This window comes from Lissotriton vulgaris, unplaced genomic scaffold (assembly GCF_964263255.1).
Source record: "Lissotriton vulgaris unplaced genomic scaffold, aLisVul1.2 SCAFFOLD_739, whole genome shotgun sequence".
Lineage (NCBI taxonomy): Eukaryota > Metazoa > Chordata > Amphibia > Caudata > Salamandridae > Lissotriton > Lissotriton vulgaris.
In genome coordinates this window covers 253,450-325,538 of record NW_028250317.1, presented here as the reverse complement: position 1 = coordinate 325,538, position 72,089 = coordinate 253,450, and the positions used below count along the sequence as shown (strand labels likewise).

Below are 72,089 nucleotides of genomic sequence, written 5' to 3'. Positions count from 1 at the left end.
ATTTGACACAAAATTAGACCTTCCCAGCAGTGCCCCCAGACCCCTATACCCACTCCCAGAAATCTAGAACACTCCTAAATAGCTTCCCAAAAACACGCAATACAGCTACTTTGCAGGCCGCCAATGTAAGCCAATGGTCAAAATGCACCTCAGAAACAGGGACTAATTCCCTTTTCCCCTCAACCTTCAATCAAACTGCTATTTTCACACAAAATTAGACCTTCCCAGCAGTGCTCCCAGACCCCTAAACTCACTCCCAACAATCTAGAACACCCCCAAATAGCTTCCCAAAAACACGCAATACAGCTACCTTGCAGGCCGCCAATGTATGCCAAAGGCAAAAATGCACCTTAGAAATAGGGCCTAATTCACCTTTCCCCTCAACCTACGCCCAAACTGATATTTTGAGACAAAATTAGACATTCCCACCAGTGCTCCAAGGCCCCTAAACCCACTCCCAACAATCTAGAACACCCCAAATAGCTTCTCAAAAACACGCAATACAGGTACCTTGCAGGCCGCCAATGTAAGCCAATGGCAAAAATGCACCTCAGAAACAGGGCCTAATTCCCCTTTCCCCTCAACTTACGCCCAAATTGCTATTTTGACACAAAATTAGACCTTCCCAGCAGTGCCCCCAGACCCCTAAACCCACTCCCAGAAATCTATTACACCCCTAAATAGCTTCCCAAAAACACGCAATACAGCTACTTTGCAGGCCGCCAATGTAAGCCAATGGTCAAAATGCACCTCAGAAACAGGGACTAATTCCCCTTTGCCATCAACCTACGCCCAAACTGCTATTTTGACACAAAATTAGACCTTCCCAGCAGTGCTCCCAGACCCTTAAACCCACTCCCAAAAATCTAGAACACCCCCAAACAGCTTCCCAAAACACGCAATACAGCTGTCTTGCAGGCCGCCTATGTAAGCCAATGGCAACAATGCACCTCAAAAACAGGGCTTAATTCCCCTCTCCCCTCAACCTACGCCCAAACTGCTATTTTGACACAAAATTAGACCTTCCCAGCAGTGCCCCCAGACCCCTAAACCCACTCCCAGAAATCTATAACACCCCTAAATAGCTTCCCAAAAACACGCAATACAGCTACTTTGCAGGCCGCCAATGTAAGCCAATGGTCAAAATGCACCTCAGAAACAGGGACTAATTCCCTTTTCCCCTCAACCTTCAATCAAACTGCTATTTTCACATAAAATTAGACCTTCCCAGCAGTGCTGCCAGACCCCTAAACTCACTCCCAATAATCTAGAACACCCCCAAATAGCTTCCCAAAAACACGCAATACAGCTACCTTGCAGGCCGCCAATGTATGCAAAAGGCAAAAATGCACCTTAGAAATAGGGCCTAATTCACCTTTCCCCTCAACCTACGCCCAAACTGATATTTTGAGACAAAATTAGACATTCCCACCAGTGCTCCAAGGCCCCTAAACCCACTCCCAACAATCTAGAACACCCCAAATAGCTTCTCAAAAACACGCAATACAGGTACCTTGCAGGCCGCCAATGTAAGCCAATGGCAAAAATGCACCTTAGAAACAGGGCCTAATTCCCCTTTCCCCTCAACTTACGCCCAAATTGCTATTTTGACACAAAATTAGACCTTCCCAGCAGTGCTCTCAGACCCCTAAACCCACTCCCAACAATCTAGAACACCCCCAAATAGCTTCTCAAAAACACGCAATACAGGTACCTTGCAGGCCGCCAATGTAAGCCAATGACAAAAATGCACCTCAGAAACAGGGCCTAATTCCCCTTTCTCCTCAACTTACGCCCAACCTGCTATTTTGACACAAAATTAGACCTTCCCAGCAGTGCCCCCAGACCCCTAAACCCACTCCCAGAAATCTAGAACACCCCTAAATAGCTTCCCAAAAACACGCAATACAGCTACTTTGCAGGCCGCCAATGTAAGCCAATGGTCAAAATGCACCTCAGAAACAGGGACTAATTCCCTTTTCCCCTCAACCTTCAATCAAACTGCTATTTCGAGACAAGATTAGACCTTCCCAGCAGTACTCCCAGACCCCTAAACCCACTCCAAAAATCTAGAACACCCCCAAACAGCTTCCCAAAACACGCAATACAGCTGCCTTGCAGGCCGACTATGTAAGCCAATGGCAAAAATGCACCTCAGAAACAGGGCCTAATTCCCCTTTCCCCTTAACCTATGCCCAAACTGCTATTTTGACACAAAATTAGACCTTCCCAGCAGTGCTCCCAGACCCCTAAACCCACTCCCAAAAATCTAGAACACCCCCAAATAGCTTCCCAAAAACACGCAATACAGCTACCTTGTAGGCCGCCAATGTATCTAATGGCAAAGAAACAGGGCCTAATTCCCCTTTCCTCTCAACCTACGACCAAACTGCTATTGCTCACCAAAAACACGCAATACTGATACCTTGCAGGCCGCCAATATAAGCCAATGGCAAAAATGCACCTCAGAATCAGGGCCTAATTCTCCTTTCCCCTCAACCTACGCCCGAACTGCTATTTTGAGACATAATTAGACCTTCCCAGCAGTGCTCCCAGGCCCCTAAACCCACTCCCAACAATCTAGAACACCCCCAAATTGCCCACCAAAAACACGCAATACTGCTACCTTGCAAGCCGTCAATGTAAGCCAATGGCAAAAATGCACCTCAGAAACAAGGCCTAATTCCCCTTTCCCCTCAACCTACGCCCAAACTGCTATTTTGACACAAAATTAGACCTTCCCAGCAGTGCTCCCAGGCCCCTACACCCACTCCCAGAAATCTAGAACACCCACAAATAGCTTCCCAAAAACATGCAATGCAGCTACCTTGCAGGCCGCCAATGTAAGCCAATGGCAAAAATGCACCTCAGAAACAGGGCCTAATTCCACTTTCCCCTCAACCATTGTGGAAAAAGGTAAGGCTAGGACCTTTCTCAGGATTTGCCCGGCGCTAACCGCCCTTGTACCATTCAAGTTTTACCAAGCAATGAGGCAGGCGCCGGAGACCAGAAGGCAGGAAACAGAAGTTTTATTCCGACGGAGCAGAACACATCAGATCAGACAACAAGGTATCGTCTCGAGGTGCTCTAACAGCCTCTCGGAGGCCTGGCCTCTTATACACTGGTTTATGGCATGTGACCTTCCTTTATTACAATCAGAACTTTGTAAAGCAAGGAAAAGACATCCCCGTAATCCTCGTGTTAATCCCACCCCCATATACCTTCACAATAGAGGTCCTCAACCTGCTGATAAGAGGAGGGGGTCATCACGCAGCTGAGTGTTCCGTCGAGTCTTAGGATGTGGGCGCCTGATCATATCACAGGGGGTGGGGAGGCCTGGATCAATAGAGGGTCCTTTGAAGGAGAGCGACCTCATACAATAAAGGGCAGTAAATGATATCTCCCGGCTTAGGCAATGGCCTCGGACCTGTGTGGACAGTCGGACACGGGGTGAGGGGCCATCAATGGAGTGGTATTCATGCTGCGTGGACAATCCAGTGCAGAGGGGAGGTTTATCAACAGAGGGGCATTCATGGGAGGAGAGGAGGTGTTGGTCAGGCGCTGGCGTGACTCCCAAGGACAGGGTCATGCTCATAAGGAGGAGGGAGGGGGAGCCAGGGTGCGCGGAGGATGCTTGCTGGGTCAGAGGGGCGCGCTGGCGATCGATCGTGGACAGGGATACCATGATATCTAAAATGGCTGCCGTGCACGTAGTACATAGGTGACAAGCTGGCGCAGATGATGTTCAGATCGCAAACTAAAATTCCACACCTTGAATCAAACTGCTATTTTGAGACAAGATTAGACCTTCCCAGCAGTACTCCCAGACCCCTAAACCCACTCAAAAAATCTAGAACACTCCCAAACAGCTTGCCAAAACACGCAATACAGCTGCCTTGCAGGCCGACAATGTAAGCCAATGGTCAAAATGCACCTCAGAAACAGGGTCTAATTCCCCTTTCCCCTCAACCTACGCCCAAACTGCTATTTAGGCACAACATTAGACCTTCCCAGCAGTGCTCCCAGACCCCTAAACCCACTCCCAACAATCTAGAACTCCCCCAAATAGCTTCCAAAAACACGCAATACAGCTACCTTGCAGGCCGCCAATATAAGCCAATGGCAAAAATGCACCTCAGAATCAGGGCCTAATTCTCCTTTCCCCTCAACCTACGCCCAAACTGCTATTTTGAGACATAATTAGACCTTCCCAGCAGTGCTCCCAGGCCCCTAAACCCACTCCCAACAATCTAGAACACCCCCAAATTGCCCACCAAAAACACGGAATACTGCTACCTTGCAAGCCGTCAATGTAAGCCAATGGCAAAAATGCACCTCAGAAACAAGGCCTAATTCCCCTTTCCCCTCAACCTACGCCCAAACTGCTATTTTGACACAAAATTAGACCTTCCCAGCAGTGCTCCCAGACCCCTAAACCCTCTCCTAGAAATCTAGAACACCCACAAATAGCTTCCCAAAAACATGCAATGCAGCTACCTTGCAGGCCGCCAATGTAAGCCAATGGCAAAAATGCACCTCAGAAACAGGGCCTAATTCCACTTTCCCCTCAACCTTGAATCCAACTGCTATTTTGAGACAAGATTAGACCTTCCCAGCAGTACTCCCAGACCCCTAAACCCACTCAAAAAATCTAGAACACTCCCAAACAGCTTGCCAAAACACGCGATACAGCTGCCTTGCAGGCCGACAATGTAAGCCAATGGTCAAAATGCACCTCAGAAACAGGGTCTAATTCCCCTTTCCCCTCAACCTACGCCCAAACTGCTATTTAGGCACAACATTAGACCTTCCCAGCAGTGCTCCCAGACCCCTAAACCCACTCCCAACAATCTAGAACTCCCCCAAATAGCTTCTCAAAAACACGCAACACAGCTACCTTGCAGGCCGCCAATGTAAGCCAATGGCAAAAATGCACCTCAGAAACAGGGCCTAATTCCCCTTTCCCTCAACTTACGCCCAAATTGCTATTTTGACACACAATTAGACCTTCCCAGCAGTACCCCCAGACCCCTAAACCCACTCCCAGAAATCTAGAACACCCCTAAATAGCTTCCCAAAAACACGCAATATAGCTACCTTGCACGCCACCAATGTAAGCCAATGACAAGAATGCACCTCAGAAACAGGGGCTAATTCCCCTCTCCCCTCAACCTACGACCAAACTGCTATTTTGACACAAAATTAGACCTTCCCAGCAGTGCTCCCAGACCCCTAAACCAACTCCCAACAATCTAGAACACCCCCAAATAGCTTCCCAAAAACACGCAATACAGCTACCTTGCAGGCCGCCAATGTAAGCTAAAGGCAAAAAAGCACCTCAGAAACAGGCCCTAATTCCCCTTTTCCCTCAACCTACGACCAAACTGCTATTTTGACACACAATTAGACCTTCCCAGCAGTGCTCCCAGGCCCCTAAACCCACTCCCAACAATCTAGAACACCCCCAAATAGCTTCTTAAAAACACGCAATACAGCTACCTTGCAGGCCGCCAATGTAAGCCAAAAGCAAAAATGCACCTCAGAAACAGGGCCTAATTCCCCTTTCCCCTCAGCCTACGCCCAAACTGCTATTTTGAGACAAAATTAGACCTTCCCAGCAGTGCTTTCAGCCCCCTAAACCCACTCCCAAAATCTAGAACACCCCTAGATAGCTTATCAAAACACGCAATACAGGTAACTTGCAGGCCGCCAATGTAAGCCAATGGCAAAAATGCACCTCAGAAACAGGGCCTTATTCCCCTTTCTCCTCAACTTACGCCCAAACTGCTATTTTGACACAAAATTAGAACTTCCCAGCAGTGCTCCCAGACCCCTACACCCACTCCCAGAAATCTAGAACACCCCTAAACAGCTTCCCAAAAACACGCAATACAGCTGCCTTGCAGGCCGCCTATGTAAGCCAATGGCAAAAATGCACCTCAGAAACAGGGCCTAATTCCACTTTCCCCTCAACCTACGCCCAAACTGCTATTTTGACACAAAATTAGACCTTCCCAGCAGTTCTCCCAGACCCCTAAACCCACTCCCAACAATCTAGAACACCCCCAAATAGCTTCTCAAAAACAGGCAATACAGCTACTTTGCAGGCCGCCAATGTAAGCTAATGGTCAAAATGCACCTCAGAAACAGGGACTAATTCCCTTTTCCCCTCAACCTTCAATCAAACTGCTATTTTGAGACAAGATTAGACCTTCCCAGCAGTACTCCCAGACCCCTAAACCCACTCAAAAAATCTAGAACACTCCCAAACAGCTTCCCAAAACACGCAATACAGCTGCCTTGCAGGCCGCCTATGTAAGCCAATGGCAAAAATGGACCTCAGAAACAGGGCCTAATTCCCCTTTCCCCTCAACCTACGCCCAAACTGCTATTTAGGCACAACATTAGACCTTCCCAGCAGTGCTCCCAGACCCCTAAACCCACTCCCAACAATCTAGAACGCCCCCAAATAGCTTCTCAAAAACACGCAATACAGCTACCTTGCAGGCCGCCAATGTAAGCCAATGGCAAAAATGCACCTCAGAAACAGGGCCTAATTCCCCTTTCCCCTCAACTTACGCCCAAATTGCTATTTTGACACACAATTAGACCTTCCCAGCAGTGCCCCCAGACCCCTAAACCCACTCCCAGAAATCTAGAACACCCCTAAATAGCTTCCCAAAAACACGCAATACAGCTACCTTGCACGCCACCAATGTAAGCCAATGACAAAAATGCACCTCAGAAACAGGGGCTAATTCCCCTCTCCCCTCAACCTACGACCAAACTGCTATTTTGACACAAAATTAGACCTTCCCAGCAGTGCTCCCAGACCCCTAAACCAACTCCCAACAATCTAGAACACCCCCAAATAGCTTCCCAAAAACACGCAATACAGCTACCTTGCAGGCCGCCAATGTAAGCTAAAGGCAAAAAAGCACCTCAGAAACAGGCCCTAATTCCCCTTTTCCCTCAACCTACGACCAAACTGCTATTTTGACACACAATTAGACCTTCCCAGCAGTGCTCCCAGGCCCCTAAACCCACTCCCAACAATCTAGAACACCCCCAAATAGCTTCTTAAAAACACGCAATACAGCTACCTTGCAGGCCGCCTATGTAAGCCAAAAGCAAAAATGCACCTCAGAAACAGGGCCTAATTCCCCTTTCCCCTCAGCCTACGCCCAAACTGCTATTTTGAGACAAAATTAGACCTTCCCAGCAGTGCTTTCAGCCCCCTAAACCCACTCCCAAAATCTAGAACACCCCTAGATAGCTTATCAAAACACGCAATACAGGTAACTTGCAGGCCGCCAATGTAAGCCAATGGCAAAAATGCACCTCAGAAACAGGGCCTAATTCCACTTTCCCCTCAACCTACGCCCAAACTGCTATTTTGACACAAAATTAGACCTTCCCAGCAGTTCTCCCAGACCCCTAAACCCACTCCCAACTATCTAGAACACCCCCAAATAGCTTCTCAAAAACAAGCAATACAGCTACTTTGCAGGCCGCCAATGTAAGCCAATGGTCAAAATGCACCTCAGAAACAGGGACTAATTCCCTTTTCCCCTCAACCTTCAATCAAACTGCTATTTTGAGACAAGATTAGACCTTCCCAGCTGTACTCCCAGACCCCTAAACCCACTCAAAAAATCTAGAACACTGCCAAACAGCTTCCCAAAACACGCAATACAGCTGCCTTGCAGGCCGCCTATGTAAGCCAATGGCAAAAATGCACCTCAGAAACAGGGCCTAATTCCCCTTTCCCCTTAACCTACGCCCAAACTGCTATTTTGACACAAAATTAGACCTTCCCAGCAGTGCTCTCAGACCCCTAAACCCACTCCCAACAATCTAGAACACCCCCAAATAGCTTCCCAAAAAAACGCAATACAGCTACCTTGCAGGGCGCCAATTTAAGCCAATGGCAAAAATGCACCTCAGAAACAAGGCCTAATTCCCCTTTCCCCTCAACTTTCACCAAAACTGCTATTTTGACACAAAATTAGAGCTTCCCAGCAGTGCTTCCAGACCCCTAAACCCACTCCCAAAATCTAGAACACCCCCAGATAGCTTATCAAAAACACGCAATACAGGTAACTTGCAGGCCGCCAATGTAAGCCAATGGCAAAAATGCACCACAGAAACAGGGCCTAATTCCCCTTTCTCCTCAACTTATGCCCAAATTGCTATTTTGACACAAAATTAGACCTTCCCAGCAGTGCTCCCAGACCCCTAAACCCACTCCCAGAAATCTAGAACACCCCTAAATAGCTTCCCAAAAACACGCAATACAGATACTTTGCAGGCCACCAATGTAAGCCAATGGCAAAAAAGCACCTCAGAAACAGGCCCTAATTCCCCTTTCCCCTCAACCTATGACCAAAGTGCTATTTTGACACAAAATTAGACCTCCCCAGCAGTGCTCCCAGACCCCTAAACCCACTCCCAGAAATCTAGAACACACCCAAATAGCTTCCCAAAAACTCGCAATACAGCTACTTTGCAGGCCAACAATGTAAGCCAATGGCAAAAATGCACCTCAGAAACACGGCCTTATTCCCCTTTCCCCTTAACCTACGCCCAAACTGCTATTTTGACACAAAATTAGACCTTCCCAGCAGGGCTCCCAGACCCCTAAACCCACTCCCAAAAATCTAGAACACCCCCAAATAGCTTCCCAAAAACACGCAATACAGCTACCTTGCAGGGAGCCAATGTAAGCCAACGGCAAAAATGCACCTCAGAAACAAGGCCTAATTACCCTTTCCCCTCAACCTTCAGCAAAACTGCTATTTTGACACAAAATAAGAGCTTCCCAGTAGTGCTTCCAGACCCCTAAACCCACTCCCAAAATCTAGAACACCCCTAAATAGCTTCCCAAAAACACGCAATACAGCTGCCTTGCAGGCCGCCTATGTAAGCCAATGGCAAAAATGCACCTCAGACACAGGGCCTAATTCCACTTTCCCCTCAACCTACGCCCAAATTGCTATTTTGACACAAAATTAGACCTTCCCAGCAGTGCTCCCAGACAACTAAACCCACTCCCAGAAATCTAGAACACCCCTAAATAGCTTCCCAAAAACACGCAATACAGCTACTTTGCAGGCCGATAATGTAAGCCAATGGTCAAAATGCACCTCAAAAACAGGGACTAATTCCCTTTTCCCCTCAACCTTCAACCAAACTGCTATTTTGAGACAAGATTAGACCTTCCCAGCAGTACTCCCAGACCCCTAAACCCACTCCCAAAAATCTAGAACACCCCCAAACAGCTTCCCAAAACACGCAATACAGCTGCCTTGCAGGCCGCCTATGTAAGCCAATGGCAAAAATGCACCTCAGAAACAGGGCCTAATTCCCCTTTCCCCTTAACCTACGCCCAAACTGCTATTTTGACACAAAATTAGACCTTCCCAGCAGGGCTCCCAGACCCCTAACCCCACTCCCAAAAATCTAGAACACCCCCAAATAGCTTCCCAAAAACACGCAATACAGCTACCTTGCAGGGAGCCAATGTAAGCCAATGGCAAAAATGCACCTCAGAAACAAGGCCTAATTCCCCTTTCCCCTCAACCTTAGCCAAAACTGCTATTTTGACACAAAATTAGTGCTTTCCAGCAGTGCTTCCAGACCCCTAAACCACTCCCAAAATCTAGAACACCCCCTGATAGCTTATCAAAAACACGCAATACAGCTACCTTGCAGGGCGCCAATGTAAGCCAATGGCAAAAATGCACCTCAGAAACAAGGCATAATTCCCCTTTCCCCTCAACCTTCGCCAAAACTGCTATTTAGGCACAACATTAGACCTTCCCAGCAGTGCTCCCAGACCCCTAAACACACTCCCTAAAATCTAGAACAACCCCAAATAACTTCCAAAAACACACAATACAGCTACCTTGCACGCCACCAATGTAAGCCAATGGCAAAAAAGCACCTCAGAAACAGACCCTAATTCCCCTTTCCCCTCAACCTACGACCAAACTGCTATTTTGACACAAAATTAGACCTTCCCAGCAGTGCTCCCAGACCCCTAAACCCACTCCCAAAAATTTAGAACACCCCCAAATAGCTTCCCAAAAACACGCAATACAGCTACCTTGCAGGCAGCCAATGTAAGCCAATGGCAAAAATGCACCTCAGAAACAGGACCTATTTCCCCTTTCCCCTAAACCTACGACCAAACTGCTTTTTGACACAAAATTAGACCTTCTCAGCAGTGCTCCCAGACCCCTAAACCCACTCCCAATAATCTAGAACACACCCAAATAGCTTCCCAAAAACACGCAATACAGCTACCTTGCAGGCCGCCAATGTATCCAATGTCAAAAATGCGCTTCAGAAACAGGGCCTAATTCCCCTTTCCTCTCAACTTACGACCAAACTGCTATTTTGACACAAAATTAGACCTTCCCAGCAGTGCTCCCAGACCCCTAAACCCACTCCCAGAAATCTAGAACACCCCTAAATAGCTTCCCAAAAACACGCAATACAGCTACTTTGCAGGCCGACAATGTAAGCCAATGGTCAAAATGCACCTCAGAAACAGGGACTAATTCCCTTTTCCCCTCAACCTTCAACCAAACTGCTATTTTGAGACAAGATTAGACCTTCCCAGCAGTACTCCCAGACCCCTAAACCCACTCCCAAAAATCTAGAACACCCCCAAACAGCTTGCCAAAACACGCAATACAGCTGCCTTGCAGGCCGCCTATGTAAGCCAATGGCAAAAATGCACCTCAGAAACAAGGCCTAATTCCCCTTTCCCCTCAACCTTTGCCAAAACTGCTATTTTGACACAAAATTAGTGCTTCCCAGCAGTGCTTCCAGACCCCTAAACCACTCCCAAAATCTAGAACACCCCCAGATAGCTTATCAAAAACACGCAATACAGCTACCTTGCAGGGCGCCAATGTAAGCCAATGGCAAAAATGCACCTCAAAAACAAGGCATAATTCCCCTTTCCCCTCAACCTTCGCCAAAACTGCTATTTTGACACAAACTTAGTGCTTCCCAGCAGTCCTTCCAGACCCCTAAACCCACTCCCAAAATCTAGAACACCCCCAGATAGCTTATCAAAAACACGCAATACAGCTACCTTGCAGGGCGCCAATGTAAGCCAATGGCAAAAATGCACCTCAGAAACAGGGTTTAATTCCCCTTTCCCCTCAAACTATGACCAAACTGCTATTTAGGCACAACAATAGACCTTCCCAGCAGTGCTCCCAGACCCCTAAACACACTCCCAAAAATCTAGAACAACCCCAAATAGCTTCCAAAAACACACAATACAGCTACCTTGCACGCCAACAATGTAAGCCAATGGCAAAAAGCACCTCAGAAACAGACCCTAATTCCCCTTTCCCCTCAACCTATGACCAAACTGCTATTTTGACACAAAATTGACCTTCCCATCAGTGCTCCCAGACCCCTAAACTTACTCCCAAAAATCTAGAGCACCCCCAAATAGCTTCCCAAAAACACCACTACAGCTACCTTGCAGGCAGCCAATGTAAGCCAATGGCAAAAATGCACCTCAGAAACAGGACCTATTTCCCCTTTCCCCTGAACCTACGACCAAACTGCTTTTTTGACACAAAATTAGACCTTCCCAGCAGTGCTCCCAGACCCCTAAACCCACTCCCAATAATCTAGAACACACCCAAATAGCTTCCCAAAAACACGCAATACAGCTACCTTGCAGGCCGCCAATGTATCCAATGTCAAAAATGCGCCTCAGAAACAGGGCCTAATTCCCCTTTCCTCTCAACTTACGACCAAACTGCTATTTTGACACAAAATTAGACCTTCCCGGCAGTGCTCGCAGACCCCTAAACCCTCTCCCAGAAATCTAGAACACCCACAAATAGCTTCCCAAAAACAATCAATACAGCTACCTTGCACGCCACCAATGTAAGCCAATGGCAAAAAAGCACCTCAGAAACAGGCCCTAATTCCCCTTTCCCCTCAACCTACGACCAAAGTGCTATTTTGACACAAAATTAGACCTTCCCAGCAGCTCTCCCAGACCCCTAAACCAACTCCCAAAAATCTAGAACACCCCCAAATAGCTTCCCAAAAACACTCAATACAGCTACCTTGCAGGCCGCCAACGTAAGCCAATGGCAAAAATGCACCTCAGAAACAGGGCCTAATTCCCCTTTCCCCTCAACCTACGCCCAAACTGCTATTTTGAGACAAAATTAGACCTTCCCAGCAGTGCTCCCAGGCCCCTAAACCCACTCCCAACAATCTAGAACACCCCCAAATTGCCCACCAAAAATATGCAATACTGCTACCTTGCAGGCCGCCAATCTAAGCCAATGGCAAAAATGCACCTCAGAAACAGGGCCTAATTCCCCTTTCCTCTCAACCTACGCCCAAACTGCTATTTTGAGACAAAATTAGACCTTCCCAGCAGTGCTCCCAGGCCCCTAAACCCAATCCCAACAATCTAGAACACCCCCAAATTGGTGTTTTAACCTTTTCTTTTTCCATTTTTTCATTTCCATTGTTGTTATTTGGTAGTGTCTTAGACCAGCTTAGGATTTGGTAAAATTTTAATTTGGATAGTGTATTGTTTGTCAACTCTTGAAACTCTGACCATGATTTCAGATTGGATCCGTTTAGTATTTGCCCCCAATACTTTACGTTGTTTTTTTTTAGGGGGAGTACTAATGTGTCTTTAAAACATTCAGGGGTTCCTGGCGAACTCCATATAGGAGCCATTTTGCTATAGTACGAGATTTTCAGGATTCCCCTGATTTGTGACCACATCTTTGCTGCATCCCTTAAGATCTTTAGTTTTATTTTTTTAAAGTACTTGGGATGTCCGTACTTAAACAAGACATGATCTTCTGATTCCGTGATCGCTTGTAAGTACCTCGGGTAATTTTCGTGACTCATTAGAAGTACTCTAATGTTCTTAAATTGAAAGGCTCTGCAATATTCCACCAAATCCGGGCTAGCCAGTCCTCCATCTTTCTTCTCCCTTCTTATTTTCTTCCAAGAAATCCTCGTGCTTTTCGCAGCCCATATAAAACTTGTGATCTCTCTCTGTGCCTGGACTAATGCCTTTTTCTCAAACTCTAACGGTATCGCATTAAATAGGAATGTAAATTTTGGTATGATGGTTGTGGTACTGAAAAATCTGGATTCATATAATAGTACTAGACTCGAGAATAAAAACTTCGTCGAAATAGAACGAATTTGGTATCAAAAGACCGAGAATGACGAGTACATCAAGTACATGTATTTTCGGCGTATTCGAGTGACGATGTCACCTCGAAATCGTCATTTACCTTCTAAAACCCTTAGCTGCATGTTGCCCTTTACATAGGCCTTAATCCAGTTGATTTGATTCCACAAGGACACATACTCCTTAATCGACTTCTTCCTGACCCCAGTACAAGTTAGAACCATTGCCCCAGGCCGAACTCGTTAGGTCAGTCCCCTCCCAGTGGCCGAGCAAGATAGCATCTAGGCTCAACCAGCCATAAAACCATTTCAGCGCGAACACCTGCCATATCTCGCTCACATCTTTCTCCACTCCTTTTCTTCACTTGCTTTATGATGGGGAGGTGACCATTTTTATTAGGGGTCCAGCGATATCTGATGAAATGTTGGGCCTTGCCTGATGATTTGTTATGGGCAGCACGACGTGAAATATGTACATGTCATTATGACTCTGCTTTTCTTTTGTAATCAGTAACCGTAAATGAAATACCACGAATCCAAGGAATGTCTTGCCCAAGGCTGAATACTATGTATAAGAAGAGAAGCCTGACTTCGTAAAAGTGTGCAGTCTCCTGAATATACTTGCTTTGTACTTCTAGGACCCTGTCACCTTGGTTGCAGCCAATAAACGAATCTTTGACTCCACCTGGAAGACTCTGAAGTTTCTGTAGGTCTGACTCAGGAGAACCCGAGGTCTCTGGTGTGTTGATCCCCTGGCACCGCTGGGTTGCCGGTTCTTTGCCGGTTCTTAAAAACCCAGTACCTCAATTGGCGCCCACGTTTGGGGCGATTCCAGTGGTACCAATCAGCCTGAAGATCGTGAGGAGCTTTGTGTGAAAATTCCGGAAGAGGGCCCACCACCTCATCGACCCCTGCATGTCGACGTGGTCCGAAGGTCTTTACTGCGAGGTTCCCCGCTTCCCGACGGCTACAAGGACTGCTGCCCTGGCTATCGCCCTGATGTTGGACCCTTGAAATTTTCGGTAGAGCGAAACGCTGAGACGAGTCTTCTGGTGAAGCCATCGATATTTTCAGTTAAGTATAAGTGGAGCGTCTCCCAGTCCTTAGTTGGACTTACTTTGTGGTATCTTGGAGATACATAAGGTTTTATTGGTACTTGCAAGCACCATAACCGAAGGACTCGTGTTTTCACGAGAAATATCGTAATCGATAAATCCTTTGAAGTTTTGGAACTAGACTAGAGAGAAAGGATGCCTAGTCTTAGACTCGGGAATTGGTTTTGTCTTGGTAGTAATAATAGGGACTCCCGATTGGAGGACTCATGTCCGGTTCCTCCAGTTGGAACTCCAACTTACGAGCTATACGTTAAACATGGGGTAGGCCCCATCGTTTACAACGAGGTATGGATTAAATACACTAGGAAAGATGGTGCCTTACAATGGCCCCAATATGGTAGCTTTGATTCTGAAATCTTAGACAACCTTGAAGTTAAGCTCTTCAAAAAGAAAGCCCGGCCGGCGATGTTTGACTCTTTCCGCTTATGGCGCAAAGAAGCCAAACAAAAAGAAGTTAAATTAGCTAAGAAGAATAAGAGAGAAGGGAGACTTTCAGTAATGCAAGCTGCCGTGCAGTTTAAAGATAATGAGGAAGAGCAGATAAATGAACAGTTGCACAGGCAACGTAAACTGGCAATAGATAAGTGTTATCCAGTTTTGCCGTTTCTTCAGCAAGAGACAGCAAAAGAGCGTGAAAAAGACCAATTAATGTCGCAATTATTAACTTCACCACCCCCCTATGCGCAGAATTCTACAGCACCCCCGCAACCTTTAGTTGCACAAGCTGCGCCTCTGGCTCTTCCACAGCACCCACCAGCTGTTCTTCAGCTGGCTCCTACCTCTTCGGTGCAGCCTCCTCCAGGCCCACCGACCACTTCTGTTTCACCTGTGTTTTCTACGATTTCACCTACTGTGTTTTCTACATTTCCTAATGCCCCCTCTATGATTTTGCCTAGTACCACATCTATTATTGCTGATACCTCTTCTGCCATCTCTACCCCCGTCTTATCTCACCCCGTTTTTTCATCTGTTTGTCCTTCAGTTTCACCTTCCCTTCGGCAGAAAATGGCCAGCCCTGTTACTAATCTTCTTTTACCTCTTGGAGATACATAAGGTTTTATTGGTACTTGCAAGCACCATAACCGAAGGACTCGTGTTTTCACGAGAAATATCGTAATCGATAAATCCTTTGAAGTTTTGGAACTAGACTAGAGAGAAAGGATGCCTAGTCTTAGACTCGGGAATTGGTTTTGTCTTGGTAGTAATAATAGGGACTCCCGATTGGAGGACTCATGTCCGGTTCCTCCAGTTGGAACTCCAACTTACGAGCTATACGTTAAACATGGGGTAGGCCCCATCGTTTACAACGAGGTATGGATTAAATACACTAGGAAAGATGGTGCCTTACAATGGCCCCAATATGGTAGCTTTGATTCTGAAATCTTAGACAACCTTGAAGTTAAGCTCTTCAAAAAGAAAGCCCGGCCGGCGATGTTTGACTCTTTCCGCTTATGGCGCAAAGAAGCCAAACAAAAAGAAGTTAAATTAGCTAAGAAGAATAAGAGAGAAGGGAGACTTTCAGTAATGCAAGCTGCCGTGCAGTTTAAAGATAATGAGGAAGAGCAGATAAATGAACAGTTGCACAGGCAACGTAAACTGGCAATAGATAAGTGTTATCCAGTTTTGCCGTTTCTTCAGCAAGAGACAGCAAAAGAGCGTGAAAAAGACCAATTAATGTCGCAATTATTAACTTCACCACCCCCCTATGCGCAGAATTCTACAGCACCCCCGCAACCTTTAGTTGCACAAGCTGCGCCTCTGGCTCTTCCACAGCACCCACCAGCTGTTCTTCAGCTGGCTCCTACCTCTTCGGTGCAGCCTCCTCCAGGCCCACCGACCACTTCTGTTTCACCTGTGTTTTCTACGATTTCACCTACTGTGTTTTCTACATTTCCTAATGCCCCCTCTATGATTTTGCCTAGTACCACATCTATTATTGCTGATACCTCTTCTGCCATCTCTACCCCCGTCTTATCTCACCCCGTTTTTTCATCTGTTTGTCCTTCAGTTTCACCTTCCCTTCGGCAGAAAATGGCCAGCCCTGTTACTAATCTTCTTTTACCTCTTTTCGGGTCGCCTGCTACGACCCCTATGTGGAAAAGTAAATTTTGCCATGTTCTGTGTCCCTACGTGTTCCACATCCTAAGTTATATGTGCATGCTTAATATGCATATGTACTCCTTATGATCGAATAAAGACGCAATCCTAGTTGTGTCCAACTCTAGTATGCCAGTTTCTAGTTCCCGTGAAAGCAACGAATATTAGGCCTATGTAAACCTACGTTGCCACATTTTACAGTGTGCACGATAATTCAGTAAAAGGCCCCGTTTCTAGGCCTCAAAAGGGCCCGGACATCAGATTCAGCTCCTGTCTCCTGAACCCTCTCCGAGGAGCGATACAGCCCCCACCTGCATCCCTGACCCTTCACTTACTTCCTGCCTCACAGTGCCCGGCCCGGCCTGGCTCTGCCTCCCAGTCTGCCAAGAGTATGTTATGCTTCTAGTTATCAGTCCAGCCCTCCTTCTCTGCATTCCTAAGCTACTGAATCGCATCAATAATTTCCGTTATGGTCTAGCCTTTCTGTCTCCATGTAAGAGAAATACTGTATTAATGTTCATAGAATGTTCCTCGCACACACAATACATTTAGAATAATGTATGCACCAGTCTTAGTGTCAAGTAGCCTTCGCCCTGATAACTTTTGGATTCTATCAACATGTTCTCCAAACACCAGATACTAGATATGCTTTAGGTACATGTTGCCCTGACTCCGCAGACTTTAGTCTCCTCTTCTAGTGCAGAAGTCATAGCCCCCAGTTCTCCCTGGTAACACGTCATTGCCCGTTTGCGCGCACCACTAGGTCAGAGGTCCCAGCTCCTTAGGTAGCCCCCTCCATGTTTCCGCCCCATTCATGACACTTCTGTGACGTTCATACCACATGTCTATGTACACGCCTCTTGTTACACCCACTTTATGCCTTATCTTTCGCGACTGCTACAAGACACGCCCACTGTTACGCCTCCTGTATTGAATGAAATGTAATTGTTTTAGTATATATACTAATGCACTGTTAATTTGATGTTAGCACTATTCTCCTGCCCCCGGCAGCTGCCATCCTATTCCCATGCAGGCTGTCCTGTTCCTGTCCTTTATGCCTGATTAAAGCCTGTTAACTCTAGCTACCTCGAATCTTGACTCTTATTTATTGAGCTATCTGTTTATATTGTATCCAGTCAAAAATAGAACCGGTATTTAATTATTTATTTACCACATAATGGCGCCCGAACAGGGACTTGCCCTTTCCCCACGCGCCGGAGAAGCCACGCGAGCCCTCTGACCCTCTGCAGCCGTGACGGAACCATACCGTGCACGTGCAGATATTTCTGCTTCAAGTATCCCTCAGGCCCACGGAGGAGACGGAGGTTGCGGTCCAGCATCCAGACGAGGCGGTGGAGGAACGCGGCGAGTCCCGACCAGAGCCCAAGCCGAGAGTACAAGGTCCGAGGTATCCGGAGGCCCACCCGTAACTGAAGTCCGAAGTTCGTAGTCCGTCGTCGTAGCAGTCCAGTCCAGTCCGAGGCCTTCCATTCTTGCTGCCCGGTGAGTACCGTTGCTGGGGTAGTATCCAGACAGGGTCAATTAATTTGTCTCTGGTCCGTGGGTTTGGGTACACAGATCCAACACGAAGTGTCCACCTAGGTGGATGCGGGTCCTGACGTGTCTCTTTATGGGACCGGTATGTTTCGTACTGTTTCAGCAGTGCATCTAGTAACTCTAGTAAGTTCCGTTCTCGAGAAATTCATGTGTTCTGTTCTCAGTATTCCAGGTAATATTCTGTCCGAACTGTTATTTTAAATGTTTATTAATGTGTTTTCAATGTCGTGGTATGAATGATTTGTTTTCTCCAGTTATTATTGTGTTTATCGTGTATTGTATTGTGTTCAGATTCTAGCATAAAAGAATGCCTCTGTTCTCTAAATTACGTCAGTTAAAAACCAGAAAAGGGCTGCTCGAGGAAGCAGTCCCTGTCCCTCCTAGGGACAGTCCAGGACATTTTATGTATCACAAGCATGGCTTAAGTGCCATAATATATCTAGACTTATGGTCTGATTATACCAGACATCTCGAAGAGAAATATAGATGGCCTGTATCAGGCACATGGGATGCCGAGTGCATCATGCGAGTAGAAGAAGCATTATGGAAAAAGAAATCCAGACAGTCCCAGAAAGATGCTATCGAGTTATGGCGCAAAGAATCTCATAAAAGAACCGAAAAAGAATTCAGAAAAACAGAATTAAGTAGAGAATGCTCAGAGAAAGCCCAAGAAAGGGAATTAATCGAAATAGGTGAATGAGTCAAAGCAGAACAGTCAGACAGACAGAGAAATGCCCTTGTTAAGGGTATGTACCCTCTTCTTGCCGAGGGCTTGCCAAAAGCAACCCCGGAAGCATCCAGTAATTTTCCGCCATCACTAGTTCCGACTAAGCTACGTCATAAACCGACCGCAGCTGATATTTTTCTCTCGTCCTATTTGGACGACACAGTCCCAGAATATGCAAATCCTGTCCCGCCAGCTCTTGTAAATAATGTAATTCCTGTTCCTCCAGCCACTGGTCCTGTGGGTCCAGTTAATGTTACAGCACCCCCGGTCCAGCCTACAGTACATGTACCCGTTCTACCAGTCACTCTGCCAGCACTTACAGTGCACACCGACGATTCCAGTTTAGGAGCCGCGGGGGGAGGTTCTCCTCGTACCCCGCCTCAACACAGACGTATGACGCTACATGAACTAGCGTTACAGCGTACGCCAAAAGTTCATACCTTCCTAGATATCAAGCGAGCACTTACTGAATGTCGTTATGATCCAGTTTCAGGCGATGGCCACATGGTCATATATTCATTACGTTTAAGAAGGGTGACCGACTATTTGGACACCCTGCCCAATATGAAAGAATATCTAGACAGAATATATCGTTTTATCCGTACAGGAAGAGATCCAGAAAGTATTCGCGAAGCCATGGTTCAGAGAAAAGTCGAGACTCAGCTCATGCTTTTAAAGTTCTTAATTAACTGTTTAATAAGAGAACAAGATTATCCAGGAAAAGATCCAGAAGAAATGAAAGTCCTGACTAGGTGGAGTGACCATATAGCCGAGGGAAGACACAAGACACAGAACTTTATAGAGAGTATGTACAAGAAAATCCGTAAAGAAATAATAAAGTTACACGAGAAACGAGAAGCAATACAAGCAACCGAGAAAGAAAATGACTCTTCTACGGAAGAGGTAGACGACGAGAATCCTTCCAGAATAGCGTATGTAGGTAGAACTAGACTTTCCGACAGACATTCACGTCCAGACTACAAGAAAACTGTTCCCACTCCAGTACCAGAACAATGTTCCCTAGAACAAGTATTCCAAGCTACCGATCACATTCTGAAATCACGAATAGGTTATGGTGAACTTAGTACTATGCGTGAACAAGAACTAGCCCGATCAGCAGTCCGGTGGACTACTGATTCTACCACTTTTGCAGACGAAATAGTGGCACAAATGTTTCTGAAACTGCCCCCAGCCGAGCAGCGACTGGTGGGTATGTATATGACCCAGCACCTCATCACACTGTATGAGGATCAGCATTCCGATCCAGGTCCGCTACATGATGTATTAAACGAGTTACTACAGTACAGATGGAAAGGTCTAGGTACCGATTTAATTAGTGTCATTCTAGAACAGCGCCACAAATACCGAACGTTCCTGAACCCGCATTTTGTTCATGTCTCACCCCCAGAAAGTAAATCATTCTACATAGACAGACAGAATCCGTTACGAGAAGTACATCCAGTCAAGAAAGAGGGTGGTGGTCTAGAACGAGTGTTTGTTTACACCCCCATCACAAAGATGGAACTCTTAGAAATGAAAAAGTTAATTCCCTGTCATGATAAAGATCCAGCAGGGTTCCATCGAGAATTAAAGGACATGCTCCGTATGGGAGAATACACGTATCCTGATATCATTAAAATTTTAAAGGTCCTGTTGCCTGCGGGCATATATGAGAAACTCAAAGAAAAAGAATGGGAGGTGGGAGAGAAAAAGATAGATTGGACAGCCCTAGAAGCTGAAGATAATACACGAGTACCAGGTACCGGTCTTGGGGATAAATGTAAAGAATTGCCCGAACTGTTAATACAAGTTTTGCCAAGATTACTAGCCACGAAAAAGGAAGACTGGGATGCTATCTCAGCCTGCAAACAGAAACAAGACGAAGATACTAGTGATTTTTATTCTAGATTCGAGAAATGTTTTATTATTAATAGTGGTTTGAAGACAAGTAGCGAGTCATACCCTCATATTTTTGTCACTAAACTAGTCGAGAATTCAAGCCCACAAGTTAAAAATCGAGTTTTAAAAGTCGAAAGTACATGGCAAGCTAATACTCCGTCACAGATGCTACAGATGCTCCAGTATCACCAGAACAGAATCAGGGAGGAACAAGAACACGAAAGGAGACGTATGAAAGACACGAAAATGAAAGTATTAGTTGCACAATCTGTTCCCCAAGACAGTCAGAAGAGGGGTACGAATCAAGCCAGTCATCCTGCAGCTCCCGTTAAAGGGACCTGCAATTATTGTAAACAGCCAGGTCATTTTATAAACGAGTGTGCAGTTCTGAAACACAATATAGCTACTGGTAAGACTAAAGAGAGACCACGTCCGCCTAGACAAGAACAAGTTTCACAGACTTCCCAGTTACCACAGAATGCACAACAGACAGTTACAATACCGCAGCCTATCGCTGCAACACAGCATGTTACACAGCAGATGTACCAGTATGCACAGTCCGAGTATCCAGAATACCAGCAGTATTCATGAAACAGCCTAGAGAGGGAGGTAGGCTTGCCTCTCATCGAGATACCTGTAGATCAAGAGGGTCCCTATGTACACAGTCAAGTATTAGGGAAAGACAGAAAGTTTCTGATTGATACAGGGGCAAGTAGGACTACCATCAGTCATGACGAGGTTCCAGGGGCTCCGCTCTCAGGCTCTAGAAATGTTTCCCTTGGATTTTCAGGAAAGCCCATTGTAAATGAAATTTCAAAACCAGTTACTCTAGAAGTAGGTCCATTGTCCCGAACTACTGATTTGTTACTTACAAAGTCATGTCCAGAAAATGTATTAGGCATCAAGACATTAAAAGAATTAGGTGCAATTATATGCTGCTCCCCAGAGGGAGTCCGCCTGTTCCTCCGCGACTTTAAAGGTCACTATGTACTACGTGATTTTGATCCAAGATTATTGAATGTTCCACAGCATCTATGGGCACAAGGTCCAACTGATGTTGGTTGTATGCACATCACACCCCATCGTGTGACTCTGAAACAAGGTATAGTTTTGCCACGAATCAGACAGTACAGATTGCCACCTGAGGCTGTAGCAGCCTTATCCAAAATTATTGACGAGCTTATTGTTCAAGGAGTGGTTGTAGAAACTGACTCCAATGTATGTAATTCTCCTATCATTCCAGTCATGAAACGTACTGATCCAAATGCACCTCCAGTATATCGATTAGTGATTGACCTTCGAGAACTTAATAAATGTATCATTCCTCAGTACCCAGTAGTCCCAGATATTTCTTCCCTATTGACAGCCATTGATTCTGAAGCTACGTTCTTCACAGTTATCGACCTCAAGAATGCATTTTTCAGTGTTCCCATTCATCCAGACAGTCAGTTCCTTTTCGGTTTCTGTTTAAATGGAAGGAGCTATAAATTCACACGAGCTCCTCAAGGTTTCACAGAAAGCCCTAGTATTTACAGTCAAGCACTCAAGAGACAACTAGACAATATTCACATGCCAACTGACACTGCCCTGCTCCAGTATGTCGATGATCTACTGATCACAGCCCGTTCTGAACGTGATTGCGAGCGTGCGTCACTTACAGTTCTGTATTTCTTAGCCGAGATGGGGCACAAGGTGTCCCCTTCGAAGCTTCAATTCTGTGTCCAGCAAGTGGTCTACTTAGGACACTTACTGTCCAAGAGGGGTAGGCAGTTGACACCTGACCGTATCCAGTTAATAGCATGTCTTCCGCAGCCCAAGACCCAGAAGGAGGTACGAGCTTTTATCGGCCTCACTTCTTACTGTAGACAATGGATTCCTCAGTACGCATATCTAGCCAAACCACTGATACAGTAAACGACACAGGAGACAGCTGTATCGACTGTTCTCCCTTGGACATCCGAACATACACTTGCTTTTAATGAGTTAAAGAAAGCTTTATGCCAAGCTCCTGTTCTAGCTACACCGAACTACAGTAAGCCTTTTACACTTTTTGTCACAGAACGTGAAGGTACTGCATTATCTGTTCTCACACAAGATCAAGCAGGACAGTACAAGCCCTGTGCTTATTTTTCTAGCACATTAGATCCAGTAGCCCAGGCTCTGCCTGCGTGCCTCAAATCAGTTGCAGCCACGGCACTAGCTATCAGACAAAGTGATTCCATAGTGTTAGGACACTCCCTGACAGTACAAGTTCCACACTCTGTGGAAGTTCTTTTAAACCGAACACAGACCCAGCACTTGACAATTGCACGTTTAACAGGTTATGAACTGACACTGTTCCAGCCACACATAGAAATCAGACGCTGCAACGTTTTAAATCCAGCTACACTATTACCGTCAGTTAATTCAAATCCTGCCACACATGATTGTGTGGAAGTTGTTAACACTATGACAAAGCCAAGACAAGACCTGACAGATATTGCATTACCCGATCCCGACCTGACACTTTATGTGGATGGTTCATGTATGAGAACAAGTACAGGAGAACTAGTAGCCGCGTATGCAGTGACTACTGAAACTGAAGTTATAGAGACACACCGTATTGACACCCTGTCTGCTCAAGCAGCAGAGCTAGTCGCTCTGACCCAAGCCTGCATACGTGCCAAGAACCTGAAAGTAAACATATATACAGATTCACGTTATGCATTCGGAGTCGTACACGACTTCGGAGTACTCTGGCAGGAGAGAGGTTTCATGACTTCTCATGGAACCAAGATTCAGCATGGTCTCCTCATTCAAGCTCTGTTAGATGCAATACATTTACCGACAGCTATCGCTATCATGAAGTGCAAAGCACATACGAAAGTTACTGACATTATTTCTCAAGGTAATGATCTAGCAGATCGAACAGCCAAGCTTACAGCTCAGACTCCAGACATTCCAGTTAACACAACACAGACACCCATTCCAGAACAGACTACTTGTATGACAGTTAAGGACCCTACACAAGATGTTATAGACATACAGTTACATGCTACTCCCGATGAAATCAAGAAATGGTCCGAACAAGGAGGGGTCCAGACAGATCAAGGATGGTTGACGAAGGGAAAAGCCACATGGTTTCTCCCCGACTCAATGGTTCAAGTCATTATTAATACCGCACATAGTCCTGCACATTTAGGAGAAAAAGCCATGTTAGACAGTATCCAGAACATTTGGTTTAACAAACATTTACGAGCTGCAGCCAAGCAGAAAGTCCGTACCTGTATGATATGTTGTCAGTTCAATCCAGGTAAAAGTGTCCCGGTGGAACAAGGTGGATTCCAACCTCCTGACCACCCTTTTGAAGTCCTCCAGATGGATTATATTCAGATGGAGCGATGTCGAGGTTTCAAGTATGTCCTCGTAGTTGTATGCGTTTTGTCCAGGTGGACAGAAGCATATCCAGTTCCAGATTACACAGCTGCGACCACTGCCAAGCAGTTGGTTCGTGAGTTCTTTCCCCGCTATGGACTCCCTAGGGTCGTGTATTCAGATAACGGCCAGCCATTCTCATCTGAGTTAATGAAGCATGTTTCCCTTCTGTTAGGGTACCAGTGGAAGTTCCATTGTGTGCGCCATCCTGAAGCAGCCGGTCTCGTAGAGAGACATAATCAGACTCTGAAAATCCGCATTGCCAAAGTTTGTAAAGAGAAAGGTGTAGACTGGCTAGTTGCCCTGCCAGTTGCTTTATTCTACATGAGGATGGTTGCACATTCCAGATCAGGTCTGTCCCCGTATGAGGTCGTATTCGGCCGCCCCCCAAATATGTGGGGTACACCTAGACCCCGCAGTATTACAGACGTTTCCAGTAATATGCTGACAGATTACCTAGCTTCCTTGATGTCTGCCCTACACTCTTTTCGTTCACAGGTTGCCGCCGCATTTCCAGACAACACCGAGGTGAAACCGCATGAAATCGTTCCAGGAAACCTCGTATTGGTCCGGAATTTTGATCGTTCAAGTCCACTGGAGCCCCGTTGGAAGGAGCCTCGTATGGTCTTGCTCACAACCAGGACTGCGGCCAAACTGGAGGGAAGAAAAGGATGGGTCCATCTGTCCCACATCAAGAAGTTTCATGGACTCCGACAAAAGACATTTGCTAAGGACTGTCCAATTTCTAAAGACTGCCTAAAAACAGACTCTGAACTCAAAGTTCCCCAGTCAGAGGAAACTCCGCAACAGGAGTATAAAAAGAAACTCCGGTCTAGTAAAATAAGTCAGCCAGTTTAATTGTCTAAGTCCCTCTCGGGTGAAACGGGTAGACAGGTTTCTGACATGTATGAGATAGACCCCCATAGTGAGAGAGTTAGTCAAAACTCTAAGAGAATCCGTTATCGGAAAAATGTATGCAGTAGATGCATCGTTACTTTGTTATTTCTTATGTTTTTGAGTCTTATGGTTTCCTGCACAAGTTATGCTTTTCATTTATGTTTTCCAATGTCACATGTACATATGTTTTCTAATACTACAGTAGAGCACACATTTAGTGATCTGCCTCCTCATGAGCTATCCTATCGTCTTGCTATGCGAAATAATACCTTTATCAGAATGTTACATTATTCACACCAGACCAGCAATGCCACTAATTGTTGGGTGTGTGGTCGACTCCCCCCTTTCCAGACACCGAAGGGAGTTCTGCCACTCTTTCCTTATCCGTTTTCACATAATGGTTCGTGTGGAGCATGGTCCACGTTAACGTCATCCTCAACTGATATGTCCCTTCTGAATAGAACATGTTTCCCAGATAACCAAGGTCTTCCCCATAGAACAGGGTTGGATCTAGAAAATGAAGTATATGATTTAGGTAATTATTCCTCGAATTTCATGGTCCTGAATGTTCAATCCGATACCACTCCAGATTTGCCTGCTATTTCAGTATTACCAGTCAAAGGCGAATTATGTGTCAGAAAGAATGGTTCCGCACATGTAGGACATAGTGATTGTACTATTATTGTCAAGTATAGTGACAGTGGGAAATCTATTTTCAAGGCCTCACGTCATTCTTATTTTGTTTGTGGTCAGACCGCATATGTTCGTCTGCCCCTCGATTGGGATGGAACATGTTACATTGCCTTCCTACTGCCACCAGTTTTTCTAGCCCCATCTGATTATCATAGAAACACACATCTAGTACACCTTAGACATAGAAGGGAGATTGAGTCCCCGATTGTCGATCAAACTGAAACTACTCTAGAACAGTATCAAGACTTCAATAAAGGTTTCTTCTTCTTTATAGGCCCTCTCCAGAATAGTAAGCTAATACGTAGGTTAACCAGAACCCTTGAAGCAGTAGTGAATGAGACTACTTCTGCTCTAGGTAACTTAACCGAAGAGCAATCTGCTATGAGATTTGTCGTGCTCCAAAATCGTCTCGTTCTTGACGTCATACTGGCCGATAGAGGAGGAGCATGTAGAGTCATTGGATCTAGTTGCTGCATTTTCATTCCTAATAACGCGCCGTCTGTTTATTCAGCTATAACCAGACTTCATAAAATTGCCCATCAGTTACACCAGAATCCAGGCACCTGGACATGGTCCGGTTGGCTCTGGAGTATAATTTCTGTCTGGGGATGGAAAGTATTGTCATTCCTAGGTATAGCAGTAATGATCATATTCAGTTGCTGCCTCTGTTTACAATGTGGCCCTGCGATTTGCGGCATTTGTGCTATATCCTGTATTCCTAGTCCTAAGTCCCGTTCCAAGACAATTCGAGACGAGCAAATGATGCTATATGAAATGATAGATGGTATCATGAATATTGATGTTTCCTGATGGAAACGTAGGGCACAAGGAGGGAATGTGGAAAAGTAAATTTTGCCATGTTCTGTGTCCCTACGTGTTCCACATCCTAAGTTATATGTGCATGATTAATATGCATATGTACTCCTTATGATCGATTAAAGACGCAATCCTAGTTGTGTCCAACTCTAGTATGCCAGTTTCTAGTTCCCGTGAAAGCAACGAATATTAGGCCTATGTAAACCTACGTTGCCACATTTTACAGTGTGCACGATAATTCAGTAAAAGGCCCCGTTTCTAGGCCTCAAAAGGGCCCGGACATCAGATTCAGCTCCTGTCTCCTGAACCCTCTCCGAGGAGCGATACAGCCCCCACCTGCATCCCTGACCCTTCACTTACATCCTGCCTCACAGTGCCCGGCCCGGCCTGGCTCTGCCTCCCAGTCTGCCAAGAGTATGTTATGCTTCTAGTTATCAGTCCAGCCCTCCTTCTCTGCATTCCTAAGCTACTGAATCGCATCAATAATTTCCGTCATGGTCTAGCCTTTCTGTCTCCATGTAAGAGAAATACTGTATTAATGTTCATAGAATATTCCTTGCACACACAATACATTTAGAATAATGTATGCACCAGTCTTAGTGTCAAGTAGCCTTCGCCCTGATAACTTTTGGATTCTATCAACATGTTCTCCAAACACCAGATACTAGATATGCTTTAGGTACATGTCGCCCTGACTCCGCAGACTTTAGTCTCCTCTTCTAGTGCAGAAGTCATAGCCCCCAGTTCTCCCTGGTAACACGTCATTGCCCGTTTGCGCGCACCACTAGGTCAGAGGTCCCAGCTCCTTAGGTAGCCCCCTCCATGTTTCCGCCCCATTCATGACACTTCTGTGACGTTCATACCACATGTCTATGTACACGCCTCTTGTTACACCCACTTTATGCCTTATCTTTCGCGACTGCTACAAGACACGCCCACTGTTACGCCTCCTGTATTGAATGAAATGTAATTGTTTTAGTATATATACTAATGCACTGTTAATTTGATGTTAGCACTATTCTCCTGCCCCCGGCAGCTGCCATCCTATTCCCATGCAGGCTGTCCTGTTCCTGTCCTTTATGCCTGATTAAAGCCTGTTAACTCTAGCTACCTCGAATCTTGACTCTTATTTATTGAGCTATCTGTTTATATTGTATCCAGTCAAAAATAGAACCGGTATTTAATTATTTATTTACCACACCTAACATAAGTAGAAGACAGTTGCGAAGTCAACTACCTGATTATCAAGAGAGAGATTCACTGAATAGTTTAGCTCGGAAATGGGTCATGGACACTGCAAAGTATGATTTACAGTCTGTCATGGAAGTCTTTCATCAATGGGAAGCAGCGACACAGAGATATGTGTTCGAACAGATGTGTGTTTTTCTTTGCGAGGATTTAGAAGACAATGATCAGGATTGCCTCCCACAAGAGATGTGTCGTATAAGGTTTAAGTTTGGACAGGGTATGATTGTAGGTCCCGATGTGGAAAAAGCAGTTGAAATGCTATTATCATATCGAAGTAAGGGAAGCAGTTCTGGGTCACCATCGGAATCTAGTACATCTAGTAGGAAAAAGGCACGACAATTCCCTATGAGAGAAGTTCCCCCACAGTGGAGAGAGGGTGACGCGACAGCTGTCCCACCTATTCTGCCACACTTTCACCGCGTATGGGTACACGTCCCATGGAAGCGAGCTGAAGTTTTAGTACTCAAACAAACGCTACCAGATCCGCGTAAAAATCCTGCAGGGTACTATAAAGAATTGTCGCAAACTGCTGGGTCATGTATAATGAATTTGGCTGATATCGATATGTTATTCGGGAACGTTGTTCCACAGCCGTTATGGGGAAAAATTCGTCATGTAGATCATGACCAAGAATTAGGTGACACGTGGGCTAATATTACTGCTACGGATGCTCGACAAGTCGGTGGTGCCAAGCCTGAGCCTCTGATAGCGGAACTACCTGGTAGAATAATAGATTACATGAAAACGATAATGCCTGCAATACGCGTAAATTGGGATAAGTTATCTGCATGCAAGCAGAAGAAAGAAGAAACTGTTTCAGATTTCTTCACCAGATTTGAAGAAACATTCATTGACCACAGCGGTCAGGATATGACCACAGAAGGTGGTCAGAGATTGTTTGTCGATAAATTTGTGCACGAAATTAAAGGATTCGGAAAGTTCTTGGGCAGTCTCATCTTCAGCCCAGATACTAGCTACCGCACAGTACTACGAGAATAGAGACAAAGATGAGAAAGATAAAGTAGAGAAGAAAACTAGAGAACTCAAAACGAAGGTTTTGCTACAGCAAGCCTATCCGCCACGTGGTGGTGGTAATAAAAATAATAATGGTCCGAATCACTATCAGAACACTTTTCAGCAGCCTCCGAGGAACTTGCAGAGATTCGATTACAATCAAAACCGCGTAGGTCCTAATCAGTGTTTATACTGCAAACAAGAGGGTCATTACAAATATGACTGTCCTGCCCTACCACAACGCGCAAATGGATTTTCTGGCGTAAGAGGTCGTGGTAGTCAGCAAGCGCCTAGAGGTAAAGGGCGTGGAAACGCCCCTCAGGACGCACGTCCCCTTCCACCACAAAACTCTATGAACAGGTTTGATCAGCAAAATAACGTATCTGACAGGACAGCTCAATACTACGTTGATGAGTATTACACAGAAAATGAGCAGTGGGAGAATAACGATTGCTAGGACAGCCTTAGACAAGGAGAGGGAGTTGTTTCAGTTCCAGTAGATCAGAGTGGACCTTACGTTGAGGTGATTACATCGGGTGTGTCAGAACCTTTTCTGCTGGATACTGGTGCTACAAAGAGTTCTATTATGCACTCCAAACTCCCTGGCGCACCTTTGTCTGGCGAAATGAATGTTTCCGTAGGTTTTTCTGGCGCCCCGGTTAGAAATCCGATTTCTGACCCGTTATCTCTTTCTGTTGGTCCTTGTGAATTCGAAGCACCCCTTATTTTGACAACAGGTTGTGGTGAAAATTTGCTAGGATTAGATTTACTGAAAAGATTGTATGCGACTTTGTACTGTTCCCCCTCAGGAGTACAACTTACTTTAGGTAAGAAAGTGGTTTCTCCCATGTATTTGTCAAGAGATGCACTTCCAGCAGAATTGGCACTTCTCCCAGATATTCTTTGGGCTACTGGTCCGAATGATGTAGGTCTCTTAGAAATTCCACCATATGTTGTAACATTGAAGTCGAATGTCAAAATGCCACGAATTCCCCAATACCGAATATCCAATGAGGGCGAAAAAGCTTTGCTAGCGATTGTTTACGAGTTGATTGAAAAAGACGTAATTGAAGAAACACGAGGAAATGTTTGCAATAGTCCTGTTCTGCCTGTTTTAAAACTAACTGACCCTTCTCAGCCACCTGTGTATAGATTCGTGATTGATCTTAGAGAAGTAAATAAGATAGTAGTGCCACAATTCCCAGTTGTCCCCGACATTACAACTTTATTGACGATGATTCCAGCATCTGCCTCCTGGTTTTCGGTGATTGACCTGAAGAATGCCTTCTTCAGTATCCCGATTGCTGAGGAAAGCAGGGATATTTTTTCCTTTAGTTTAGGTGGTCGCAGCTTCCGCTTTAAGCGCGCCCCTCAAGGCTACTGTGAAAGCCCCTCAATATACAGTCAAGCACTGAAAAGTCAGCTTGACACAATGGCTTTGCCCAAAGGTTCCACCCTCGTACAGTACGTGGACGATTTACTCATCGCTGCAGATACTGAGGAAATTTGTAAAATGGCCATGTTGACGTTACTGCGTCATCTATGTGACCTGCATCACAAGGTGTCACTTTCCAAACTTCAATATTGCCGACAAGAAGTGACCTACTTAGGTCATCTCTTATCGAAGGAGGGGAGGAAACTGACCCCAGAAAGAATTCAGGCAATAGCAAATTTGCATGTGCCAAGAACGCAGAGAGAAGTACGCGCTTTCTTGGGCATAACATCGTACTGTAGACAGTGGATTCAAAATTTTTCACTATTAGCCAAACCCTTATTGACACTAACGTGCAAAAATACACCCAATCCCATTCCTTGGTCTGACGAGTGTCAGAAAAGTTTTCTCGAATTACGCACAGCATTATGTTCGGCTCCTGTGTTAGGTAACCCCAACTACAGTAAGCCTTTCACATTATATGTCCACGAGAAGGAGGGCTGTGCATTGTCCGTACTGACTCAGTTATACGGAGATAGACAGCGGCCATGCGCCTATTTTTCATCAACTTTGGATCCGGTAGCAAGAGCGTTGCCAAGTTGTTTAAGGGCCACAGCAGCAGCAGCTGTTTCTATTCGACAGTCTGCAGGACTAGTAATGAATAATACACTAATCGTGATGGTCCCGCATTCGGTAGAGACATTGTTAAATAGGACAAAGACACAGCACTTAACTAGCGCTCGACTGACCAGTTATGAATTGACGCTACTAGCGAGCCACGTGCACATAAAAAGGTGCAGTACCTTGAACATAGCCACATTGTTACCAATTGCTGAGGAATCAGATGCTTCAGAACAGCACGATTGTTTCCTCAGAACAGAGGAAGAGACGAAAGGGAGAGTTGATTTATTCGACACTCCTCTTGCTGAATGTGATGGTACATTGTGGGTAGATGGTTCATGCTTTAAACTCCCAAATGGTAATGTGACTACCGCATATGCTGTCACAACTTTGCACACAATCGTTGAAACTGCGCGAATACCACATGGTTCAGCTCAAGCCGCTGAACTCGTGGCACTGACGAGAGCATGTGTGTTATCCAAAGGAATGAAAGTGACTGTCTATACCGACAGCCAGTATGCCTTTGGAGTGGCTCACAGTTTTGGACGATTGTGGAGAGAACGTGGGTTCCTGACTTCGCATGGAGCTAAGATTCAGCATGGTCAGTTGGTGAATGAGCTTCTTGAATCACTGACGTTGCCCCTGAAAGTAGCGGTCGTGAAATGTAGTGCACACAAGAAAGTGACTGATGATGTTGGTCGTGGAAATGCATTTGCTGATGAAACTGCTAAGGAAACTGCAAAGAATATGATGAGCCGAATGTATGTTGTGAGCCCAGAAAGATGGACTGGTGATGTTGGAATATGTGAAGACACGGTAGAAAGTGTAAAGTCCATCCAAGCTGAGGCCACGGAGAAAGAGTTAAGCATGTGGAAAGAAAGTACAGGGAGAATGGATGCAAATGGTTGTTGGACTGAATCGACAGAGCGACAGAGATGGTTGTTACCCGATGCATATGTGCCTGCAGTGGTTACAATGGCTCATGGGATGGCCCATATCAGCGCGAAAGGGATTTGCGAGTTGTTGGCCCCAGTGTGGAAGAATTCAGGGATTCCCAAGTGTGCAGAGAATGTCGTCAAGAATTGCATGGTATGCCTGAAGCACAATCCTGGTAGGGGAACCCCAACTCCAGCTGGTCATTTTGCACCTCCTACGTATCCGTTCGAGGTTTTGCAGCTAGATTTCATACACATGGAGAGGTGCAACAGCTTAAAATATGTGCTCGTGGTTGTTTGTGCCTTCTCAAGATGGGTAGAAGCCTATCCCCTAAGGGACAATACTGCCTTGTCCACAGCGATAGCCCTTGTGAAAGAGTTCTTCCCCAGGTTCGGAATGCCTAGAATGGTCTGGTCGGACAACGGAAGTGAATTTGTGGGTTGTGTGATGAAAAGAGTGTGTGAAGGGCTAGGCATTAGGCAGAAGTTTCACGCTGCAAATCACCCCCAATCAGCTGGATTAGTGGAATGTTACAATGGCACGCTTAAACGTAAATTGGCCAAAATCCAAGCAAGCACAGGTCTTAAATGGCCTGACGCTCTACCCTTAGCACTCCTATCCACCAGAATGACTGTGCATTCGCGAATGAAACTCAGCCCCTACGAAATAATCTTTGGTCGGCCAGCCAACATATGGGGAGTGCCTAGGCCCACGAAGTTTAGCGAGCTGCAACACCCAATTTTGCTTGACTATTTGTATGACTTGACGGCTAAATTGCGTGTTTTGTATCAACAGGTCCACAACACCTTGCCTCCGGTCTCTGAGACACCGGATCACTCCATTGACCCCGGTTCCTGGGTGTTGGTCCGGAATTTCCGGAGAACAAGAAACCACCAGCCCAGGTGGACCGGGCCTCACCTCGTCCTCCTGTCTACAAGGTCGACTGTTAGAGTGGAGGGGAAGGCCAATTGGGTCCACGGGATCTATTGTAAGAAGATACCCTTCCCTCTGCCACATGACCAATGGGTCCGGAAAGGAGGCACTGACTCAGAGCGCACAAAACGTGTAAAAGAAGCTAATCCTGATTACGAAAGTGGGAACATTCTTCAAGACACTACGCCACCACCAGAACAATTGAACTCTGTGGAACCTGAGCTACTGTTTCTGGACCAGACAGTACCCGGGAAAAGACGCTACAATTTACGACCAAGAAAAACAGACTAAAGTAAAAGTGATTTATTTTATGATCCGAGAAAAAACCTGTGGACTAATAAAAAATTGTGTGTTTTTCCCAAATCCTATTTTTGAAAGTGCAGATTCTCCCATCTAGGTAACTTGCTTATTTTTGTTTTTTCGAACCGCCATCCGGGTTCCGCTGCTAGGGTCGCGGTTGATTAAAGACTTTTGGGTGCAGCTGACGACGATAGGTCGCTGGTTCCAGTTGGTCCAAGGGAGCTGCCCTAGACTGACAGAAGCATCCTTTAGCAGAAACAACCTACCACCGCGGGCAGCACCTTAGAGAGGATGGAGTTTCCTGATGTGGAGAGGCCTGCCAAATAAATGAACTTTAAGCAGAGACTTTTGAAAACAGTAACGAAGAGAAATTTTATAATAATGTGTATTTTTATGCTATTTAGCGTAATGGTCTTTTTGATAAGCTATGTTTTGTTCTCTTTTCATGTGACATTTGCGCCCACTACATCACCCATACCTCCTCCTACTGTTCCCTCTCATTCTTTCCACCCTTTTCCTGACCACGAATCAAATAGGAGATTAGAGTTCATTAATAACTCTTTCGTTCAGTTATTGCACCAACACCAACTTGTAATGAACACAACCAACTGTTGGGTGTGTGGTCTCATGCCCCACACCACGGATAGAGGTATCCCCTATCTGGTCCTGCCATTTAGTCACAATGGTCAGTATGGGCATATAGGACAATGTTCATATATGCACGAGAAATCCAACCCCTACGTTCTGTAAAAGATAACCTCAAGACTAGTGCCCTAGTCAAGGGTATAGTTGACATGATCAAGGAAGTAACTTCTTACGAAGATACCCCGGATGATGAGATACTTGCATAAGTAGGTTGGAACGTGACCGGATATGGCACTACCTTAAGTGAAAAGCAGCAAGCCAAAAGATCGTCCCCTATCTGGATCATACCCCATCAAGGTCACCTGTGTCTGCAAGGCATTGGTAGGAATCCCAGTGTTCAGCTTGGGAAGAGTGTCTGTACAGAAACCTACGTTTTTGGATCCCAGACTTCCCCTGCCGTTTTTAGCAGCTAAGGGCACTTATTTCATCTGCCACGATAGAGCCTATACATGGTTGCCCCCTGACTTCTCGGGCTCATGTTTTGTTTCATTCCTGTTACCTCCCACCTACACAGCAGCGGCGGATTACCATCGGACAAGGGTAGTTAGAGGTGTCTTGAGTAAAGAAGACACTACAGGTCAAGAATTTGGTGATTTTGCATTTGGGTTTCTGCCGTTCTGGGGACCCATGGTTAACAGCAGAAACATTAGGCAATTGACAAGGGTAGTTGAATACACCGTGATTGAAACTGCTGGTGCCCTTAGTAACCTGACTGCTGAGCTCCAGTCGGATCGACTTATGACCCTTCAGAACCGGGTTGCTTTGGATGTAATACTTGCGGACCGAGGTGGAGTATGCAAATTGATCCAGTCCAGTTGTTGCATTTTTATTCCAGATAATGCTCCAACAGTATACGGGGCCATCTCCAAACTACATAAAATTTCCGAATCTATTCATGTGGATAAAGGAGATTGGTCATTAATGGGATGGTTCTGGGGACTGATATCTGCCTGGGGATGGAAAATTTTGATGGTCATTGGGATGGTTTTAGCCATTCTTTTCCTGTTCTGTCTATGCATATAGTGTGCTCCTGCAATATGTGGCCTCTGCGCTACATTATGTGTAAGGAAACCTGTGTCAGGACATGAGCTCAGCACTAGAATGATGTTGTAGCAACATCTCAATGACTTTAAAAATATAGATCTGGACTCAGATTAACATGAGGATAGATTAATTCCCTATGTTAGGGCAAAAGGAGGGTCTGTGGTACTGAAAAATCTGGATTCATATAATAGTACTAGACTCGAGAATAAAAACTTCGTCGAAATAGAACGAATTTGGTATCAAAAGACCGAGAATGACGAGTACATCAAGTACATGTATTTTCGGCGTATTCGAGTGACGATGTCACCTCGAAATCGTCATTTACCTTCTAAAACCCTTAGCTGCATGTTGCCCTTTACATAGGCCTTAATCCAGTTGATTTGATTCCACAAGGACACATACTCCTTAATCGACTTCTTCCTGACCCCAGTACAAGTTAGAACCATTGCCCCAGGCTGAACTCGTTAGGTCAGTCCCCTCCCAGTGGCCGAGCAAGATAGCATCTAGGCTCAACCAGCCATAAAACCATTTCAGCGCGCACACCTGCCATATCTCACTCACATCTTTCTCCACTCCTTTTCTTCACTTGCTTTATGATGGGGAGGTGACCATTTTTATTAGGGGTCCAGCGATATCTGATGAAATGTTGGGCCTTGCCTGATGATTTGTTATGGGCAGCACGACGTGAAATATGTACATGTCATTATGACTCTGCTTTTCTTTTGTAATCAGTAACCGTAAATGAAATACCACGAATCCAAGGAATGTCGTGCCCAAGGCTGAATACTATGTATAAGAAGAGAAGCCTGACTTTGTAAAAGTGTGCAGTCTCCTGAATATACTTGCTTTGTACTTCTAGGACCCTGTCACCTTGGTTGCAGCCAATAAACGAATCTTTGACTCCACCTGGAAGACTCTGAAGTTTCTGTAGGTCTGACTCAGGAGAACCCGAGGTCTCTGGTGTGTTGATCCCCTGGCACCGCTGGGTTGCCGGTTCTTTGCCGGTTCTTAAAAACCCAGTACCTCATGGTCATCTTGACTATGTTTGATCTCCCAATCAGACTTAATGGTAAGGATGTCCATGTCTTGAGCAGTTTCCTTACTTCTCCGGCTACCTTGGTCAAGTTGCGTTGCGAGATCTTTTCTATGTCTTGATTCACTAGGATTCCTAGGTATCTGATTTCATTTTTTATGTTGTGACTTTTAAATCGGGTGTTCCAAGTCATAATCTCTGTTTTTGTTTGGTTTACCAGGTATCCTGAAACTTTCCCAAATGCTCCTATTGTTTCTTCTATTGTCTTTTTCGCTCTTAGGTAATCGTCTGTAAAAATCATTAAGTCATCCGCATATAAGGCGATTTTCTTCTCCCACGTGTGATGCTTAAATGGAGTGATTTCTTTACTATTTCTTAGTTTGTTCGCTAGTGGTTCAATATACAAATTGAAGAGTAAAGGTGAGAGTGGGCAACCCTGCCTCGTTCCTCTGCTTATCCTTATATTTTCCGTGAGATTACCATTTATTAAAACCTTGGATCTTGGAGCTTTGTATATTTGCTTTACCATATTTATAAAAGTTAGTCCAATGTTATTTTTGACCATAACTTTCTCTAGGAAGGCCCAATTGACCCTGTCAAAAGCCTTTGCGGCATCAACAGTGAGTATAGTGAGAGGAGTTTTTTTCGTTAATTGCGATATCTATTGCAGTTAAAAGTTGTTGTGTGATTTCGTGCAAATTCCTCCCTTTGACGAACCCTTTTTGATCTTGATGCAGCAGTTTTGGCAGTACTTTCCCCAATCGCGATGCCATGATTTTAGTAAAGATTTTATAATCTGCGTTCAGCAGTGAAATCGGGCGGTATGATTCGCATCTGGCTGGGTCTTTTCCTGGTTTTAGAATAATTGTAATTATAGCATCATTCCAGGAATCTGGTATGGCTTCGTGCTGTTTAAGAATTATATTGATTAATTCTGTAATATGTGGAAGTAGAATATCTCTTAATGCCAGATATAGTTCGTACGGTAAAGCGTCCGGTCCCGCTGCTTTTCCTTTTTTTAGACTTTTGATGGCATCGGCCACTTCGCCTTCTTGGACTTCTTTGTTCAGATCTTCCTTTTCTTCCTCCGTAAGTTTTAGGAGTGGAACATCTTCCAAGTAGGAATTAATCAACGGATCTTGCGGGTTCCGTATAAAGCTCTTTAAAGAATTTACAGAATTCTTGCCTAATGATGTTTTCATCGGAGTTTTGCCCTGTTTGATCATCTTGGGTTATACTTCTCACTTTGTTTCTGACTAAGTCAGTTTTAAGTTTCCATGCCAACCACTTTCCGCAGCCCTCACCATATTCATGCTTTGCTAGTTTGCTAGAGTCCTATTTCTTTCTTAATTTTTCTTCCAAGACCTCTTTAATTTTATCCTCCTGATGCTGTTTTTGTAGGAGAAGTTCTTGTTTCCTGCCTTCGTCTCGTTCGTTGGAAATGGCGATGTCTAAAGAGTGAATGTTGTTTTCCAGATCTGAGATCTCTTGCTTTAATTGCTTATTTTTGCGAGCCCCTAGACTCAGCAGTTTACCTCTTAGAATAGCTTTGAAAGCATCCCATGTTATTTGTTTTGTGGTACCTATGGCATTTAATTCAAAGAAATGTTTTGTTTCAGTTTCCAGTTCACTTATTATATGTTCATCTTGTAGCAAGGTCCTCTCTACTGTGAATCTTCTTTCCATTTCTTTTGCTCTGACGTGTAGTTGTATTTGCACAGCCGAATGGTCGGACAAAAGAGCTGGTAGGTGCGATACTTTTTTGACGTTCTCTGTGAGTTCGCTGCTGATCCAAAAGTAGTCAATCCTTGACTTATGCCCTAGCTTTTTATTATGCAGGGTGAAAGGATGCATTTTTTCTCCTTTTTTTCTCCAAATGACGACTAGGTCGAGATCTTTTTTATAGATCCCAATCCACTCTCTCATTTTTTTCAAGTTGGCCTGTCTCCCAGGTGGTGATCTGTCTAGACTTATATTATTATTATATTATTATTATTATTATTATTATTATTATTATTATAAACCATTTTATAGCGCGCTCTGCTACTGGGGAGTATCCTGGCGCGGGGGAAATAAAAGAGGCAGAAAACAGACCCTCACAGAAGTAGATGAACTCCTAGATAGCACTGTTAAACAAATACGTTTTCAGAAGTTTTTTAAATGCGGCTACAGTGGGTGTGGAGCGCAGGTGAAAAGGAAGAGCATTCCAGGCGCGAGCCACAACCACCGCAATCGACTGACCACCAAGTCTGGCACGCTTGAAACGGGGAAGGGACAGTTGAAACATGGTGGAGGATCTCAGAGTCCGTGCGGGAACGTAGCTAATGAATCTTTTTCTCAGGTACTGGGGGCCTTGATCATGAATAGCACGAAATGCCAGAACCAGTGACTTAAACCGGATGCGCTGTGCAACCGGGAGCCAGTGAAGTGTACGCATCTCCGCACGAACGCTCTTCCATCTAGGAATGTTGAATAGAAGACGGACTGTCGCGTTCTGGATGATTTGCAGGCGCTTGACCAGGTAAGAGGGGATTCCGCTGAACAATGCATTAGCATAGTCCAGCCTGGACAGTATAAGCGCTCGCGCAACAGACTCCTTTGCTTCTCTAGGAAGCAGGGGAAAGAATTTGCGAAGCATTTTTAGGGTCGCAAAACAAGTGCCAGTCAGTTTTTTAATGTGATGTTTAAATCTTAAGTCCTCGTCAAACCAGATGCCCAAGTTTTTGGCGGGTCTCCCCATCTCTTTCGGGCCTGGGATGTCAGAGGGCCAAAGAGTGCTCATGAACGAGGAGGGAAAGGAGCCATAGAAAAGAACCTCAGATTTGTCCTCGTTGCATTTCAGCTGGGCCTTCGTCAACCAGCGAAATACCGAGGACAAACACAAATGAACTGTAGAGGTATCCAAGTTATCATCAGGCCAGGTGAACAACAGTTGGGTATCGTCTGCATACCCAATAATCTTGGCCCCAAACTGTTCAGCTAGATAGATCAAAGGTGTAATATAGACATTGAACAGAAGGGGGCTGAGAGTGGAGCCCTGCGGGACACCTGTAAGCAGAGGTTCAGGCTCAGAGGCATAGGGAGGCAACCAAACCTGCTGGGTCCTATCCGACAGGAAGGAGGACAGCCAGTCTAACACCACCCCTCCAATGCCTATATCCGCTAACCGGTTAAGGAGGAGCTCATGGGGGACGGTGTCGAACGCGGCAGAGAGGTCCAATAGAATTAGGACTGCTCTGCCGCCCCCGTCTAAACAGTCCCGGATGGCCTCGCTCATCTCCAAGAGGGCTGTCTCGGTGCTGTAAGCAGCCCTGAAGCCCGATTGGGCCGGATGGAGGGCATTGGAGGTTTCAACAAACCTCTCTAGTTGTCGAAATGCCACCTTCTCGCAGATTTTAGTGAGTGCCGGTAAAAGGGAAATAGGTCTATAATTCCCGGGGGCCGTCCAGTCTAGGCCTGGTTTCTTTAGGAGAGGTAAGAGTTTAGCCTGTTTCCAAACAGTAGGGACCACGCCCGTCCTCAGAGAAAGGTTGACAATCTGCGTGGTCTCCATACAGACTAATTCCGCCACCTCCGAAAGCACCCGAGCCGGGCAAGGATCGGCGGGTGAACCAGATTTCAGGGACTGAATTAGGGGGGAAATGGTGTCCTCCGCAATCTGCTCGAAGATCGTGAACTGCTGTTCCGAACTAGGGCCGAGAGAGGGACACAGACCTGCTATTTCCAGGTCAGTGGGAAGGGCAGCTGTAAGGTCTTGCTGAATCCTCTTTATTTTATTAATAAAAAAGGAGGACAGTTCCTCACACCATTGCTGCGAGGATGGATGGGAGACGGCCTCAGCGACGGGTGCCACGAAGCTTTTCACAATGGCAAAGATCTCTTTGCTACTGTTATCTGCCTTGGCGATACGCCCAGCATAATATTTCCCCTTCGCATCCGTAATGGCTGAATAATATTCTTTTTGCGCCAGCCGAAGAGCGGATTTAGCCTCAGGGCTATAATCACGTCTCCATGCTCGTTCCAACTTCTTACACCCCAGTTTTAGTTCCCTCAATTCAGGGGAAAACCAGGGTTGGGAGGGGGTACGTCTAGATCTAGACAGTATGGTCTGCCTAATGGAGGCGGTAGCCGCCTGCTGAAGCCACTCATTAAATTTGCAAATCGCATCACCCAGGAGCAGATTCAAATTGGGGCGAGTATTACTCAGAGCCTGTCTAAATGCAGGTAGGTTGATCTTTTGGGAGTGAGGAATGGAAGGTGGAGGACAAGGCTCCGCAATCTCCCAGTTAAACCTGACCAAGTCATGATCTGACCAGGTCGTTTTTTCAACCACCACCGATTGGATAGGGAAGTTAGAACAGACCAAATCGAGCAAGTGGCCCCCCATGTGCGTCGGGGCTGTCACCCATTGCCTGAGTTGGGCAAGCTCCAAAATTTCACCTAGTCTGTGGGCATCAGACAGATCTGGGACATCCATGTGAATATTCAGGTCCCCAACCAGTAGGAACCTAGGAAAACCTAGGGCTCGAGGGACCAGATATTCTTCTAGGGCGTCCAGAAAGCGGGTAGCCAGGCCCGGAGGTCTATATATAAGAGAACCATCACTAGGTTAAAGTCACCGCCCAGTATTATGGGAGAAGTGGCTAAAAGTAGCTGCGAATACAGTTTTTTCAGGGGGTCAGCGTCATCGAGGTTTGGTCCATAGTAGCCTGCAATCGTAAGGGGAGTATTGCCAATTTTTATGCTGGCTGTAGCCCATCTGCCTTTACTGTCTACTTCTGTGGAGGTTACAACTGCTTTTAGTGATTTTTTGAAAATTATCGCAATTCCCTTGATATTGCAGTGTTGTGTGGTGCATACATAGGAATCTATCCACCATACGTTCTTAATTATTTGATCCCATTCTTCTTTCAAAAGGTGGGTCTCTTGTAGTATTATGATTTCACTTTCTGCTGTTCTGATGTATTCCAGAATTTTATTCCTCCTACTCTTTGTCCTCAGGCCATTTACATTCCACGATAATATTTTAACGACTCTACTTGCACTTCCCATTGTTTCTATTCATGTTGTTAACGCACTTCAGCACCAGCGTTACCTTTTTGTTTCTGAAATGTAACTCCATTTTATCCTTGCCTGTACTCTCGCAAATGAGGATTTTTTTGTTTTTATCCCTATTTTGCTCCCCACCCTTTATCGTGTGATTTTTTTGTTTTCTTGATTGTGATTTTACGTTACCCTCCCCGGGGAAGCCTCCATCTTCTTTTCCTTCGATTATCTTCGTAACCCTTTTGGCTTCCCGTCCCCGTGATTCTTTCCTTTATACGAAAAAAAGTTTTTTTTTTATTGCAAAGCACCTTCTAGTTTTAAACTTTAAACTTAATTATATTTTGCTGATGTGTCTTTTTCCATTGGGGGTTTTTTATGTAGACTAGGTCTTTTAAGTGAGTTCATTTATTTCTGTGGTTCCTCCGACCGCATTTGATCTCTCATTAGTTCTATGAGGGCTTTCACCTCTTCTGGCTCTTTTATGTTTCGCATTTTATTCCGCCACATTATACGAAGTGAAGGTGGAAATTTCATCTGCACCGTGGCGCCTAGTCCTTGGAGTTCTGACATTAGATTTCCCAGTTCCCACTGCCTGGTCTGGGAAGCCTTTGACATGTCGGACCTTATTCTAAAAGTCCAACTGTCTTTGTTGTAGGTTCCCTTTTTCAGTGCCTCTCCCAAGATCTTGTCCTTCAGCACATACGTTTTAAAATTGACTAAAATCTTCCTTGGGGTTTTCCTTTCCTTGTTCTTTCCAAAGGGATCCCTATGTACTCTTTGTATGTCTTCTTCCAGAGTTGTTTTATCCGCCCATGGGAAGTTTTCTGCCAATAATTCTACTACAAACATCTTAATGTCTTGACCCTCCTGGTTCTCGGGCACATTCAAGATCCTGATATTGTTTTTTCTCGCCTGGTTTTCTAAGGACTCCATCTTTTCGTTCATACTTTTGTTTTCTAACCTTAGGGAGTTTATTTCTTGCCTGTTCTTTTCTACCCTTTTGTCCAGGGCAACAACTTCACTCTCTACTGCCGTAACTCTATCTCCCAGGGCGTTCAACTTATTGTCCAGTTTTTCGCACACTTCCTGGATTTTATCTTGTTTCGCTTCTGATATAGAGAATTTCTCTTTCATTTCTGCCCATATCTTCTCTAGGAGCTCGTCTGTATGATTTTTCGAAGTTTCTTTGGGACTCCCTAGTGATCTTGCATCATTCTCTCCCTCATTCTCGTTCTCTGTGGGCTTGTATGCTGCTTCAACAGAAGGCTCCACACCCCCCTCCGCCATGTGTGCTTTCTGGACCTCGGCTCCTTCTGCTGTTTCACTTCCCTTGTTAGATTTCCACATGTCTTCCAAACACTTTGTTTTTCATTTGATCTTCTTCTTATTATTGTTTTTTTTCCCTTTCTTCGCGCCGCCCGAAGCTATTTCGTCAGTTAGGATGGGCATCTGAGAATTTGTTTTTTTGCAAAGAAGAAGTATTCGTGTGTTTGATGGTACCCTCTCTATCCCCCCTCAGAATTTCCGAAGGGGACTGTTCCTGCACGAGAGCCTGAGTCTCTGTTAGTAGCCCCTGCTCTTGTACTTTAAAGTAGCTTCTTAGTGAGGGAGTCACTTTTATTTTAGACCTCAGTGAGGTGACCTGTTTGCCGTTCTCTAAAGTACTCTTGGTGTATTCTTTTACTTGAGTTTTCTGCCTTTTCTTGCTCTCCCTTGGTGAAATACCTTTGGGGTATTGCTCTTGCCTTAGGAAGTTTCTGTTGCGCAAGCTGTAAGAAGATACTACTTGTCTGTCTTGTCTTTTCACTTGCTGAGACTCTAATGTTTCCTTGGTCCTCACAAGATCTGGATCTGAAACTTTAAGACTCCCCCCTAAGTTTTGCTGCGCCTCCTCTTTGCCCTCCTTTGCTATTTTTACACATTTACTCATAAGCAGGTGGATAGTTAGCATTTTAGATTTCGAATTCTGAATTTGGCAGTTATGTGCAATGTTTAGATTATTTTGGATGTTTATAATGCTCTCTGACGTTCTCTCTGGCGTTATATTGGTAGCTTTATCTGTTATCTGAATCCTCTTTGTTAGAGCAATTTTATTAATGCCCATGTGGTTTCCATTTTGGTTGCAAAATGAACCAGCTCTGAGTTCTTCAAAGCCCCAACACCCTCGAGCCTTGGTGTTTGACTCCCTGTTCTGAGTGCTCCAGTTTGAAATCCCTCGGCTCGAACTTAAAACCGAAACTGATCCGACTCCGCTACTACCACTGTGTGCCTCAGTGTATTGCCGGAGATTGACTCTGACTCTCCCGCTCGTGCCCCGGAACTGAAAATTCAGTCTTCCGGAGGCGCGACAACAGCGCGTCTTTGCCTCTGCTGCGGTGCTCCAGAGATTAGATTGCTCCCCCGCCTTGACACCACGTTCTGATCGCCGCCAAGATCTGCCGCTTTCACCAGTATTTCCGAGTGCCTCCGTGAGCCCCAGACGGTGCTCGCCGCCCGCGGGAGTCGTTTCCGCTCTCTGCAACCCACCATGCGTCCAGCATCGGCTCAGAACTTCCCTTGGTTTTCCGCATTCAAGTGGGGGTAAAAACGGACCAGAGCCACATACCATTTCAAAAAGGCCGTATTGCAGGTAAGCGGGTCCCCAATCTTTGTCTCCCACTCTTATGGTACTCTCATAACGCTTATCAGCATATACTTTCGTGGTTCTGTTCACCCATAAGCTTCTCCGTTTTGTGGGTGCTTTTCAATCGCTACATATCCTTTTCGAATCACGGGTGAACCGGGAGCTCTCCGACTGAGCTCCTTACCCAGCCGCCATCTTCCCCCACAAGACCCTTGTGAAATCATGGTCAGAGTTTCAAGAGTTGACAAACAATACACTATCCAAATTTAAATTTTACCAAATCCTAAGCTGGTCTAAGACACTACCAAATAACAACAATGGAAATGAAAAAATGGAAAAAGAAATGGTTAAAACAACAAAAGTACCAAAAAAAGTAGCTAAATGGTACTGGGCTCTGATAAATGCTAATGATACAAACCCCAATATAGAAGTACAAATTTGGGGGAAAGATCTACCAATAGCGGACCTAGACTTAATCTGGGAAAAATCCGTGGAAAAATGCTGGTCCACTCTGAAATCTGCGGCTCTGAAAAGGAACCATTTCTTTACAATTCATCGGGCTTACTGGACACCAAGAAAGCTTTCCAAGTTTAAGAACGCAGGAATAAAAAAATGCCCAAAATGTGGAGAAGAAAAGGCAGATGATATCCACATGTTTAAAAACTGCCCCCAATTGAAAGAATACTGGGACGAAGTTGGTAAGACCTTGAGCACTATCCTGACCAAGCAACTAACTGTAAGTACCACCCTTACCCTGTTTGGGATTGAAGACACAGTAAACGGAGGGGGGCTCACAAAAAGGCAAGAAAATCTTCTTTTTGTTTTGATAGTACTTGCAAGGAGGGAAATTTGCATTAAATGGATAGGGTCTACCAGTCCAATGCATGCAGATTGGTTGAACTCGGCCATAAGAATTAATAAACTCGATAGGAAGGGAAACACATGTAAGAGATTTAAGTTCGGGGAAAGTTTTGAAAATTTCTTAAACCCTAAGTAAGATCTTGTTGGTAAACCCTAAGTAAGATCAAATCACCAGTCCTATGATTAAAGCGATACACGCTTTGGTAGACAAGTATGATACTTGTTGAGTAGTCAAAGCGACTATCTCCCCCAGCTCCAAAATCAGAGGTAATGGTATGTAACGGGCAAAGGAAACTCCTCTAAAGATCATCAAGAGGATGATGAAACTCCCCAAACAAGAGAGACCGAGGGGCAGTACCGGATAGAAACTAGAGGCAGACACCTGATACTCCGAAATCACACCGATATCGCAATATGAGGATTAAAAATAAATAAATAAATAAATAAAAAAACACCCCCAAATTGCCCACCAAAAATACGCAATACTGCTACCTTGCAGGCCGCCAATGTAAGCCAATGGCAAAAATGCACCTCAGAAACAAGGCCTAATTCCCCTTTCCCCTCAACCTACGCCCAAACAGCTATTTTGACACAAAATTAGACCTTCTCAGCAGTGCTACCAGACCCCTAAACCCACTCCCAAAAATCAAGAACACCCCTAAATAGCTTCCCAAAAACACGCAATACTGCTACCTTGTAGGGCGCCAATGTAAGCCAATGGCAAAAATGCACCTCAGAAACAGGGCCTAATTCCCCTTTCCCCTCAATTTACGCCCAAATTACTATTTTGACACAAAATTAGACCTTCCCAGCAGTGCTCCCAGACCTCTAAACCCACTCCCAGAAATCTAGAACACCCCTAAATAGCTTCCCAATAACACGCAATACAGCTACTTTGCATGCCACCAATGTAAGCCAATGGCAAAAAAGCACCTCAGAAACAGGCCCTAATTCCCCTTTCCCCTCAACCTACGACCAAAGTGCTATTTTGACACAAAATTAGACCTTCCTAGCAGTGCTCCCAGACCCCTAAACCCACTCCCAAAAATCTAGAACACACCCAAATAGCTTCCCAAAAACACGCAATACAGCTACCTTGCAGGCCACCAAAGTAAACCAATGGCAAAAATGCACCTCAGAAACAAGGCCTAATTCCCCTTTCCCCTCAACCTACGCCCAAACAGCTATTTTGACACAAAATTAGACCTTCCCAGCAGTGCTACCAGACCCCTAAACCCACTCCCAAAAATCAAGAACACCCCTAAATAGCTTCCCAAAAACACGCAATACTGCTACCTTGTAGGGCGCCAATGTAAGCCAATGGCAAAAATGCACCTCAGAAACAGGGCCTAATTCCCCTTTCCCCTCAATTTACGCCCAAATTACTATTTTGACACAAAATTAGACCTTCCCAGCAGTGCTCCCAGACCTCTAAACCCACTCCCAAAAATCTGGAACACACCCAAATAGCTTCCCAAAAAGACGCAATACAGCTACCTTGCAGGCCACCAATGTAAGCCAATGGCAAAAAAGCACCTCAGAAACAGGCCCAAATTCCCCTTTCCCCTCAACCTACGACCAAAGTGCTATTTTGACACAAAATTAGACATTCCCAGCAGTGCTCCCAGACCCCTAAACCCACTCCCAAAAATCTGGAACACACCCAAATAGCTTCCCAAAAACACGCAATACAGCTACCTTGCAGGCCACCAAAGTAAACCAATGGCAAAAATGCACCTCAGAAACAGGGGCTAATTCCCCTTTCCCCTCAACCTACGACCAAAGTGCTATTTTGACACAAAATTAGACATTCCCAGCAGTGCTCCCAGACCCCTAAACCCACTCCCAAAAATCTGGAACACACCCAAATAGCTTCCCAAAAACACGCAATACAGCTGCCTTGCAGGCCGCCTATGTAAGCCAATGGCAAAAATGCACCTCAGAAACAGGGGCTAATTCCCCTTTCCCCTCAACCTACGACCAAACTGATATTTAGGCACAAGATTAGACCTTCCCAGCAGCTCTCCCAGAACCCTAATCCAACTCCCAAAAATCTAGAACACCCCCAAATAGCTTCCCGAAAACACGCAATACTGCTACCTTGCAGGCCGCCAATGTAAGCCAATGGCAAAAAAGCACCTCATAAACAGGCCCTAATTCCCCTTTCCCCTCAACCTACGACCAAACTGCTATTTTTACACAAAATGAGACCTTCCCAGCAGTGCTCCTAGGCCCCTAAACCCACTCCCAACAACCTAGAACACCCCCAAATAGCCCACCAAAAATACGCAATCCTGCTACCTTGCAGGTCGCCAATGTAAGCCAATGGCAAAAATGCACCTCAGAAACAAGGCCTAATTCCCCTTTCTCCTCAACCTACGCCCAAACAGCTATTTTGACACAAAATTAGACCTTCCCAGCAGTGCTACCAGACCCCTAAACCCACTCCCAAAAATCAAGAACACCCCTAACTAGCTTCCCAAAAACACGCAATACTGCTACCTTGTAGGGCGCCAATGTAAGCCAATGGCAAAAATGCACCTCAGAAACAGGGCCTTATTCCCCTTTCCCCTCAATTTACGCCCAAATTGCTATTTTGACACAAAATTAGACCTTCCCAGCAGTGCTCCCAGACCCCTAAACCCACTCCCAGAAATCTAGAACACCCCTAAATAGCTTCCCAATAACACGCAATACAGCTACTTTGCAGGCCGACAATGTAAGCCAATGGTCAAAATGCACCTCAGAAACAGGGACTAATTCCCTTTTCCCCTCAACCTTCAACCAAACTGCTATTTTGAGACAAGATTAGACCTTCCCAGCAGTACTCCCAGACCCCTAAACCCACTCCCAAATATCTAGAACACCCCCAAACTGCTTCCCAAAACACGCAATACAGCTGCCTTGCAGGCCGCCTATGTAAGCCAATGGCAAAAATGCACCTCAGAAACAGGGCCTAATTCCCCTTTCCCCTTAACCTACGCCCAAACTGCTATTTTGACACAAAATAAGACCTTCCCAGCAGTGCTCCCAGACCCCTAAACCCACTCCCAATAATCTAGAACACACCCAAATAGCTTCCCAAAAACACGCAATACAGCTACCTTGCAGGCCGCCAATGTATTCAATGTCAAAAATGCGCCTCAGAAACAGGGCCTAATAACCCTTTCCTCTCAAGTTACGACCAAACTGCTATTTTGACACAAAATTAGACCTTCCCGGCTGTGCTCACAGACCCCTAAACCCTCTCCCAGAAATGTAGAACACCCACAAATAGCTTCCCAAAAACATGCAATACAGCTACCTTGCACGCCACCAATGTAAGCCAATGGCAAAAAAGCACCTCAGAAACAGTCCCTAATTCCCCTTTCCCCTCAACCTACGACCAAAGTGCTATTTTGACACAAAATTAGACCTTCCCAGCAGTGCTCCCAGACCCCTAAACCCACTCCCACAAATCTAGAACACACCCAAATTGCTTCCCAAAAACACGCAATACAGCTACCTTGCAGGCCACCAATGTAAGCCAATGGCAACAATGCACCTCAGAAACAGTGGCTAATTCCCCTTTCCCCTCAACCTACGACCAAACTGCTATTTAGGCACAACATTAGACCTTCCCAGCAGCTCTCCCAGACCCCTAAACCAACTCCCAAAAATCTAGAACACCCCCAAATAGCTTCTCAAAAACACGCAATACAGCTACCTTGCAGGCCGCCAATGTAAGCCAATGGCAAAAAGCACCTCATAAACAGGCCCTAATTCCCCTTTCCCCTCAACCTACGACCAAACTGCTATTTTGACACAAAATTAGACCTTCCCAGCAGTGCTCCTAGGCCCCTAAACCCACTCCCAACAATCTAGAACACCCAAAAATAGCTACTCAAAAACACGCAATACAGCTACCTTGCAGGCCGCCAATGTAAGCCAATGGCAAAAATGCACCTCAGAAACAGGGCCTAATTCCCCTTTCCTCTCAACCTACACCCAAACTGCTATTTTGAGACAAAATTAGACCTTCCCAGCAGTGGTCCCAGGCCCCTAAACCCACTCCCAACAATCTAGAACACCCCCAAATTGCCCACCAAAAATACGCAATACTGCTACCTTGCAGGCCGCCAATTTAAGCCAATGGCAAAAATGCACCTCAGAAACAAGGACTAATTCCCCTTTCCCCTCAACCTACGCCCGAACAGCTATTTTGACACAAAATTAGACCTTCTCAGCAGTGCTACCAGACCCCTAAACCCACTCCCAAAAATCAAGAACACCCCTAAATAGCTTCCCAACAACATGCAATACTGCTACCTTGTAGGGCGCCAATGTAAGCCAATGGCAAAAATGCACCTCAGAAACAGGGCCTAATTCCTCTTTCCCCTCAATGTACGCCAAAATTACTATTTTGACACAAAATTAGACCTTCCCAGCAGTGCTCCCAGACCTCTAAACCCACTCCCAGAAATGTAGAACACCCACAAATAGCTTCCCAAAAACATGCAATACAGCTACCTTGCACGCAACCAATGTAAGCCAATGGCAAAAAAGCACCTCAGAAACAGGCCCTAATTCCCCTTTCCCCTCAACCTACGACCAAAGTGCTATTTTGACACAAAATTAGACCTTCCCAGCAGTGCTCCCAGACCCCTAAACCCACTCCCAAAAATCTAGAACACCCCCAAATAGCTTCCCAAAACACGCAATACAGCTACCTTGCAGGCCGCCAATGTAAGCCAATGGCAAAAAGCACCTCATAAACAGGCCCTAATTCCCCTTTCCCCTCAACCTACGACCAAACTGCTATTTTGACACAAAATTAGAACTTCCCAGCAGTGCTCCTAGGCCCCTAAACCCACTCCCAACAATCTAGAACACCCAAAAATAGCTACTCAAAAACACGCAATACAGCTACCTTGCAGGCCGCCAATGTAAGCCAATGGCAAAAATGCAACTCAGAAACAGGGCCTAATTCCCTTTTCCCCTCAACCTACACCCAAACTGCTATTTTGAGACAAAATTAGACCTTCCCAGCAGTGCTCCCAGGCCCCTAAACCCACTCCCAACAATCTAGAACACCCCCAAATTGCCCACCAAAAATACGCAATACTGCTACCTTGCAGGCCGCCAATGTAAGCCAATGGCAAAAATGCACCTCAGAAACAAGGCCTAATTCCCCTTTCCCCTCAACCTACGCCCAAACAGCTATTTTGACACAAAATTAGACCTTCTCAGCAGTGCTACCAGACCCCTAAACCCACTCCCAAAAATCAAAAACACCCCTAAATAGCTTCCCAAAAACACGCAATACTGCTACCTTGTAGGGCGCCAATGTAAGCCAATGGCAAAAATGCACCTCAGAAACAGGGCCTAATTCCCCTTTCCCCTCAATTTACGCCCAAATTACTATTTTGACACAAAATTAGACCTTCCCAGCAGTGCTCCCAGACCTCTAAACCAACTCCCAGAAATCTAGAACACCCCTAAATAGCTTCCCAATAACACGCAATACAGCTACTTTGCACGCCACCAATGTAAGCCAATGGCAAAAAAGCACCTCAGAAACAGGCCCTAATTCCCCTTTCCCCTCAACCTACGACCAAAGTGCTATTTTGACACAAAATTAGACCTTCCTAGCAGTGCTCCCAGACCCCTAAACCCACTCCCAAAAATCTAGAACACACCCAAATAGCTTCCCAAAAACACGCAATACAGCTACCTTGCAGGCCACCAAAGTAAACCAATGGCAAAAATGCACCTCAGAAACAGGGGCTAATTCCCCTTTCCCCTCAACCTACGAACAAACTGCTATTTAGGCACAAGATTAGACCTTCCCAGCAGCTCTCCCAGAACCCTGATCCAACTCCCAAAAATCTAGAACACCCCCAAATAGTTCCCCAAAAACACGCAATACTGCTACCTTGCAGGCCGCCAATGTAAGCTAATGGCAAAAAAGCACCTCATAAACAGGCCCTAATTCCCCTTTCCCCTCAACCTACGACCAAACTGCTATTTTGACACAAAATGAGACCTTCCCAGCAGTGCTCCTAGGCCCCTAAACCCACTCCCAACAATCTAGATCACCCAAAAATAGCTACTCAAAAACACGCAATACAGCTACCTTGCAGGCCGCCAGTGTAAGCCAATGGCAAAAATGCACCTCAGAAACAGGTCCTATATCCCCTTTCCCCTCAACCTACGCCCAAACTGCTATTTTGAGACAAAATTAGACCTTCCCAGCGGTGCTCCCAGGCCCCTAAAACCACTCCCAACAACCTAGAACACCCCCAAATAGCCCACCAAAAATACACAATCCTGCTACCTTGCAGGCCGCCAATGTAAGCCAATGGCAAAAATGCACCTCAGAAACAAGGCCTAATTCCCCTTTCCCCTCAACCTACGCCCAAACAGCTATTTTGACACAAAATTAGACCTTCCCAGCAGTGCTACCAGACCCCTAAACCCACTCCCAAAAATCAAGAACACCCCTAACTAGCTTCCCAAAAACACGCAATACTGCTACCTTGTAGGGCGCCAATGTAAGCCAATGGCAAAAATGCACCTCAGAAACAGGGCCTTTTTCCCCTTTCCCCTCAATGTACGCCCAAATTGCTATTTTGACACAAAATTAGACCTTCCCAGCAGTGCTCCCAGACCCCTAAACCCACTCCCAGCAATCTAGAACACCCCTAAATAGCTTCCCAATAACACGCAATACAGCTACTTTGCAGGCCGACAATGTAAGCCAATGGTCAAAATGCACCTCAGAAACAGGGACTAATTCCCTTTTCCCCTCAACCTTCAACCAAACTGCTATTTTGAGACAAGATTAGACCTTCCCAGCAGTACTCCCAGACCCCTAAACCCACTCCCAAAAATCTAGAACACCCCCAAACTGCTTCCCAAAACACGCAATACAGCTGCCTTGCAGGCCGCCTATGTAAGCCAATGGCAAAAATGCACCTCAGAAACAGGGCCTAATTCCCCTTTCCCCTTAACCTACACCCAAACTGCTATTTTGACACAAAATTAGACCTTCCCAACAGTGCTCCCAGACCCCTAAACCCTCTCCCAGAAATGTAGAACACCCACAAATAGCTTCCCAAAAACATGCAATACAGCTACCTTGCACGCCACCAATGTAAGCCAATGGCAAAAAAGCACCTCAGAAACAGGCCCTAATTCCCCTTTCCCCTCAACCTACGACCAAAGTGCTATTTTGACACAAAATTAGACCTTCCCAGCAGTGCTCCCAGACCCCTAAACCCACTCCCAAAAATCTAGAACACACCCAAATAGCTTCCCAAAAACACGCAATACAGCTACCTTGCAGGCCACCAATGTAAGCCAATGGCAAAAATGCACCTCAGAAACAGTGGCTAATTCCCCTTTCCCCTCAACCTACGACCAAACTGCTATTTAGGCACAACATTAGACCTTCCCAGCAGCTCTCCCAGACCCCTAAACCAACTCCCAAAAATCTAGAACACCCCCAAATAGCTTCCCAAAAACACGCAATACAGCTACCTTGCAGGCCGCCAATGTAAGCCAATGGCAAAAAGCACCTCATAAACAGGCCCTAATTCCCCTTTCCCCTCAGCCTACGACCAAACTGCTATTTTGACACAAAATTAGACCTTCCCATCAGTGCTCCTAGGCCCCTAAACCCACTCCCAACAATCTAGAACACCCAAAAATAGCTACTCAAAAACACGCAATACAGCTACCTTGCAGGCCGCCAATGTAAGCCAATGGCAAAAATGCACCTCAGAAACAGGGCCTAATTCCCCTTTCCTCTCAACCTACACCCAAACTGCTATTTTGAGACAAAATTAGACCTTCCCAGCAGTGGTCCCAGGCCCCTAAACCCACTCCCAACAATCTAGAACACCCCCAAATTGCCCACCAAAAATACGCAATACTGCTACCTTGCAGGCCGCCAATGTAAGCCAATGGCAAAAATGCACCTCAGAAACAAGGCCTAATTCCCCTTTCCCCTCAACCTACGCCCAAACAGCTATTTTGACACAAAATTAGACCTTCTCAGCAGTGCTACCAGACCCCTAAACCCACTCCCAAAAATCAAGAACACCCCTAAATAGCTTCCCAAAAACACGCAATACTGCTACCTTGTAGGGCGCCAATGTAAGCCAATGGCAAAAATGCACCTCAGAAACAGGGCCTAATTCCCCTTTCCCCTCAATTTACGCCCAAATTACTATTTTGACACAAAATTAGACCTTCCCAGCAGTGCTCCCAGACCTCTAAACCCACTCCCAGAAATCTAGAACACCCCTAAATAGCTTCCCAATAACACGCAATACAGCTACTTTGCATGCCACCAATGTAAGCCAATGGCAAAAAAGCACCTCAGAAACAAGCCCTAATTCCCCTTTCCCCTCAACCTACGACCAAAGTGCTATTTTGACACAAAATTAGACCTTCCTAGCAGTGCTCCCAGACCCCTAAACCCACTCCCAAAAATCTAGAACACACCCAAATAGCTTCCCAAAAACACGCAATACAGCTACCTTGCAGGCCACCAAAGTAAACCAATGGCAAAAATGCACCTCAGAAACAGGGGCTAATTCCCCTTTCCCCTCAACCTACGACCAAACTGTGGTGTTGGGTTCAAATCAGGCCTACATACTCTGCTAAACTCTCGAACACCTGAGTATAGAAGTTGGCACGGACACTGGAAAATGCAAAAGACAAGTTTATTAGGACCCCATGGGGTGGTGGTACATTCCTACATCAGTGCGCGACCTCTTTTATACAGTTTAATGGCAATAAAAAGGTAGGCGTTTACAAGTTACACATTTTAGGTACATATAAGGTCATTTTTGGAACACAGCCAGCATGTGGGAGGAGTTCAGTAGCACTGGTCAGTTTGTGCTAACATTCCTAAAGGATGACCAGTTGATGCATAGTGCGCATGTGCGCTTGACCAGTACTAAAAATAGCCTGTTGCCGAGCAGAGTAGATGACCATGGGTATTGAGAAAGGACGAAAGGGCACAATGACCACGAGGTAGCGTGTTCATATAAATGGAAGCCAGAAGGAACCAAAATGGCCCCCGTTCGTTTTGGTCAAGTTAACGAAAAAGGCCGTGTAGCTGTGCTAAACGCTAACTCAGGAGCTGCCAAAACACGACAGACGGCCCTTTTAGCGTTTAGCAAAAGCTACCTCATAACGAACGTAATCAGGATTCTCGTCATCAATGTTGATGGCCCTTATTTTCAGCACTTCATCGTTGACCAGTTTCTCTTGCTTAATAATAGCACGTTTGGATGGGATACAGGCTGTAATACATACAGTACATACTGTCGGACCACATTGAATACATAGGCAAAGGGAAAATAATATTCCAATAAAAATACATAGAATGGTTAATAATTTCCAACCCCAAGTACTGAGTAGGGTCCAGAACCAACCAGAAAAGGTCCATGTTCCATTTTCTGGGTGGATCTCAGCAGCTATCTTATGCAGTTTCGTAATTGAATCATACACGGAAGGTGAATTATCTGGCACATACACACAGCAACTACTTCCGATAATGCGGCATGCTCCGCCCTGATCAGCTAGTATCACGTCTAGAACCATCCGGTTCTGGAGCATCACAATTCTGGTAATTTGCAATTCTTCAGTAATATTCCCTAAAGCAGAGGCAGTTTCATTAGCGACGGCTTCCACCACACGTGTAAGCCGCCTTATCTTTCTGCTATTCAGTGCAGCTCCTACAAATGAAAATAAACCCAAATTGAAATCTACATATTGCTGTGAAGTGGTATCAGTTTGGTCTATTCCATCAAAATCTAATGTTCTTTTAACTCTGTTTAGAACGAAATCATGATACAGAACGTAATCATTGTGATACATAGGAGGAGCAATAAATACAGGTGGCAATACAAAAGCTATGTAACATGTTCCTAACCATCCCAATGGCAGACGATGGTATCCCTTATTTCCACAAATGAAATATGTATTACGTGAAGCTACAAATGCAATTCCATTTGGCGTATCAAAGGTAAGTGTAATATTACATTTGCTGCGGCCTACAGGGATTTTACCTTTATTTCTAATACAAAGATCTGCTTTTGTATCAATAACCGTTATCACATGTAAGCTCGTTACATTTATAAGTCTTTGATTCGTATAGACACGAGGTGCAGAAACATTGTCCGGACGATATTCTTCCCATTCAAATTTAGTTCCTTCAGCTTGTGGATAACCATCTTTGTCATTGAAACATATCTTGTTCAATCGAAAGAGTAGTCCACCTTTCGTTGGCCATCGTAAAGTGAAAAGAAGAGTGTACCAAGCATTGCAAGAACCATTATGAGAAAACGGGAGAGGAATGAGTGGAGTTCCTCCCCTCTTCTGATGTCCGGGCAACATTCCACATACCCAACAATTTGATGTGTTGGTCATGTTGTGAGTATGATGCAAAATCTGAATAAAACTGTTATTCAAATAAGTCTGTCTATGTCTCTCTTCATGATAAGGCAAAGTAAAATGAAAATGTTCAGATGGGCTTGGAGTGGTGGGCAGTAGGTGTTCTCGTGCAGGAAACAATTGTTCTATAGTCCAAGCTACTACTGTGATCACCACTATGGTCAAGACAAACAAAACAGTACCAAGAATTCTCCTTTTTCGTGTCGAAGGAGATGCCATAGTTCGCAAAACAATAATCTTCAAGAGCAACACTAAACGAAAAAATAAAAACGATGGTTCTGGACTGAGGCTGCCGTTGGTTTGTTCTCCGAGATTCAAGACGGGTGTCGCTACACTGGACAGAACTGATCCCCCCCCTTGATATTCCCGGCTTCCGTTTCACAAACCTCAGCGCGGTCACCAACCAGTTCAAAAATGCAAAAAGAAATTATTTCCTGGGACGTAGATTGTACTTCACTCCATCAGAAACAGTGTGGTCCGGGAAGGCTCCCTCCAATTCATCGGACGTAACAGCTGGGCTCTTTTCTGTATCCAAAATCTTTCTGTAGTCGGATAGCACCACAGGGCTCACCAGATCCGGAGAAACACGACGACAATGGCTGGAATGAATCCACCGTTTCTTGTTGGTGACTCTTACTGCGGTCCGAGTCGCCAGCAGCACCTGCTCAGGGCCATGCCATCTCGGTTCCAAACTGCTGGATCGCTCAAACACGCGGACCATCACGTGGTCCCCAGGATGAAGATCATTAGCCTCACCAGTGGAGTTATCAGGGAGCGCTTCTCGAACCTGTTGATGAATAGAAAGTAAATAATTTGTTAATCGTGCCAAATAATCGTTCATCATTATACAAGGCACATCATGTATCAAACGAGGTTTAGGAACTCCCCAAATATTCATCGGCCTTCCAAACACCACTTCATAGGGTGTGAGGCCAGATCGAGAATGTGGCACTGATCGAATAGACAGCAATGCCAAAAGGCAAAGCGTCCGGCCATTTCAAAGATGTGGATGCCACAATCTTTGCTAGCTTCAGCTTCAGAGTTGCATTGTATCTTTCTACCAAACCTGCTGATTGCGGATGAATGACAGCGTGGAATCGTTGCTTGATTCCCAATCCTTTCAGGACGTACTCCACTACTTTCCCAATAAAATGAGGACCATTATCATTCCACATAAACTTACAAACACCATAGCGCGGGAAGTACTCTTTGAGCAACACCTTAGCTGTTGTCAATGCTGTATTGTCTTTCGTAGGGTAAGCCTCGATCCATTTACTGAAGGCACACACCACCACTAGGACATACTTGAGGTTATTACAGCGCTCCAGCTGGATGTAATCCATTTGCAGTACTTCGAATGGTGCAGTAGGTGGAACGAACCCTCCTTTAGGAGTATGAGTCCCTTGTCCAGGATTGTGCTGTAAACATATCAGACAGGTCTGCACTACTCTCTTAGCCGTACTAGCAATTTCAGGATTTTCCCAAACCCGTGTAAGCAATTTAATAATTGCGAGAGCTCCAATATGTGCCAGCCCATGTGTCATTTGCACCATTGTTTGTAAATAGGCCATAGGTAATTTCCATCTTTCCATATCTTTACTTCGCCAGCAACCCTCATCATCCAACATTCCTTCAGTGGCCCATTTCGTAAGTTCTGCTTCAGATGCTGATCTCTGTATATCTAATATTTCTTCTCTAGCATCATGCCACCGCTCGGCTTGTGATTTCACCACGTACATGGGGGAATTATTGTGTAGCATAGCGGTCTCTCTCGCAATGCGATCTGCGAAAGCATTGCCTTGTCCTATTTTATCCGTCACCTTTTTGTGTGCACTGCATTTGACTATTGCTACTTTCTTCGGACATAATAGTGCATTCAGAAGATCGCGTACCAATTCTCCATGCATAATGTGTACTCCATGTGAAGTCAAGAATCCTCGTTCCTTCCAGAGTAGGCCAAAATCATGCACTACTCCAAAAGCGTAACGACTATCCGTGTAAATGTTCACACATAGCCCAGCACTTAACTCACATGCTTTCGTTAAGGCTATCAATTCAGCTGCTTGGGCCGATTTCTGGGGTATTCGTGCTGCTTCTACCACTGTCTTAAGTGTCGTGATCGCATAAGCTGCGGAAGTCGTACCATCTGGTAACTTCACACATGATCCATCAACCCACAGTTCCCCATCTACATCTGCAAATGGCGTATCCTGTAAGTCGATACGACCCTTTGTTTGTTCCTCAGTCAGAAAAACACAATCATGTTGTTCTTCCTTCTGAGTCTCAGCAACAGGATCCGGCAGTAAAGTCGCAGGGTTCAGTGTCGCACATCGTTTTAGTGTGATGTGCGGCGCCAACAACGTTAGCTCATATCCTGTTAGGCGGGCACTGGTTAGATGCTGTGTTTTCGTTTGATTCAACAACGCATCTACCGCATGGGGAACTAACACCAACAATTTGTGTGACAGAACTATTCCCTCACTTTGTCATATCGCTACTGCTGTTGCTGCGACTGCTCGAAAACATCCAGGCAATCCTCGAGCCACAGGGTCGAGTACCGCCGAGAAGTATGCACAAGGTCTCTGTTTGTCTCCGTGTGCTTGCACTAAGACTGACAATGCGCACCCATCCTTCTCGTGTACATACAATGTAAAGATCTTCGTATAATCAGGTGTACCTAACACTGGTGCAGAACAAAGAGCTTGTCTCAATTGTTCAAAAGCATTCTGACATTCATCCGTCCAATCAATGGGAATCGGTGTATCTTTAGACAACAATGCCAACAAAGGCTTAACAATATGTGAAAAACCCAATATCCATTGCCTACAAAAAGACGTCAGACCTATGAAGGCACGAACATCTTTCTGAGTGCGGGGGACTGGTGTATCTAAAACTGCTTGAATTCGATCTGGTGTTAATGCACGGCCCTCCTTAGACAAAAGATGACCGAGGTAGGTCACCTTGGGTCTACAATACTGTAACTTTTTCTTCGAAATCTTATGATTATTTTTGGCTAAGAAGGAAAGCAAGGAAAAGGTACTTTTCTCACATTGTTCCTGCGTGTCTGCTGCAAGTAAGATGTCATCCACATACTGAATAAGAGCCACACCATCTTGCAATTCGAAGGAATCAAGCTGCCTTTTTAAAGCCTGACTATAGATGCTAGGACTTTCTGTATAGCCTTGAGGAACTCGACAGAATCTATACGATTTATTATTTAATGTAAATCCAAAGAGATATCGACTATCAGGATGTACAGGAATCGAGAAAAATGCGTTTTTCAAATCGACAACCGTAAAAGTAGTTGCCGTCGGTGGAACCAACGTAAGCAACGTGGTGATGTCAGACACCACCGGGTACTGAGGCACTACTATCTTGTTGATTTCCCTCAAATCAATAATAAAACGGTAAACCTTAGCATCTGTATCTCTTTTAAGGATCAGTAGAATTGGGCTGTTGCAAACATTGTAAGGAACTTCCTCAACTACTCCTGCCAAAATCAGATCATTCACAATGTGTATCAAAGCAATTTCACCTTCTCTCGAAATTTTATATTGTGGGACACGTGGCAGAGATACTCCCTCCTTTACAGTAATATGTACTGGGGGAATACTCATCTGTCCTACGTCAGTATCAGAAGTGGCCCACAATGTTTTCGGTAGGGAGGCTAATACTTCAGATTCATGGAGAAGACACACTCGCTCAACTTCTGGATAATTTTCGTTCAACACAACTCGCACTCCTTCCGGGGCACAGCGAATAGTAGCTCGAAAATGTTTTAACATATCGAGTCCCATAATATTATCTGGTGTATTTGGAGACAGCAAAAAGGGACAAGGGGTAGCAAATTTATCAACATGAAATGCAACGGGTTGAGACAGTGGGCTAGAAGTAGGTGTTCCATCGAACCCTATAGCTGTAATTACTTCGCCAGACAGGGGAGCCCTTGGAACCAAGTGTTTGGACAAAGCGCTACGAGTAGCTCCTGTATCGACCAGAAATTGATCAGTGGAACCCAAAACATGTGCTTCTATATATAGACCCCTTTGATCAACTGGTACCTCAACCGATTCCACACCCCATCCTACGCAATCCTATGCATAGCGCTCATCGCGTGGCTCAGCAGAGCCACCCTCATTTATCTGATATTGATTGCGATTATCAAACGTATTATAATCTGCCTGACCACGACCCCTTGCTCCATATCCTCCACGATCATTTGATCAATAACCTCCTTGATCATTTGATCCCCATCCTCTTGGCCCTCCATAATTGCTCCTAGACCTTCCACTTCCTCGTCCCCTCAAATTACACTGTTCTCGAAACACCGGACAGTCTGCAATCCAATGTCCAAACTGCTTACAGTATGCACACTGATTCACAGATATGTCAGAACGAGGAGGAGGAGCATTATTATACGATCCTCCTCCCCCTCTATTGTTTCCCCTCGTAGTCTGTACCTGAGCCAACATTACCTTTGTCTTCAAATCCTTCGCTTTCTTATCACTACTTTCCTTTGCCTCCAATTCCTGTCGCTCGTAATATTGAGCCATAGTCAATAAAGAAGCAGGGGTTGCCGTGGTCCACGAACTTTCACTCGCTTTTAATCGTTTTGCAATCTCCGGTAGGAGATTAGCCACATACTTGTCAACGAATAAATGCCTGCCTGTATCTTCTGTTAATGATTGTCCACTATAATCATGGAACGCTTCCTCAAAGCGAGAGAAGAAATCAGAAACCGATTCATCCGTTTTCTGCTTACAAGAGGCTAATATAGTCCAATCAATCTTTTTAGCGGGAACAAGAGTCTTTAATTTTTTTAGTATGGCCCCTGGAAGGTCTAATATCAATTGACAAGGCTTGCATGCTGGTTCCCTATCTAAATCCGCTTGAACTAGATCCTTCCAACTGGCCCCGAGAGTCGTGTGGTCATCAAACTTACGAATCGCCCTCCACATATCAGGGGGCAATATTAACCCAAAAAACAGATCAATATCAACTAACGTCATAATACACGATGAAATTGCACTTTCAACACTTTCATAGAAAGCCGCTGGATTTTTACGGGGATCAGGCAAAGCATTCTTAAGCGCCATAACGTCTGCTCTATTCCAAGGCGTATAAACCCAGTTATACACAAAGTACCCTTTCGCCTCTTTAGATCTTTTATCATCATCTGTGTCATCCCCTTTATGAGGGACATATAAAGGCGCAGCTTCTCGCATAGGTCTAACATTAATCGCAGCGATCTTATCTGTTCCAAAGATAGAACATTCTTTGGATATCTCCGTCGATCCGGACGCAGGCGGACCCGATGACTTTTCCAACTCCCGTAGCCGTGTCAATCAATCAATCAATCAATGACATTTATAGAGCGCACTACATACCCGTAGGGTCTCAAGGCGCTGGGGGAGGGGGGGTGCCGCTACTGCTCGAACAGCCAGGTCTTCAGCTTCTTCCTGAAGGAGAGATGGTCTTGGGTCAGGTGCAGGTCGGTCGGGAGGGAGTTCCAGGTCTTGGCGGCCAGGTAGGAGAAGGACCTTCCTCCTGTAGTCGCTCTTTGGATGCGGGGGACGGCGGCGAGGGCGTGGTTGGCTGATCGGAGGTGGCGTTTGGGAGCGTAGAAGTTGATTCGGCTGTTGAGGTAGCTTGGGCCTTGGTCGTGTAGGGCTTTGTGTGCATGGGTGAGGAGGCGGAAGGTGATTCTTTTGTTGACGGGGAGCCAGTGAAGGTCTCTCAGATGTCCGGAGATGTGGCTGGTTCGTGGGATGTCGAGGATGAGTCTGGCTGAGGCGTTCTGGATCCGCTGGAGTCTCTTCTGGAGCTTGGCGGTGGTACCGGCGTAGAGGGCGTTGCCGTAGTCCAGTCGGCTAGTGACGAGGGCCTGGGTGACGGTCTTCCTGGTCTCGGTGGGGATCCACCAGAAGATCTTCCGTAGCATGCGTAGGATGTTGAAGCACGCCGAGGAGACGTTGTTGACTTGCCTGGTCATGGAGAGGGAGGAGTCCAGGATGAAGCCCAGGTTGCGTGCATGGTCTGTCGGTTTGGGTGCAGTGCCCAGGGCGGGGGGCCACCAGGAGTCGTCCCAGGCGGAGGGTGAAGAGCCCAGGATGAGGACCTCCGTCTTGTCCGAGTTCAGTTTCAGGCGGCTGGTCGTCATCCACTCGGCTACCTCTTTCATCCCTTCGTGCAGGTTGGCTCTGGCGGCGGCGGGGTCGTTGGTCAGGGAGAGGATCAGCTGGGTGTCGTCGGCGTAGGAGATTATGCTGAGGTTGTGTTGGCGTGCGATGGCCGCGAGGGGGCTCATGTAGACGTTGAAGAGGGTGGGGCTCAGTGGGGATCCTTGGGGGATGCCGCAGATGACTTCGGTGGCCTCTGACTTGTACGGTGGTAGGCGGACTCTCTGTGTTCTTCCGTCGAGGAAGGAGATGATCCATTCCAGCGCCTTGTCCTGGATTCCGACGTTGCTGAGGCGCTGTACTAGGGTGCGGTGGCAGAGGGTGTTGAATGCCGCGGAGAGGTCTAGGAGGATGAGGGCCACTGTTTCTCCGTTGTCCATCAGGGCTCGGATGTCATCGGTGGCGGCTATGAGGGCGGTCTCGGTGCTGTGACTGGCTCGGAAGCCGGACTGTGAGGGGTCGAGGGATCCATTCGTCTCGAGGAAGGCGGCCATCTGCTTGTTGATGGTCTTCTCGATGACTTTGGCTGGAAACTGTAGGAGCGAGATGGGGCGGTAATTCTTGAGTTTGGTGGGGTCCGCTGAGGGTTTCTTGAGTAGAGCGCTGAGTTCGGCGTGCTTCCAGCTCTCAGGGAAGGTGGCGGTGTCGAAGGATGTGTTGATGATGTCTCGCAGGTGGGGTGCGATGACAGCGTCGGCCTTGTTGAAGACGTGGTGAGGGCAGGGGTCGGTCGGTGATCCGGAGTGGATGGAGTTCATCGTGCGGATGGTGTCTTCGGTGCTGATCGGGGTCCAGGCGTGGAGGGTGGTGGTGGGGGGTGGTTGTTCGGTCTTGGTGTGCGTTGGTTGGTTGTTGAAGCTGTTCTGTATGTCCGCGATCTTGTTGTGGAAGTATGAGGCGAGGGAGTTGCAGAGGTCTTGCGATGGGGTGATGTCGTTGTTTCCTGCGCTGGGGTTGGATAGCTCTTTCAAGATGTTGAAGAGTTCTTTGCAGTTGTGTGCGTTGTTGTCCAGCCGGTCCTTGAATGCAGTTTTCTTGGCGGCGCGGATCAGCTGGTGGTGCTTCCGGGTGGCCAGCTTGAAGGTGGTCCTGTTGTCCGGTGTGGGTTCCCTTCTCCAGATTTTCTCGAGGGCTCGGCAGTTCTTCCTGGAGTTCTTGAGTTCGTCGGTGAACCACGGGGCTTTCTTGCTGCCGGGTCTGTTGGGCGGGGTCCCCAGCGGGGCGAGCTCGTCCGCGCAGATGCTGATCCACTTCGTGAGGTTGTCGGCGGCCTGGCTGGGGTTCGCTGAGCTGGCAGGAGGGTGCTGGCTCAGGGAGGTGGCGAGCTGGTCTGCTGTGATCTTGTTCCAGCTTCTGCGGGCGGCCTGTTGCTGGTGGTGGTGGGTCTTCGTTCTCTTGAAGGTGAAGTGGACGCAGCTGTGGTCCGTCCATTGAAGCTCTGTGGCGTGGCTGAAGTCGATGTCTGTGCTGGAAGAGAAGACTGCGTCGAGTGTGTGTCCGGCGAGGTGGGTGGGGGTGGACACCAGCTGCTTGAGTCCAAGATTGGCGAGGTTGTCGAGCAGGGTGCTGGTGTTGCGGTCGTTGTTGTTCTCCAGGTGGAAGTTGAGGTCCCCCAGGAGGATGTAGTCAGCGGAGGGTAGGGCATGCGGGCTGACGAAGTCGGCGATGTCCTCGCTGAATTGTGTGCGTGGTCCCGGGGGTCGGTAGATCAGGGTGCCTCTGAGGGTGGTGTTCGGGTCGGTGTGGATCTGGAAATGCAGGTGTTCCGCAGTGGTCAGGGAGTTGTCGGTGCTGGTCGTGAGACGGATGGTGTTCTTGTGGATGATGGCGATGCCTCCTCCCATCTGGTTGGCGTTGCGGTCCCTCCGGACGATCTTGTAGCCCTCTGGGATAGCGATGGCGATGTCGGGAGCTGAAGAGGCGTTCATCCAGGTCTCAGTGAGGAAGGCAACGTCTGGGGCTGTGGTGTCTAGGAGGTTCCAGAGTTTGATGGCGTGCCTGTGGACGGAGCGGGTGTTGAGCAGGATGCACTTGAGGTGGGTGCTGCTGGAGGTCGACTTGGCGGGTGCTGGTGCGAGGCAGGTCCGGATGCAGGTGAATTTGCAGGCGTGGCAGCTGAAGGGTCCGTGGGTGCATCGTGGTGTGGCTTGGTGGCAATCTGGGAGTCGGCCGGTGTTGAGTGCGGTGAGGGTGGCGGCGGAGTACGTCAGGCGGATCGGTCGGGGTCCTCGGGGGCCAGGGGTCCTGGCACTGGGCGCGGTCCAGGCGCGGACGGGCGCAGACGGGCTTACCTTTGGCGCGCCTTCGGCGCACAATCGGCGCACCCGCTGCGCGTGGCCGCTGCGCGTTCGCACGGTCGCCATATAAGGCAAAGTGCGCGGGTGGGCGGAGCAGCTGGGAGGCGGGAGCGGGGAGGGTACAGAAGAGAAAAGGGGCGGGGCAAATGGCGGTGGCGGGAAGCGGGGAGGGAGAGCGGAGGGCGGCGAGGTAGGCGGGCAAACAGGAAGGAAACCGTAAGCACGGCACAGAGATTACAATAATTTACAATGAAACAAGCACAAATGGAGGGCAAAACAAATGGAAAACACAGGAAGAAAAACGTTACCACGGCACAGAAATACAAGCACAAATGGAGGGCAAAACAAATGGGGAAAACAGGAAGAGAAACGTTACCACGGCACAGAAACTACAAGCACAAATGGAGGGCAAAACAAATGGAGAAAACAACTGGGGAGAGACCAGGGCGGCAGCGAGGCCGGCGGCGAGGCAGTTAGGCAAGGCAATGGGACGCACGCAGCAGCTGGTGGCCGTGCGGCGCGGGGGTGTCGCCTCATTCCGTAGCTGAACCAAGCGTTTGAAATATTCATCCGCATCTGAAAGAACAAAGAGACCTTTACGAAAGTTATCACGACCCTTGGATATATCCTTTGGTTCTAATTCTGTAGAATATCTTCTAAATCGGTCAACAACCTCATCAGCAAAATGATCTAAAAAATACAACCTCTCCCTATCGGACCATTCTTCCATTTGCTTACTAATGTCAGAGACAGTTACAGAATTAACATTTAGCTTTCGTGCAAACGAACGCAATTCCGCCGTTCGATCCGACGATAACCTTGTATGCTGTGCATTCTGATCGTCCTCATCCGAGTCCTTGTTCGGAGCCGTAGGTGCGACGTACGGAGGCGGACAGCGATCTAGTAATGAAAAATCATCTGTTTCATTAGTAAGGACCGGATAAAGAGGACGCCGGATTGGAAACTGACCATTAACCTGCAAATTGTGTTCTCGAGTCTCCCTCTCTTTCTGTTCCTGTAACTCCTTCTCCTGTAGCTGTAAAGCTTTATCACGTGCAGCCTTCCGCTGCACCTTCTCCGCCAAGGCTTCCTCACGCTTCACTCGTTCACGCACCTCTTTCTCCCACATACGCACACAATCAAACATATCTTGTCTAGACCTTCGCTGAAACAAACACTGCTCTACATATTGGACCTTTCGAAGATCAAATGACCCATGTAGTGGCCACTGTAATCCACGATCGGTTTTAGTATACTTATGCCATAACGTGCTGTACATTATTGGCGGAATACTGAATTTTACATACATCTCACGATTTGGAGTCCCCTCTGGGGGAGCCGGCTGTGATTTATTTAATCGATAATTGGTACCATTTTCAAAACAGCACATCCTTCGGAGCGTGCTGAAAACAGGCATGTTCAAAAGTACCATGAAAACGCGATACTACACAAAATGGCACTTAATGTGCTTCATACACGGTGTGCCGTTCAAATCAAATAAATCAGAGAAATATCCCTACATGCCTGCCTATGTGAGGTGCACTCCACATATTCAAATTCAAATTCAAAGATTCAAATGTTAGCTAACTTCAAACAAATTCAAATTCAAATTCAAATTCAAAAGCCATAGTAAGTGTCAGTAGACTACCTTACCAGTCAAAAGCTTACAAAATATCTTCAAAACGTCCAAGGTCCAACTGCCAAGTTCTGTAATTGAATCAGCCAAAACGGCACATCACGACAATCCAAGATCAGAATCTCAGTCGAGGACCGGCGCCACCTGGAAGGTCAGATCAGAAGGAAGGAAAGGAACACTGTGGATGCCAAGACTCGGGTCACTCAATGGCAGCGATCGCTTCCATGGCGAATTTCCAAACCTTCGTCGCGACCTCTCCTTCGGGCATCCGAGTCGCCGATGAGTCCCTTCGTGGTCGCCAATTGTGGTGTTGGGTTCAAATCAGGCCTACATACTCTGCTAAACTCTCGAACACCTGAGTATAGAAGTTGGCACGGACACTGGAAAATGCAAAAGACAAGTTTATTAGGACCCCATGGGGTGGTGGTACATTCCTACAGCACCCTTCGGTAATGTAAGAAGTAGCACACCGAACATCGGTGCGCGACCTCTTTTATACAGTTTAATGGCAATAAAAAGGTAGGCGTTTACAAGTTACACATTTTAGGTACATATAAGGCCATTTTTGGAACACAGCCAGCATGTGGGAGGAGTTCAGTAGCACTGGTCAGTTTGTGCTAACATTCCTAAAGGATGACCAGTTGATGCATAGTGCGCATGTGCGCTTGACCAGTACTTAAAATAGCCTGTTGCCGAGCAGAGTAGATGACCATGGGTATCGAGAAAGGACGAAAGGGCACACTGACCACGAGGCAGCGTGTTCATATAAATGGAAGCCAGAAGGAACCAAAATGGCCCCTGTTCGTTTTGGTCAAGTTAACGAAAAAGGCCGTGTAGCTGTGCTAAATGCTAACTCAGGAGCTGCCAAAACACGACAAAACTGCTATTTAGGCACAACATTAGACCTTCCCAGCAGCTCTCCCAGAACCCTAATCCAACTCCCAAAAATCTAGAACACCCCTAAATAGCTTCCCAATAACACGCAATACAGCTACTTTGCACGCCACCAATGTAAGCCAATGGCAAAAAAGCACCTCAGAAACAGGCCCTAATTCCCCTTTCCCCTCAACCTACGACCAAAGTGCTATTTTGACACAAAATTAGACCTTCCCAGCAGTGCTCCCAGACCCCTAAACCCACTCCCAAAAATCTAGAACACACCCAAATAGCTTCCCAAAAACACGCAATACAGCTACCTTGCAGGCCACCAAAGTAAGCCAATGGCAAAAATGCACCTCAGAAACAGGGGCTAATTCCCCTTTCCCCTCAACCTACGACCAAACTGCTATTTAGGCACAACATTAGACCTTCCCAGCAGCTCTCCCAGAACCCTTATCCAACTCCCAAAAATCTAGAACACCCCCAAATAGCTTCCCAAAAACACGTAATACAGCTACCTTGCAGGCCGCCAATGTAAGTCAATGGCAAAAAAGCACCTCATTAACAGGCCCTAATTCCCCTTTCCCCTCAACTTATGACCAAACTGCTATTTTGACACAAAATTAGACCTTCCCAGCAGTGCTCCTAGGCCTCTAAACCCACTCCCAACAATCTAGAACACCCAAAAATAGCTACTCAAAAACACGCAATACAGCTACCTTGTAGGCCGCCAATGTAAGCCAATGGCAAAAATGCACCTCAGAAACAGGGCCTATATCCCCTTTCCCCTCAACCTACGCCCAAACTGCTATTTTGAGACAAAATTAGACCTTCCCAGCGGTGCTCCCAGGCCCCTAAACCCACTCCCAAAAATCAAGAACACCCCTAACTAGCTTCCCAAAAACAAACAATACTGCTACCTTGTAGGGCGCCAATGTAAGCCAATGGCAAAAATGCACCTCAGAAACAGGGCCTTATTCCCCTTTCCCCTCAATTTACGCCCAAATTGCTATTTTGACACAAAATTAGACCGTCCCAGCAGTGCTCCCAGACCCCTAAACCCACTCCCAGAAATCTAGAACACCCCTAAATAGCTTCCCAATAACAGGCAATACAGCTACTTTGCAGGCCGACAATGTAAGCCAATGGTCAAAATGCACCTCAGAAACAGGGACTAATTCCCTTTTCCCCTCAACCTTCAACCAAACTGCTATTTTGAGACAAGATTAGACCTTCCCAGCAGTACTCCCAGACCCCTAAACCCACTCCCAAAAATCTAGAACACCCCCAAACTGCTTCCCAAAACACGCAATACAGCTGCCTTGCAGGCCGCCTATGTAAGCCAATGGCAAAAATGCACCTCAGAAACAGGGCCTAATTCCCCTTTCCCCTTAACCTACGCCCAAACTGCTATTTTGACACAAAAATAGACCTTCCCAGCAGTGCTCCCAGACCCCTAAACTCACTCCCCAAAATCTAGAACACCCCCAAATAAATTCCCCAAAACACGCAATACAGCTCCCTTGCAGGGAGCCAATGTAAGCCAATGGCAAAAATGCACCTCAGAAACAGGCCCTAATTCCCTTTTCCCCTCAACCTTCAACGAAACTGCTATTTTGAGACAAGATTAGACCTTCCCAGCAGTACTTCCAGACCCCTAAACCCACTCCCAAAAATCTAGAAACACCCCCAAACAGTTTCCTAAAACACGCAATACAGCTGCCTTGCAGGCCGCCAATGTAAGCCAATGGCAAAAACTGCACCTCAGAAACAGGGACTAATTCCCCTTTCCCCTCAACCTACGGCCAAACTGCTATTTTGACACAAAATGAGACCTTCCCTGCAGTGCTCCCAGACCCCTAAACCCACTCCCAAATATCTAGAATACCCCCAAATAGCTTCCCAAAAACACGCAATACAGCTACCTTGCAGGCCACCAATGTAAGCCAATGGCAAAAATGCACCTCAGAAACAGGGGCTAATTCCCCTCTCCCCTCAACCTACGACCAAACTGCTATTTTGACACAAAATTAGACCTTCCCAGCAGTGCTCCCAGACCCCTAAACCCACTCCCAAAAATCTAGAACACCCCCAAATAGCTTCCCAAAAACACGCAATACAGCTACCTTGCAGGCAGCCAATGTAAGCCAATGGCAAAAATGCACCTCAGAAACAGGACCTATTTCCCCTTTCCCCTGAACCTACGACCAAACTGCTTTTTTTACACAAAAGTAGACCTTCTCAGCAGTGCTCCCAGACCCCTAAACCCACTCCCAAAAATCTAGAACACCCACAAATAGCTTCCCAAAAACATGCAATACAGCTACCTTGCACGCCACCAATGTAAGCCAATGGCAAAAAAGCACCTCAGAAACAGGCCCTAATTCCCCTTTCCCCTCATCCTACAACCAAAGTGCTATTTTGACACAGAATTAGAGCTTCCCAGCAGTGCTCCCAGACCCCTAAACCCACTCCCAAAAATCTAGAACACACCCAAATAGCTTCCCAAAAACACGCAATACAGCTACCTTGCAGGCCACCAATGTAAGCCAATGGCAAAAATGCACCTCAGAAACAGGGCCTAATTCCCCTTTCCCGGCAACCTACGCCCAAACTGCTATTTTGACACAAAATTAGACCTTCCCAGCAGTGCTACCAGAACCCTAAACCCACTCCCAAAAATCAAGAACACCCCTAAATAGCTTCCCAAAAACACGCAATACTGCTACCTTGTAGGGCGCCAATGTAAGCCAATGGCAAAAATGCACCTCAGAAACAGGGCCTAATTCCCCTTTCCCCTCAATTTACGCCCAAATTGCTATTTTGACACAAACTTAGACCTTCCACATCAGTGCTCCCGACCCCTAAACCCATTCCCAGAAATCTAGAACACCCCTAAATAGCTTCCCAATAACACGCAATACAGCTACTTTGCACGCCACCAATGTAAGCCAATGGCAAAAAAGCACCTCAGAAACAGGCCCTAATTACCCTTTCCCCTCAACCTACGACCAAAGTGCTATTTTGACACAAAATTAGTCCTTCCCAGCAGTGCTCCCAGGCCCCTAAACCCACTCCCAAAAATCTAGAACACACCCAAATAGCTTCCCAAAAACACGCAATACAGCTACTTTGCACGCCACCAATGTAAGCCAATGGCAAAAATGCACCTCAGAAACAGGGGCTAATTCCCCTTTCCCCTCAACCTACGACCAAACTGCTATTTAGGCACAACATTAGACCGTCCCAGCAGCTCTCCCAGACCCCTAAACCAACTCCCAAACATCTAGAACACCCCCAAATAGCTTCCCAAAAACACGCAATACAGCTACCTTGCAGGCCGCCAATGTAAGCCAATGGCAAAAATGCACCTCAGAAACAGGGCCTATATCCCCTTTCCCCTCAACCTACGCCCAAACTGCTATTTTGAGACAAAATTAGACCTTCCCAGCGGTGCTCCCAGGCCCCTAAACCCACTCCCAAAAATCAAGAACACCCCTAACTAGCTTCCCAAAAACACGCAATACTGCTACCTTGTAGGGCGCCAATGTAAGCCAATGGCAAAAATGCACCTCAGAAACAGGGCCTTATTCCCCTTTCCCCTCAATTTACGCCCAAATTGCTATTTTGACACAACATTAGACCTTCCCAGCAGTGCTCCCAGACCCCTAAACCCACTCCCAGAAATCTAGAACACCCCTAAATAGCTTCCCAATAACAGGCAATACAGCTACTTTGCAGGCCGACAATGTAAGCCAATGGTCAAAATGCACCACAGAAACAGGGACTAATTCCCTTTTCCCCTCAACCTTCAACGAAACTGCTATTTTGAGACAAGATTAGACCTTCCCAGCAGTACTCCCAGACCCCTAAACTCACTCCCAAAAATCTAGAACACCCCCAAATAAATTCCCCAAAACACGCAATACAGCTACCTTGCAGTGAGCCAATGTAAGCCAATGGCAAAAATGCACCTCAGAAACAGACCCTAATTCCCTTTTCCCCTCAACCTTCAACGAAACTGCTATTTTGAGACAAGATTAGACCTTCCCAGCAGTACTCCCAGACCCCTAAACCCACTCCCAAAAATCTAGAACACCCCCAAACAGTTTCCTAAAACACGCAATACAGCTGCCTTGCAGGCCGCCAATGTAAGCCAATGGCAAAAACTGCACCTCAGAAACAGGGACTAATTCCCCTTTCCCCTCAACCTACGGCCAAACTGCTATTTTGACACAAAATGAGACCTTCCCTGCAGTGCTCCCAGACCCCTAAACCCACTCCCAAATATCTAGAATACCCCCAAATAGCTTCCCAAAAACACGCAATACAGCTACCTTGCAGGCCACCAATGTAAGCCAATGGCAAAAAAGCACCTCAGAAACAGGCCCTAATTCCCCTTTCCCCTCAACCTACGGCCAAACTGCTATTTTGACACAAAAGGAGACCTTCCCTGCAGTGCTCCCAGACCCCTAAACCCACTCCCAAATATCTAGAATACCCCCAAATAGCTTCCCAAAAACGCGCAATACAGCTACCTTGCAGGCAGCCAATGTAAACCAATGGCAAAAATGCACCTCAGAAACAGGACCTATTTCCCCTTTCCCCTGAACCTACGACCAAACTGCTTTTTTGACACAAAATTAGACCTTCTCAGCAGTGCTCCCAGACCCCTAAACCTACTCCCAATAATCTAGAACACACCCAGATAGCTTCCCAAAAACACGCAATACAGCTACCTTGCAGGCCGCCAATGTATCCAATGTCAAAAATGCGCCTCAGAAACAGGGCCTAATTCCCCTTTCCTCTCAACTTACGACCAAACTGCTATTTTGACACAAAATTAGACCTTCCCGGCTGTGCTCCCCGACCCCTAAACCCTCTCCCAGAAATCTAGAACACCCACAAATAGCTTCCCAAAAACATGCAATACAGCTACCTTGCACGCCACCAATGTAAGCCAATGGCAAAAAAGCACCTCAGAAACAGGCCCTAATTCCCCTTTCCCCTCATCCTACAACCAAAGTGCTATTTTGACACAGAATTAGAGCTTCCCAGCAGTGCTCCCAGACCCCTAAACCCACTCCCAAAAATCTAGAACACACCCAAATAGCTTCCCAAAAACACGAAATACAGCTACCTTGTAGGGCGCCAATGTAAGCCAATGGCAAAAATGCACCTCAGAAACAGGGCCTAATTCCCTTTTCCCGGCAACCTACGCCCAAACTGCTATTTTGACACAAAATTAGACCTTCCCAGCAGTGCTACCAGAACCCTAAACCCACTCCCAAAAATCAAGAACACCCCTAAATAGCTTCCCAAAAACACGCAATACTGCTACCTTGTAGGGCGCCAATGTAAGCCAATGGCAAAAATGCACCTCAGAAACAGGGCCTAATTCCCCTTTCCCCTCAATTTACGCCCAAATTGCTATTTTGACACAAAATTAGACCTTCCCAGCAGTGCTCCCGACCCCTAAACCCATTCCCAGAAATCTAGAACACCCCTAAATAGCTTCCCAATAACACGCAATACAGCTACTTTGCACGCCACCAATGTAAGCCAATGGCAAAAAAGCACCTCAGAAACAGGCCCTAATTACCCTTTCCCCTCAACCTACGACCAAAGTGCTATTTTGACACAAAATTAGACCTTCCCATCAGTGCTCCCAGGCCCCTAAACCCACTCCCAAAAATCTAGAACACACCCAAATAGCTTCCCAAAAACACGCAATTCAGCTACCTTGCAGGCCACCAATGTAAGCCAATGGCAAAAATGCACCTCAGAAACAGGGGCTAATTCCCCTTTCCCCTCAACCTACGACCAAACTGCTACTTAGGCACAACATTAGACCGTCCCAGCAGCTCTCCCAGACCCCTAAACCAACTCCCAAACATCTAGAACACCCCCAAATAGCTTCCCAAAAACACACAATACAGCTACCTTGCAGGCCGCCAATGTAAGCCAATGGCAAAAAAGCACCTCATAAACAGGCCCTAATTCCCCTTTCCCCTCAACCTACAACCAAACTGCTATTTTGACACAAAATTAGACCTTCCCAGCAGTGCTCCTAGGCCCCTAAACCCACTCCCAACAATCTAGAACACCCAAAAATAGCTACTCAAAAACACGCAATACAGCTACCTTGCAGGCCGCCAATGTAAGCCAATGGCAAAAATGCACCTCAGAAACAGGGCCTAAATCCCCTTTCCCCTCAACCTACGTACAAACTGCTATTTTGAGACAAAATTAGACCTTCCCAGCAGTGCTCCCAGGCCCCTAAACCTACTCCCAACAATCTAGAACACCCCAAAACAGCTTCCCAAAACACGCAATACAGCTGCCTTGCAGGCCGCCTATCTAAGCCAATGGCAAAAATGCACCTCAGAAACAGGCCCTAATTCCCCTTTCCCCTCAACCTACAACCAAACTGCTATTTTGACACAAAATTAGACCTTCCCAGCAGTGCTCCTAGGCCCCTAAACCCACTCC

The 72,089-nt window shown here is 46.2% G+C and overlaps 2 protein-coding genes and 1 pseudogene across 2 annotated transcripts; all 3 read left to right on the top strand.

The window, feature by feature from the left end:
• Nucleotides 1-19,920: 19,920 nt before the first annotated feature.
• LOC147663296 (uncharacterized) lies at nucleotides 19,921-21,192 on the top strand. The gene has a single exon (XM_086950547.1). It carries the CDS (start codon nucleotides 19,921-19,923, stop codon nucleotides 21,190-21,192), a length of 1,272 nt encoding a protein of 423 aa, XP_086806673.1.
• Nucleotides 21,193-23,049: 1,857 nt separating this feature from the next.
• LOC147663295 (uncharacterized) lies at nucleotides 23,050-28,668 on the top strand. The gene is made up of 2 exons (XM_086950550.1): nucleotides 23,050-23,996; nucleotides 28,503-28,668. Exons 1-2 carry the CDS (start codon nucleotides 23,050-23,052, stop codon nucleotides 28,666-28,668), a joined length of 1,113 nt encoding a protein of 370 aa, XP_086806676.1.
• A 4,528-nt stretch (nucleotides 28,669-33,196) lies between these two features.
• LOC147663294 (endogenous retrovirus group 3 member 1 Env polyprotein-like) lies at nucleotides 33,197-34,708 on the top strand (annotated as a pseudogene).
• Nucleotides 34,709-72,089: the final 37,381 nt, after the last annotated feature.

Bases quoted from the DNA above. Each gene is read 5' to 3' on its own strand.
- LOC147663295 (XM_086950550.1), top strand. From the start codon at position 23,050: ATGACAAAGCCAAGACAAGACCTGACAGATATTGCATTACCCGATCCC. The intron at 23,997-28,502 runs GTATGTCCTCGT...TTTCTTCACCAG, and splicing joins GAGCGATGTCGAGGTTTCAA to ATTTGAAGAAACATTCATTG.
- LOC147663296 (XM_086950547.1), top strand. From the start codon at position 19,921: ATGACCCAGCACCTCATCACACTGTATGAGGATCAGCATTCCGATCCA.